At 40.2% G+C, this 72,089-nt stretch overlaps 1 protein-coding gene across 1 annotated transcript; it reads right to left on the minus strand.

Annotated features, from left to right (window-relative positions):
* Window positions 1-3,831: 3,831 nt before the first annotated feature.
* Window positions 3,832-30,826, minus strand: KLHL24 (kelch like family member 24; the record flags this gene model as incomplete). The annotated part of the gene is made up of 6 exons (XM_080696165.1): window positions 29,702-30,826; window positions 14,628-14,812; window positions 13,301-13,419; window positions 9,432-9,620; window positions 7,438-7,626; window positions 3,832-4,032 (listed from the first exon to the last, which is right to left on the minus strand). The coding sequence occupies exons 1-6, from the start codon at window positions 30,619-30,621 to the stop codon at window positions 3,832-3,834; spliced, it is 1,803 nt and encodes a 600-aa protein (XP_080552291.1). The 5' UTR covers window positions 30,622-30,826.
* Window positions 30,827-72,089: the final 41,263 nt, after the last annotated feature.

A 72,089-nucleotide genomic window follows, 5' to 3' on the forward strand; every position in this document is an offset into this window, starting at 1 on the left:
AGGAAGCCTTTAAGAGACCTTATTACTTGGCACCACATAAATAGCAATCTCTCCTCTTTGAAAATACAGTCTGGAGTAGATGTTTTTTCCACACATAAATCTCAAGACATAAAAGGCACACACAAACAATTCAACCTCTCTCCTTTCATGTATAGGTTCTCACAGTAATTTTTAAAAATCTATTGCCATATCCAGATAACAGGAAAAAGAAACACACACCTGGTTTGTAAGTGACAAAAGTGGTATAATTGAACCTTTGTCTTTCCTGAGTTTCAAAAAGGGTATATGACAGTAGAGATACATAAACAATTCATGTTCACTAAGAGAAAATATATCAGTTCACAAACATTTTCATCTTTTTAAATAGGAAAGAATTAATAATATTCAGGCACTGTCAGGTGTGAAACCCCTCTACCAAGTTAAATTTGCTCTAGAATCATCAACTGAAGGTTACTGAATTATGGCACTTTATACACCCCAAACAGGCAAATGTGACAAGTTAATACCCTCCCTGAGTATTTACATAGTCTTTTCTTAACCTGGTTTAAATGGAATAAAAATATTTCAGTTATTTAGGAAAGATCCAAAAGACTCCATGTCATACCTCTGAAGTAAAGTCAGTGGGACTATGAAAAGGAGAAAAGTCGCTGGGCGTGGTGGCACACACTTATAATCCCAGCATTTGGGAGGCTGAGACCGGAGGATCGCGCTTTGCGGACAGCCTTGGCTTCTTAGTGAGGCCCTTTGCAACTCAGTGAGACCTGGTTTCAAAATAAAGAATAAAAAAATAGGGCAGGGGATGTAGCTCAGAAGTCTAATGCCCCTGGGTTCCATCCCCAGACCCACAAAAAAAAAAAGAAAGAAAGAAAGAAAGAAAGAAAGAAAGAAAGAAAGAAAGAAAGAAAGAAAAGAGAAAAGTCAGTAGACAAGGAGAAAGTTAGATCACTTTGCCACTCACTCATATAGAAGAAAACAGAAAAGGACTAAAGTTCATGAAAAACATACACATTCACAAACACAAAAAACCAACTATACTTTTCTGATGACTCACCCAGCATACCTTTAAATTCCCTTTCCAACTGAGGTATCACAGCTGGGTTTAGCAAACTCATCTCTACTGCTCATTTGTTTTCTGACCTCGTAAAACTGGTGTAATATCGATTCTTGTTAGTATACAAGTCATCATCATTAATATGTATCTTGTAATTTCAAATGTAAAAAGGTTCTGGAAATGGCCAAACAAAAAAACCTTCTGCAATTGATCAACTAATTTTTACTTTATGTAATTTTTTTCCCCTGATCGTCGCAAACTATAAAAAGTTCTTAGTGTTTGTATATATGTGTGTATACAACCATAGTATCTATATATCTATATACACATGTACATACATCCATATTAACACAGAGGCTCATATGAGTAACACCTATTAAAAGAAAATCTGTCAACTATGGTATGACAGAATGAAGATAATTTGACAGCAATTTGGTTGATATATCATTTTTGATATACTAATTAATCTATGGTGATACCAACCTGAATGTGCCCAATCTCATTTGACATACTAATTATACCCTAAAATTATTTTATCAAGGCTAGCACTATTATTTATCAAGAATTAGTAATGAAAGATAAGTAACTAGAGGGAGTTAAAATATCCATTTGGTGTATTTAAAAATAGTAACTATAGTTTTTTAGGATTTAACTAAATTCTTGGTGGCCTTCAACATAAATTGCAACTACTTAATTTATATAATTTTAAATTATGTAGAAAAATGAATTAAACAATACTGGTATGAAGTCTGTGCTTAAATTCTGATTTTTAGGGTTTCATTTAAATTTACTACAATAAACACATGGATATGAAGAGTATAACAAAATACAAGTAAATAGTTAATACTTTTACAATAGAAAAAATACTAGAATACAAAGTTATCTTAAGAAAGTCCTTTGTTTATGTGAAGTCTCTGTATTTGTAGAAGGACATGACCTTACAAATAAACATAAAAATAACAACTATCACTTGCATAATCCCAAGCACTTACAAAACACACTTTTCATACTTCATCTCATTTACTGTAATGAATTTCCAAACTAAATACATTCTATTATCTACAAAAATATAAAGCAGAATATGCTTACTATAAAATTACAGTACAAGTATTCCAACTGTACATACAATTGTCTTTTGACTAAAATGATCGATAACTGTTTTCTGAATTGTTTCAATAGTTATCACAAAAAGTTACATATTATTTCAAAGTTATGACTTGAAAAATGAAAATTCTGTTTTCTTATATCTTTTCTCAGAATTAAGATTCTAGCTAAGCCCTAAAATTGCTCCATCTGAAATGCCTGTATTATTATTCTAAGTTGAAGGAAAAAAGAAGTTTGCCGATGTTAGGTTTTTGATCACTGCCTTTAACAGAAATCTGGTGACACTATCATCATGTATTTGCATCATTCATACTATGATGAGGAGAATACAATTACAATGTGAGAGACAACAGTGACTAGGAAATCAAAATACAGCAGGCTACCTGGTACATCTTTAAAATGTTGAAAATTCTATCTGTCCAGCCAGGAATCACAATAATTACTTATTCTGTAGTTACTGACATGTCATTTGCCTTAGAAAAAAATTTCACTGAAATTGAAAACTGGTAAGCTTTATAAACTGGAGTTGAAAAATCTAGACACAAGTAAGCCTAAAAATGTTGACCAGTATTTTACAAAATGGGTAGCAGATGAAAGGTTTATCTTAGATGACTGGAACTACTGCTGTTAGTTGTTTTTTATTTTTCTTCAGATAGCTAACTTTAAAAGAAAAATGGATCCACTGAGATAAGTGGTCCCTGGTTTAGCCTATTAAGAGCGCTTTAACAGCAGTGATTCTTGGGATTTTTAGCTGTTCATAAGAACGTAGGATAACTAGGGAAAAGAGCCTCGCCCAAAGCAGCCGTACATTGAGGTCACACCCTGTCAGGCTGGGGAAAGAACCTGCCCCCGTTTTTCACAAGATAATACTGTAAAGTGAACATCAATTCCTTTGTCAGATTTGAGGAAAGAAACTTCCTTACAGGACTTAAAAGATGATGCACAGTGGGGCACATTTTTTTCTTTAATAGTTATTTAATTTTTTAAAGGAATTACCTATAATTTTAATCCCTACTCTATGGGCACTTTTTAAAAAATCTCCTACTTAACCTCCCCCCAGAAACATTTAATATAAGAAGGCAATTCTAAGAATGAAGTCATTACAAAAATTATGATACTCAAGTTGTCATTATACTTTTATCAATTACATAAAAAAACCTCTTCGATAAAATGAACCATTTTGGATATATTATGTCAGTGGACAGATTTTTAAAACTAATTTCCCCCCTCAGCATGTATTCTAAGCATTCTTTGTATTAGGTGATTCAACCTAACTGAAACCTCGGTCATGCAATACTCTCCACATATATGACAAAATGAGGAATACACAGTCTTGCATATAAACATACATCAATGAACAGACCATTCACAAATTCCTAAAAAGTATGCAGGCAGACATTGTTTCCTACTGCACATGGGCTTTGTACAAATACGAGGTGCACTCCCAAAGACTGAGCAGTAACCACCATTACTTTTAACAACATTTTTTTTTCAATTACTGGAAAGACTTTATTACAGTTTAAAAAGATTGATATTTTGAGGGAGAAAGGCACCAGCATTATTGTCTTTACTATTTTTTGCATACAGCACAAAAGAGAGAAGTCAAGTTCCAAACTGGGAGTTTTTAAAATCTCTCATCTCGGGTCGGTGTGGCTTCTGGGGTGAGGTATCAGGCTTTAGAGCTTAAAGCATTTCTCATTGTATCTATGAATAGTCACACAGCCATGATAGGACACTGGCCTGGGCATCGCAGCCACCCCTGTGATGATACTTGTTGCAGGATCATAGCAGAGAATAGTGTCTGTGGCTTCTCCATTTTCCCGTCGTCCACCCAGGATATATATTTTACCATTACACACAGACATACCACAATTTTCCTGTTCAACCAAATAAAAAGAAATTAACTGCTGAAGATAAAGGATTTGGGAACAAACTGAAAAGTAAAATAAGACATGCTTTAATACAGTCAAAAATATGAAAATGATATTATGTTAGTCATCAGGGCCAAGAAGTGGGGGAGGGGTTACAGTAGATCAAGAAGATTTTAACTCAGTAGTGATTTTTTTTTGGTGGTATTTTTTATTTGGAAACAGGGTCTCCTAAGCCAGCGCGTGCAGATGGCTTCGAACCTGCGCGATCCTCCTGTTTCCGCTTCCCAAGCGCGGGGATTACAAGCATGCGCCACCACGCCCGGCTGAACAGTAATTCTTAGTGAAAATTATTCCTTAAAATATTTATTTTAACAAATAAAGGATGGCTTAAATTAAAATTTCATTTATTCTTAAATGTGATATGAGAAGTATAAGAGATTATATTCACTCTGTATCCTGAATATCCTATTATGTACCTATCATTGGTTGGGGCAAAACTATTCTGAATAAATTACTAATTGAAAACTCTAACTCCATGTCATCAACTTTAAAAAACAGTGCTATAGCCGGGCGTGGTGGCGCACGCTTGTAATCCCCGCGCTTGGGAGGCGGAGACAGGAGGATAGCGCAGGTTCGAAGCCAGCCGTGCTGGCGTAAGAGACCCTGTTTCAAAAATATAAAATAGGTCTGGGAGTGTAGCCCGGAGGAAGGAGGGCTTCCAGGGACCCCAGTACCACCAAAAAAAAAAACAAAAAAACAAAAAACAAAAACAAACAAACAAAAAAACCAGTGCTATACTCAATCCTATTCACTATCCTTTAGTTTATGCTATTCTCTTATGTGTCTTGCATAAACAATTCTTAAAACTAGGTTCCTCAGTTGCTTCACTTTCTCATTTGTGTACTTATTTAATAAATACCAAGCATGAATAAATGCAAAACACGTAAGAGATGAATTAGAATAGTATCACCACGCCGGGTGTGTTGGCATATGCTTGTAATCCCAGCATTTGGGAGGCTGAGATAGGAGAAATGTGGTTCATGGACAGACAGCCTCAGCTACTTAGTAAGGCCCTTTGGAATTCAGTGAGACCCTATTTCAGAATAAAGAATAAAAAATAGAGGTAGAGTGCTCCTGGGTTCCATCCCTAGTAATGCAAAAAAAAAAAAAAAAGTATCACCAAAAAGGCTGAATTACAGCATTGGAAGTAAACATTCATGTCCATAAGGCAATATATACAATTGCCATAAGAGAAATGTTCAGTGCTGTAAAATCAGAACAAAAAAATAAATTAGTTCTGGGCAAGATAACCTCAGTTTTTTATAACTGTGAAGTGGCCCTTGAGAGATGAATTACAAGTAGAGAAGGTTAAGAAAAAGGCTTTAGAGACTAAGAGGATAGCATGAAACGAACCAAGCTAAGAAAATATACTATCTGTTGAGAGAATACATATAACGTATACTTAATGTAGTTGGGATGAAGCTATTAAGAGCAAAGAAAAGATTAGACAATAGAAACTCTAGAATAAAGTCAGGCGTGATGGTACATGCCTCTAACTCCAGTATTTGGAGAGCTGAGACAGGAGGATTGCAGGTTTAGGTTTCCCTCTTTCTTTCTTCCCTTCCTCCCCTCCTTCTTTTCTGTTCTTTTCTTTACCTCTCTTCCCTCCTCTTCCTTCTTTCTCTCTCCTTCTCCTTTTCTTTTCTCTTTCTCTCTCGTGGTACTGGTGATTAAACCCAGGGGCATTTTCCTTTCCAGCTACAACACCAGCCCTATCTTATTTTTATTTTGAAACAAGGTCTTGCGCCGGGCGTGGTGGCGCACGCTTGTAATCCCCGCGCTTGGGAGGCAGAGACAGGAGGATCGCGCAGGTTCGAAGCCAGCCGCGCGCGTTGGCTTAGGAGACCCTGTTTCCAAATATAAAAATGTAAAAATAGGTCTGGGAGTGTAGCCCGGAGGTAGAAGGGCTTCCAGGAACCCCAGTACCACCAAAAAAAAAAAAAAAAAAAAAAAAAAAAAGAAACAAGGTCTTGCTAGGTTGATGAGAATCTCACTACTTGCTGAGGCTGTTCTCGAACCTTTGATCCTTCTGTCCCAGCCTCCCAACTATTGAGATTACAGTTGTGTGCCATCATGCCTACTTAAGACTCTGTTTCAAAATAAAAAATAAAATAGGGTTGGAATATAGCTCAGAGGCAGAGCAACCTTGGGTTCAATCCTCAGTACATTCTTCACCAAAAAGAAGGTCTAGAATGAAGTGGTAAAACTTGGATCTTGTTCAGTAGGTTTCCAATCAAGGGGAAGACATAATTAGATTTGTTGGAAAAGAACTTGTAGAAAAATGGCTTAGAAAAGTTAAGACATTAGAGAAAGGAAGACTAATTAGAATATATGTGTTTTTGTCTAGCTAAAAACATTAACAAATGTAGAAACAATAGGAATGGAAAAAAACAGAAACTCTGAAGATGTACAAATGATATGCAAGATTGATTCAATTTAAGAGAAATTAAGAAAATCCTAAAAAGTCAAGTTTCTATGTTGTTTGGAGACACAGAAAAAAAGTAATATTGGGAAAGAAAATGACTTTTACTAAGGTGTGAAGTCTTGGAACACCCATGGAAAATACCAAGTAGGCAGCTGGAAATTAGAGTTTGGACTACAGGAGAAAGCTTTAATGGACCTGAAGGCCTCAGGACTGAGTAGGTTCATTAAATCATTCAGGAAGAGAGTAAAGACTAGGAAAGGGTCAGGAGAAAGAGGCTCAGGCAACTGATGACCCTGTGAGTACAACATATGGACAGTAGGATTAGTAGAGCTAGATTTCCAGCCTCACAAGTAGCACCTTGCTGGCGGAAAAAAGGAGAGCAGAGCCATGAACCAAAGGCTGAGGGAAGGCCTTTTTTTTGTGACGTGTGTGGCTGACAGAGACCCGAGTACAACCATGTCCTTTATAACAAAAAGAAATATCCAACCTTTAAGAGAAGCAAGCAATCTGAGAAAATATTTTCTAAAATATGAAAAAGCACACTGGGAGCTCTGTGCACATTTGCTCAAACTAAGGCTGAACCAGTATGATGGATAATTACAATACACCAATAAATGCATATTAAAATAAGGTATGGAAGAGAAAGAGGATAAAAATTGAAGTAGAATTCTGAAAAAGGTTAAAGGGGGAAAAATAAACAGTCCCAGTGCAATCGATACTTTGCCTTGGGATAGTAAAAAGGAGGATATTTCAATAAAACAATTATTTGGCAGGTGTTCATAAAAGTTTTATATGAAACTTAAAAATAAGAAATAATTTCAAGTATACATGAAATATTCAAAAGTAACATTCTAATGCGTTAATAATGATCATATACTTGGTCCCTCTTGGATTTATTTCTCTTCTGGATTATTTTATGTTATTACCTGTCGGCTGAATGTATTCTGCACATGCATCCAGTAGTCTTCAACTGGATCATAACAGTATATTGCCTTGGTCAGCCCTCCAGCAACGTAGATCAGGTTGTTTAGGGATACAGCTGTTATACACCTCTTGGCAATTGGGATAGCTGCACGAAGTAGCCAAGAATTGGTTTCTGGATCATAAGATTGAACCTAACAATATACAGAAACATTTAATTAAAATTTCTAGGTAAATATGTAAATTTACTTAAATATAAGTCTACCAAAGCATAGGAACAAGATTAAAAATTAAAGAGGTTAACCTTATAAAGAAATATGTGAACTATGAACATTCTCAATAAATGCAAACTCATTGCTATTAAACAAAAAAGAGTAACAAATGCACACAGACTGTTTCTAGGATGAACAGTCATCAGGCTTGCTTTACTTATTTCCACTAAAACTTACAGTCTGAACTTTTATTTTTTAAAATTAAAAGTGTGTGTGTGTGTGTGTGTGTGTGTGTGGTACTGGGGATAGAACCCAGGGACATTCTACCTCTGAGCTACATTTTTTTTTTTTTTTTTTTTTTTGGTACTGGGGATGGAACCCAGGGGCTTTCTACCTTCGGGCTATACTCACAGACCTATTTTTTTTAAAAAATATAATTTATTTGGATACAGGGTCTCACTAAGTTGCTGAGAGCCTCACTAAGTAGCTGAGGCTAGCTTTGAACCTACACAGTCCTATCTCACTCAGCTTCCCAAGTACTGGGATTACAAGCATGCGCCATCATATCCAGCCTCAGCCCTATTTTTTATTCTTTATTTTGAAACAGGGTCTTACTGAGTTGTAAAGGGCCTCACTAAGTAGCTGAGGCTGTCCACAAACCACGATCCTCCTGACTCAGCCTCCCAAATGCTGGGAATTCAAGCATGAGCCACTATACCTGGCTCTCAGTATACTCTTAATTACTACAAATTCTGAACTAATGACTTCTAGATAAGACACATTTTACATATGTTAAAATTAACTTAGAGCTGGCATGGTGGCGCAAGCTTGTAATCCCAGTACTTGGGAGGCTGAGAAAGGAGCATTGCGGGTCCTAGATTAGGCTCAACAACTTGTGAGGCCCTCCACAACTCAGGGAGACTGTTTCCAAATTTTAAGAATAAGATAAAATAGGCTGGGGGCTCAATCTCCAGCCCCCCCCCCCAATAACTTAGAAAAATAACAAATTGACAAAATTAAGTTAATGCTGCTGAAAAGTGTCAGTTATGCATTAGACTTTTTTTGGTCTATACATGGTGTTTCCTGAGAAATCAGGACAGCACATGTTCTTTTGCCCCAGAGTTCAATGAACTGCAGCTACTTTGAGCTGTCCTCTACTTAACCCTGCAAGAACTTCCTTTCCTCTTCTTTGTTCTAAAAATACTTTGAAAGTATGAAGAAAATGACCCAGTTGGAAGCAGTATAATTTGTTATTGTGCCTTACTCTTTGCTATTCACTTCCCGGCTGTTGCATGTGAAGGATTTTTAGATTCTGTAGGTGTCCACAGTAAAATTTGGACATATTAGTCTCATTTCAAAACGTTTAATCACACTTGTTATAAAAATTGTTAGATGCGCTGGGCGTGGTGGTACACGCTTGTAATCCCAGCATTTGGGAGGCTGAGACTGGAGGATCATGGTTCGCGGACAGCCTCAGCTACTCAGTGAGGCCCTCTGCAACTTAGTGAGACCCTGTTTCAAAATAAAGAATAAAAAATAGGGCAGGCAGTGTAGCTCGGAGGTCAAATGCCTCTGGGTTCCATTCCCAGACTCGCCAAAAAAAAAAAAAAAATTGTTAGATGTATGAGGGTCTCATATCACTAACTCCAAATTCAATGGTTCTCCCCCAAAGAATAAGGTACCAGACAATTTTAAAAGATGCCTCACACTAAGCAATCCAGCTACCTACTATGTCTTTCCCTTTTTAAGTACACTGGTGGTAATTTCTTTAAGAGAATATGGCTTACCTTATCAGAACAAGTATTGTCATCAGGTCCTCCACCAATCACAAACAATTTGCCTATACAGCTGGTCACAGCAGGAGAGCTCACCGCTTCTTTAAGGGGAGCAACTTCAGTCCATCGATTTGAAAAGGAATCATAACACTCTACGCTGCTAAGTCTGTTTTGTCCATCATAGCCTCCAACAACATATACCTATATGTAACATACATGAAAAAAACTTGATTATCAAAAATCTAGGCTTTGAACTAGCTGGTGAAAGAACTAAGGGATCTCCTCCCTTTCAAAACCCTTGATAAACCAGGAATGGTGGAGACAAGAGGACAGCAGGTTCAAGATCCACTTCAGCAACCTAGGGAGACTCTCAGTAATCTAGTAAAACCCTGTTTCCAAACAACAACGACAACAACAACAACAACAACAACAACAACAACAACAACAACAACAGGGCTGGGAGTGTAGCTTGGAGGTACAATGCCCCTGGATTCAATTTTCTAGTACTGTAAAACAAAAACAAAACAAAACAAAAAGCAAAACAAACAAACCCCAAAACAAAAGCAGCACACAAAAAAAGAAAAAGCCCATGATGACTAAAATATATTTAGGTCAGAGTTCTAAGTCTTTTTACTCCCCCCACTACCACTATCATAGGGCCTTTTCTTTTTTTTTGGTGGTACTGGGGGTGGAACCCAGAGGCTTTCTATCTCCGGGCTATACTCCCAGACCCATTTTTTATATGTTATTTGGAAACAGGGTCTCACTAAGTTGCTGAGAGCCTCACTAAGTAGCTGAGAGCCTCACTATCATAGGGCCTTTTGAAGACATTTGTTTTCCCTAATAGTCCCTTTCAATGAAATTTTATTTATTTACTTATTTATTTATTGGTACTGAGGATTGAAACCAGGGGCATTCTACCTCTGAGTTACACCCTCAATTCTTTTTAATTTTTACTTTGAAACATTTTTACTAAATTGTTGAGAGTCTTCCTATGTGAATAAGGCTGTCTTTGAACCTGTAATCCTGTCTCAGCCTTCCAAGTACTGGGATTGCAGACATGCTTCACAAAGCCTGGCTATAAAATTTAATACTACAGATATATTGTCTATATATTTACTTTGATATATATATATATATATATATCTGTGTGTGTGTGTGTGTGTGTGTGTGTGTGTATAATATATATCTGTGCTTTGTACATTAAAAAACCATGACTTTTTCACTCCCCCATCCCTCACCAAAGAACAAATTTACCACCACTTATGGGGTAATACTGCACATAATGAAAATTTCATGATTTAGTGTAAATGTTTACACACTCATGGATGCTGAAGTATGTCATATAAAGTAAGAAACCTTTAAAACTAAAATATAAGGATTTTACTAGACTGTGAGAACTTTTGAAGACAAGCCTATCTTTTAGCCCCTACAGCACCTAGGAATTAGCTGACAGAATGAACTTACACAATCCACATCTCAAAGAGCTTTCATGTATACTTTCTTTTTATAAATAAGAGGAAGGTGCCGGGCGTGGTGGCGCACTCTTGTAATCCCCGCGCTTTGAAGGCTGAGACAGGAGGATCGCACAGGTTTGAAGCCAGCCTCAGCTACTTAGTGAGGCTCTCAGCAACTTAGTGAGACCCTGTTTCCAAATAAAATATAAAATGGGTCTGGGAGTATAGCCCAGAGGTAGGTAGAAAGCCTCTGGGTTCCACCTCCAGTACCACCAAAAAAAAAAAAAAAAAAAAGAGGAAGGTGAAACAAATTAATATCTTTATATGAAAGGTAAAATAAAAAGATTTCTTTGTGTGTGTGAGATACGTGCGCACACACACGCACACACACACTGAGGATTGAACTCAAATGCATTCTATCTCTGAGCTGCATATCCCCAGACTTTTTAATTTTCTGTTCTGAAACAAGGTCTCACTAGGCTGTCGAGATCCTCATTAAGTTGCTAAGGCTGATCTCAAACCTGAGATCCTCCTACCTCAGCCTCATAAGTACTGAGATTATAGACATGTACCACATGCTGACTCATTAAGCCTTTCAGCCTAATGAGGCTCTCCAGTGGAACGTTCACATTTCCTTTACTCAACAGTCCTCATCACCATCCACTCTCCTCTCCATATTTAATTAACTTCACGCCCTCTGGGTCTTCTTCCACAGCACCTCATTTCTCACCCTTGTCCTGTCCCTTTTGTTTTCCACTGCCACCATCCTACTTCATTTCAAACCTCTGAACTAGCCTCCTGGTCTTCACTCTTGTGCTCTCTGACCATAGATGAATCTTCCTAAAATACTTCATCAACTCCATCTTATAGTTCAACAATGAATGCCTTAGGGTCAATTTTCACCCTATGTCATTCAGATTTGTGGTTTTCTCAGTTTCCACAGTGGCCAGTGCCACTGCCACATGATAAGAGGTGAAGTAACTTACAAAAGGCAGTCATAATGGGTATGAAACTTGTGCACAACACTGCAATAAAGACACAGGATAAATGTGTATACAGGATAGCTAGGTTCATATTCAGCTCTGCCATTTAAGGTAAGAGCAAGTTTTCCTCTCAGAGACTCATCATTCATTTCTTGAATTTAAGAATGTATACAATAAAGCTGGGCGTGGTGGTGCACTCTTGTAATCCTAGCATTTGGGAGGCTGAGACAGGAGGATCGCGGTTCACAAACAGCCGCAGCTACTTAGTGAGGCCCTCTGCAACGTAGTGAGACCCTGTTTCAAAATAAAGAATAAAAAAATAGGGCAAGCGGTGTAGCTTGGAGGTTGAATGCCCCTGGATTCAATTCCTAGACCCGCAAAAAAAAAAAAAAAAGTAGACAATAGCAGCACGTGTGTGTGTGTGTGTGTGTGTGTGTGTGTGTGTGTGTGTGTGTTTGTGTGTGTTTTACTAAGAATTGAATCCAGGAGCATTCTGCCTCTAAGCTATAAGCTATACTTCTAGGCTGAGGCTGGTCTTGAAACTGTAATTATCCTATCTCAGCCTCCCAAGTCTAGGATTACAGGTGTGTGCCACTGTGCTCAGCTTAAAAGATTTTTTTATTAGATCAAAACTTTTAAAAGAATACCTTTTAAATACTCTTAGTATTTTTTATTTTTACTTATTTATTTTTTGTGTGGTACTGGGGGGTGGAACCCAGGGGCATTCTACCTCCGAGCTATACCTCCAGTCCTATTTTTTATTCTTTATATTGAAACAGGGTCTCACTGAGTCCCAAAGGGCCTCCCTGAGTAGCAGCTGAGGCTGTCCTCAAATCATAATCCTCCTGTCTCTGCCTCCCAAATGCTGGGATTATACGTGTGTGCTACCACGCCTAGCTCTTCTTTTTATTTTTTGAAACAGGGACTCACTGAGTTGCAAAGGGACTTGCTAAGTAGTTGAAGCTGTCTGCAAACTGTGATCCTCCGGTCTCTGCCTCTTGAATGCTGGGATTACAAGCGAATGCTGGGATTACAAGTGTGCACCACCACGCCCGGCTAACATCACTTTAGATAAACATATTTCTGGCTGACTGCCCAACTCAGTAAAAGAAAAAAAACTGCCTGAATTAGAAATTGGCCTGTTTTTGTATGGGATGTAATTCTTTTATTTTCCAATTCTTCTTCGACATTTGGACTCTGATGGTGCATGAGAAGAGAAATGTGCTGCACTGCCACAAATTCCAAATTGGGAGAACAAAATATCCATTCAAAAGTACAGTGCCATATTGTTTATATCTTCAGTTTATTCTCTGTGGTTAGAAATGGAAGGAAATACTATTTGAATCCAAAATACCCAGAAGGAAAGTGAAATGCAGGACTTAGTTGTGGTATTTATTTTGGACATGTACCAGCAATAGTAATAAAAAGTGGTTTCTCTTACTTTACCCAGGAGAACAGCCATTTTGTGACGCCATCTGCCTTTATTTAGAGAGGCAACTCTGATCCAAATATTTAACTGTGAGTTATAAATCCAGACATCACGGCTATTGATTCTTCCACCTTTAAATACAAAACAATGCATATGCAAATAATATATCACTATTTCACTATCCGAGGAATCTATGCCATCAAAACAGAAGCGACAAAAATATGGGATTTATTAATCCAATTCAAGAATTTGAGAATTCAGTTCAGTAAATGAAAGAACCTCTTACAGTTTCATGGAATATTTCTATACAGCAGATTTAAAGTTTGCCAATTGTTATCTTGAAAAGTAATGACTATAGGCCCCAAATAATAAAATACATGTTATGTGTTCTACATATATAAATACTAATTAATATAACACTAATTAATTAATAGATTAATACATATTAATTTAGGAGTCAGATATTAGAAGGCACTGAACAGTAGAATTATTCTAAAGACTTTTAAAAACCACACTACTATACAAAATAAAGTACATGTCGTTATTTAGTGGGTTATATAATCATCTGCAAAGGTGGTAAATTTATTTTGCCAAATAACAGGCTTTTGAGCATAGATTCTGTAGTTATATTTTATATAAGTAATTTTATTGTGTCTGTCTGACTTTACTAATAACATATCACATATAAATAAGTTTAAGTTTAGAATTTTAAAGAAAATCCTTTTTCATAAACTTTGGAGAAAATTTCAGAAAACATGGGTGAATCAGAGATGCTTAATTCTATGAATACTGACTCTGTATACTTTACAAGTGAGCCTTAAAGCAAAGACAAGAAGTTTAAAACATTATACTATAAATATTTAAGAGTACTTAAAATATGGTACGGTTAAAGTCATTTTCTCGTGGGTCTTCTGTAGATCATTCTACACTATCTTATGCCTGTTTTTAAGAGGAAAAAGTCATTAGTGTCATTAGTTTTATGTGCTGTATGAAATGATTTGTCCAAGTGAACACAATATCATTCCACTATTATATATATATATATATATATATATTTTTTTTTTTTTTTTTTTTTTTTTTTTTTTTTGGGTACTGGGACCCAGGGACATTGTACCTCCGAGTTACAGCTCCAGAGTCTCACTGAGTTGCAAAGGGCCTCACTAAGTAGCTGAGGCTGTCCACAAACCATGATGCTCCGGTCTTTGCCTCCTGAATGCTGAGATTACAAGCGTGCGCCACCATGCCCAGCTCACTATTTTCTTTTAAAACACTATTGTTGTTTAAAACAGCTAAACTGTGTCCAAACCAAATGTAGCTACTGTAATAATTCTTTATTTACCTGAAACAAGAATGTCATTCCTTAGTGCACAGACTGCATACTCTGACTTGGTAAATTCTGGAAGCTTAGCCAAAGACTTCCATTCTCCTGTCACAGGATCATAGCACTCAGTGTATGGGAGATTAAATCCTCCAACTCGTTCACAGCCTCCAACAACAACTATCACTTCCGAATAGCCAGTGGACCTAAAATAGTTATTTGAGAATGCACAAAGAATAATAATTAAAATATACTCAAGATTGTTTTAAATCCTAAAAAGGAACCACACACTACTATAAAAGGTTAAATTTGCTCTTGGACATGTGCTAAATAGTACAGACTGGCAATTACTTTGAGAACATTCATAGGGGAGTCAGTGACATCATTATTCCACAGAAAATGTCTATCACTATTTTTCCTACCGGTCTTGACTTAAAAACTTCAAAGCCATTCAAAGATCCTTTCTAACTTAATAATACTTAAACTAATATCAAGGATGTTATTAAGTAATATTAAGGATGAATTTTTTTTTGTGGGTCTTGGGATGGAAACCAGGGGCATTCGACCTCCGAGCTACACCCCCTGCCCTATTTTTTATTCTTTATTTTGAAACCGGGTCTCACTGAGTTGTGGAGGGCCTCACTAAGTAGCTGAGGCTGTCCGCGAACCGCGATCCTCCGGTCTCAGCCTCCCGAATGCTGGGATTACAAGCGTGCACCACCACGCCTGGTTTAAGGATGACTTTCAAATGCAGTTTTAGAGCAATTCAGATATACATAACCACATCAGGTAAGAATGTATTTCTTTTTTCTAACTAGGATATTGCTCCCTTTTCATCAGAATGCTAGGTCTTTTCCTCTTCTTTCTTTCTTTATATTTTTTGGTGGTAGTCCTAGGGATTGGACCCAGGGGCATTCTACATCTGAGATATACCCTCAGCTCTATTTTTTAGTCTTTTTTTTTTTTTGTGGTACTGGGGTGGAACCCAGAGGCCTTCTACCTCTGGGCTACACTCCCAGACCTATTTTATATTTTATTTGGAAACAGGGTCTCACTAAGTTGCTGAGAGCCTCACTAAGTAGCTGAGGCTGGCTTCGAATCTGTGTGATCATCCTGTCTCCGCCTCCCAAGTACTAGGATTACAAGCGTGCGCCACCACGCCCAGCTGCTTTATTTCATTTATTTATTTATTTATTTATTTATTTATTTATTTATTTATTGGTGGTACTGGGGTTCCTGGAAGCCCTTCTACCTCCGGGATACACTCCCAGACCTATTTTTACATTCTTATTTGAAAACAGGGTCTCCTAAGCCAGCGCGTGTGGCTGGCTTTGAACCTGCATGATCCTCCTGTCTTTGACTCCCAAGCGCGGAGATTACAAGCGTGCGCCACCACGTCCGGCTCTATTTTATTTTATTTTATTTTTTATTTTTTTGGTGGTACTGGGGTTCCTGGAAGCCCTTCTACCTCCGGGATACACTCCCAGACCTATTTTTACATTTTTATTTGGAAACAGGGTCTCCTAAGCCAGCGCGCGCGGCTGGCTTCGAACCTGCGCGATCCTCCTGTCTCTGCCTCCCAAGCGCGGGGATTACAAGCGTGTGCCAACACGCCCGGCCTCTATTTTATTTTAAAACAGGGTCTTGCTAGGTTGATGAGAATCTCACTGCTCCCAAGTAGTGGGTTTATAGAAGATTGATAGTTCTAAAAAACTAATTCATAATTTAATCTAAGCAACTTTAAAGGAGTTTATGTATTTGTTCAAAATTTTAAATACAGAATTTTAAATTTAAAGTTAAAAAAATGTTAATACAAGCTGGGCATGGTGGCGCACGCTTGTAATCCCTGTGCTTGGGAGGCTGAGACAGGAGGATCACACAGATTCGAAGCCAGCCTCAGCTACTTAGTGAGGCTCTAGGCAACTTAGTGAGACCCTGTTTCCAAATAAAATATAAAATAGGTCTGGGAGTATAGCCCAGAGGTAGAAAAACCCCTGGGTTCCACCCCCAGTACCACAAAAAAAATTTTTTTAATGCAGAATTAAGTCAATTAGGTTAATCTAATTCAAAATGTTCCAGCTGGGAGTGGTAGCACATGCTTGAAATCCTGTACTTGGGAGGCTGAGACAGGAGGATTGCAGGTTCACTGCCAGCCTCATCTACTGAGTGAGATGCTGTTTCACTTAATGAGACCCTGTTTCAAAATAAAGAATAAAAAATAAATAAAAGACAAATTAAAAAAGAATTAAAAAATAGGGCTGGGGATGTAGCTTTGAGGTAGAATGCTCCCAGGTTCTATCCCATTACTGCAAAAAAAAAAAAAAGAAAGAAAAAAAGAATGTTAAGCCGGGCATGGTGGCGCTCCCTTGTAATCCCTGTGCTTGGGAAACTGAGACAGGAGGATCGCACAGGTTCGAAGCCAGTCTCAGCTATTTAGTGAGGCTCTCAGCAACTTAGTAAGACCCTGTTTCCAAATAAAATATAAAATAGGTCTAGGAGTATAGCCCGAGGTAGAAAGCCCCTGACTACCACCACCAGTACCACCACCACCACCAAAAAAAAAAAAAAAAAAAAAAAATCTAAAAGCAAAAAAAGCAATACATAAATTATATTCAATACTATGTAAAAGCTGGGAATGGATCCACCATATGATCTGGCTTTACCACTCCTGGGTATCTTTCCAAATGGGTTGAAATCAGAGAACTACAGTAACATATGTATACCTACGCTCATAGCAGCACAATTTGTAATAGCCAAAATATGGAACCAACCTAAGTCTATCAACAGATGTATGGATTGCAAAATTATGGGAAATATACATAATGGAATTCTACTAAGCAATAAAGAAGAACAAAATCATGTCATTTGCAAGAAGATGGAAAGACGTAGAGAACATTATGTTAAGTGAGATCAGCCAAGCACAGAAAGAGAAAGGACACATGTTTTTTCTAATATGCCCAAACTAGGGAGTATTAGGGATACCAGAGGGACTCCAGATAATGGAGGGGAAACCTCAGCAAAGCAAGAAAGGAGGGGTGGGGGAGGAAGAAGGCTGAGGTTGATTAATGGAGGAGCTACATCGAATATATGTATAAATGTGAATGTAGCATGGTTAACCTAAAAGTCCAATAGGCAGAATGGCTTCAATAAGGTGTTTGCTTTTCAAAAGCAGCAATTATCTAACAGTTTGTTATCAGGGGCTAATTACAGATGTACTTAAATATAAAGCCCCAGAGATGTTCCTCTTACTTAAGGTTAAAAAAAAAATCAGAAACATGCAGGTTTGGGGACTCATGCCTGTAATCCCAGTGACTTGCAAGGCCAAGGCAGGTAGATTGAAAGTTGAAGGTCAGCATGGACAACTTAGTGAAATCCCGTATACAAAGAAACAAACAAACATACAAACAACTGGAAAGGGGCCTGGGGATGTAACTGGAGTGTTTGCCTACATGTCTGAGGCCTTGGGTTCCATTCCCAGTATAGCAATCAAAAGAAAAAAATTTAGTAACAGCTTAAATGTGCATGGGGTAGTGTTTATGGTACATTGTACAAGATTTCATATCATGAGAACATCTTTACCACATACTAAGTGATAAAAATAGAGTATGAGAGTTGGGTGTGGTGGCGCATGCTTGGAATCCCAGCATTCAGGAGGCTGGGACAGAGGGATCACGGTTCGCGGACAGCCTCAGCTACTTAGGGAGGCCCTTCGTAACTTAGTGAGACCCTGTTTCAAAATAAATAAAAAATAGGGCGGGGATGTAGCTCGGAGGTCAAATGCCCCTGGGTTCTATCCCCAGACCCATTTAAAAAAATAGACTATGAGAAGAATTACAACCCTGCACATAAAATAAATTCAAAGAGAAAAAAAAGATAATAGTGTTAGGATGTAACTTAGTGATATAGTGCCTGTCTAGCATATGCAATGAGGTCCTTGCTCAAATCCTCAAGAATAAAGTCAAATATTTAGTGTTACTTCTTAGAAGGTGAGAATATGGGTAGTATTTTTGCTTCTCCTAGTCTCTAAATTTTCTCCAATTAACATGAATAATTTCATCCCCACTTTGCACAATTTTAAAAAGAACAAAAGCCAGGCTTAATGGCACATGCTTGTAATCCCAGCATTTGGGAGGCTGAGACAGGAGGATCACGGTTCACGGACAGCCTCAGCTACTTAGTGAGGCCCTTCACAACTCAGTGAGACCCTGTTTCAACATAAAGAATAAAAAAATAGGGCAGGGGATGTAGCTTGGAGGTCAATCCCCAGATTCACAATAAATAAATAAATAAATAAATAAATAAATAAATAAATAAAATAAAAAATAAAAAATAAGCCGGGCGTGGTGGCACACGCTTGTAATCCCCGTGCTTGGGAGGCAGACAGGAGGATCACGCTGGTTCGAAGCCAGCCTTGCTGGCTTAAGAGACCCTGTTTCTAAATAAAAATATAAAATAGGTCTGGGAGTGTAGCCCGGAGGTAGAAGGGTTTCCAGAAACCCCAGTACCACCAAAATAAATATAATAATAATAATAATAATAATAATAATAATAATAATAATAAAAATAAATAAAAAATAGGGCTGGGGATGTAGCTCAAAGGTAGAATGCCCCTGAGTTCCATCCCCAGTACCACATACAAATATAATAAAATGGCCGGGCGTGGTGGCGCACGCTTGTAATCTCTGTGCTTGGGAGTCAGAGACAGGAGTATCGCGCAGGTTCGAAGCCAGCCACACGCGCTGGCTTAGGAGACCCTGTTTCCAAATAAAAATGTAAAAATAGGTCTGGGAGTGTATCCCGGAGGTAGAAGGGCTTCCAGGAACCCCAGTACCACACACACACAAAAAGAATAAAATAAAAAACAAAAGAAGAAAAATCATACCTTATTATTAGTGACCACAACTCGGTGTCCACTAAACCTAGCATGGGATAGGGTTCTCATGCATCACATTTCTACCATGCCATCCTATTCCCATGACCATAGGTCAATATACAGGAAAGGTTTTTTGGCAGACACTCTCAAGAGGAGGAGAGATTTAGTCTGTGTGACTCAATTTATAATATATAGCCCCCCAAAACTATAAGCGGTCATATCCAGCCAGACTAGTGAGAAGGACCGACGCAGCCAGCCACGCAGGAAAGAGCGAAAGTGAGAGGTAGAGAAGGCATTTGTCTGGTTTTGGAAACTGAATCTTCCTCGGGTTTTTCTTCTGACCCATACCCCCAGGCTCTTTTTTTTTTTTTTTTTTTTTTTTTTTAAACAGGGTCTTGCTAAATTACTGAGACTGGCCTGTGATTCTCCGGCACCACCACACCCAGCTACATTTTCATTTTATGCTTGAGGTGATATGCTTATTCCCAGTCATAATTCTGATATGTTTGCATTCAATAGAAAAATCAACAAATGGTTTTCAAACTCAGAAAGGTTTGAGAATCTTCCACATTAAAAAAAAAAGTTTTGAGTCAGGCGTGTTGGCGCAGGCTTGTAATCACAGCATTTGGGAGACTGAGACAGGAGGATTGCAGGTTCACGGCCAGCTTCAGCTACATAGGGAGGTCCTTTGCAACTTAGTGAGACCCTGTTTCAAACTAAAGAATAAAATATAGGGCTAGAGGTGTAGCTCAGAGGTAGACTGCTCTTGGGTTCAATCAAAGCAAGTTCCATTTAAAATTATTAGAAACCAGCCGGGTGTGGAGGCACATGCTTGTAATCCCAGTATTTGGGAAGCTGAGACAGAAGAATTGCAGTTCGTGGACAGCCTTAGCTACTGAGGCTCAGTGAGACCCTTTTTCAAAATAAAGAATAAAAAATAGGGCTTGGAGTATAGCTCAGAGGTAGAATGCCCCTGGATTCTATCCCTAGTACCGTAAAAAAAAAGTATATATAAATTATTAGATACCATTTTCCTTTTCCAAAGTACAGAGACTTACACTGATGCAAACAAATTTGTTTGGCAAAGGTATGCAGAAATAATTTTCATATTTTTGGTTTAAGTATAAATTAGAAGGCAATTTCTGCAATACCTACAAACATTAAAACTACATGTATCCTATGACTGAGCAATTCTACTTCTAATTATTCATGCTATAAATTAACACTATAAATATGCATGCACAGGCCCAAGAATACTCACTAAACATTGTTTGCAATGGAAACACACACACACACACACACACACACACACACACACACACACAGAAACAACCTCAACATTCATCCTTAAGAAACAGGTTAAATAAATTGTGGTTTATCCATAAATGGCCTATGTACAGCTCTTAAAAAACAACACATTTGAAGCTGGGAATGGTGGCGCATGCCTGTAATTTGGGAGGCTGAGACAGGAGGATCACAAGTTCAAGGGCAGTCTCAACAATTTAGTGAATCTCTCAGCAATCTACCAAGACCCTGTCTCAAAACAAAAAATAAAAAAGTTTGGAACAGGAATTCTGAACGCTAGGTTTTTTGTGGTACTGAGGATTGACTACAGAAACACCTTACCTCTGAGCTACACCCCTAGCCCTTTTTATTTTGAACTGAGGCCTTGCTAAATTGGTGAGGCTCCTTGAACCTGTTATTCTCCTGTCTCAATCTCCCAAGTACTGGGATTACAGACATCCACACTACCGAGTCTGGCATGTCTCAGTTTTATCACGTATACAATAAGAAATGAAGGTATTTATTAAGTAATTGTAAAATACTATTATTAAGAAAAATCATATATCTAACTCCCTTAGTGTTCTCTAATAGAAACTTAAGCTTTGTTCTTATTTTGGGAGTTAGGTTCTTGTTTATTATATAGTAACTGATTATCAGATGAGAGGGAATGCAGAAGAGAAGAGATAAGCACTTAATTTTTGGTTGATTCCAGCCTCAAAATAATGAACTTACTAAGTAAGTCTTAGCTATCTCTATTTCTCAATGAGGTGTATCAAAGGGCATCCCCCTCAATATTAACAATTTGTCCTGTACAATTAATATGTCAGAAGACATATGTTCATTCTAATGTCACCCACATTTCTACTTGGGAACCTCATTTTGTATGCAGTCCAGTACTACCAAAATGAAAAATTACTCTTTCCAGTGAATTGTAGTAGGGACAATCTGGATTGAGACACCATACAAAATTAAAACCAAGCCACCAAGCAATTAGGAGTGTGAAAGTCTGGTATTTAGGATGGCATGTGAGATAAAGGAACCAGTATTTGGGAAATTGGGTGCACTCTAGGTTAAAATCAGATTGTCAAACAATGGCCAGAAGTATGAAAGATTAAAATCAGGAAAGGTAAAGGTCACAGGTAAAACACATGAATTTGGAGAAGGAAGGGTGGAGCGGCCTATCACAAGCAGATGTTACTTTTCTCCAGATGAAAAGGGGTTGAAGTCTAGCACTTAGTACATAGGGATGGCACACAGGCAACTCAACTATTAGAAAAAACTTAAGCTCTGTTTAAGATGGTAGCTATATTATTCTCTACTATGTTCAAAAGTATTTCTAAATCAAAACATGTATGAAGGTGTCAGTATGAACTCCCCCTCCAATTATTTTCTACACTCATAGGAAACTTTCAACTTGGAAGTAATTTTTTAGTCCGTGTTGGAGTTGTAGGGAAAGGGCTGAAGAAAAAAAAATTAGGAATGCTTCCAGCACTAAATAAAAGCAAAATATTTAGCAAGGTGTGATGGCACCCAGGTGTGGTGGCACACGCTTGTAATCCCAGCGTTTGGGAGGCTGAGACAGGAGGATCGCACAGGTTCTAAGCCAGCCTCAGCTACTGAGTGAGGCTCTCAGCAACTTAGTGAAATTCTGTTTCCAAATAAAGTATAAAATAGGTCTGGGAGTATGGCTCAGAGGTAGAAAGCCCCTAGGTTCCACCCCTAGTACCACCAAAAAAAAAAAAAAAAAAAGCAAAATATTTGATAAAATTCTACAAAGTATAGAATTTTCATTTTTATAGATGATCTTTTGATATCCAAAAGGTACTAAAGAGTCAGGCATGGTACAGCCTATAATCAGGAGGATCTTATTTGAGGCCAATTTGCAGTAATTTAGTAAGATCCTGTTTAAAAAAATGATGAAAAAGGCTGGGAGTGTAGCTCAAAGGTAATATGTCCTTGGGTTCAATCCCCAGTACCACATACACATATGAAAGGTACTCAAGGGCAGTAATGCATACTAGTGAGGTGAATGAATTCCAGAGCACCTGTGTTTTGAATCCTTGTTCTGCCACTTACTAAATGGTATGACCTTCAACAAGTTACTTCTTGGAACCTCAGTGTGCTCATCTGTAAAGTGAGCACAATAATACTGGCTCTCAGGCAGTTCTGAGCATTAAATATATATATATATATATAATCAGTTCCTGGGACATAAATGTTATTATTGATTGATAGTTGGAAAGATATATTTTTATGTAACAAGTTCAGTTCTTAAATTAGAACAGTTGAAAAAAATCTTTGAAAAAATATATTGGTAGAAACAGGTTATTATTAGTATTTTTTTTGTATGTGTGTATGTGGTACTGAACCCAGAGGCATTCTACCTTTGAGCTATCTCCCCAGCCCGATTTTATTTCTTATTTGGAAACAAGGTCTTGCTAAGTTGATGAACATCTCACTACTTGCTGAAGCTACCCTTGAACTTGTGATCCTCTTGTCTCAGTCTCTCAAGTACTGGGATTACAGGTGTCCACCACCACGCCTGGCATAGGTTACTATTTTCAAAAATTATGTTTAAAATAATCAGCTGGGCCGGGCATGGTGGCGCACGCTTGTAATCCCCGCGCTTGGGAGGCGGAGACAGGAGGATCGGCACAGGTTCGTAGCCAGCCGTGCTGCTTTAAGAGACCCTGTTTCAAAAATATAAAATAGGTCTGGGAGTGTAGCCTGGAGGTAGAAGGGCTTCCAGGAACACCAGTACCACTAAATAAATAAATAAATAAATAAATAATCAGCTGGTGGCAAGTATTTCTGTCTCTCAAATCACATTTCCTAGTATGTATAGCATAAATTCAAAATGTATTATTATTTTCTTCATAAAACCAGCAATAATCTTTATTAAAGAGTTCTGTGTTGCTGGCACAGTGGCACAGATTTGAGAATCCCAGTAGCTGAGAAGCTAAGACAGGAGGATCACAGGTTCAAAGCCAGCCATGGCAACTTAGTGAGACCCTCTTTCCAAATAAGAAATAAAATTGGGCTGAGGTGTTGCTTAGATGTAGAATACCCCTGGGTTCAATCCCCAGTGACATGATACAACACACACACGCACACTCGAATTCTGTGTTCAATACTAGGTTATGTATTTTCACATGGCATTTCCAATCTTCATGTCAACCTTACGGGTAGGTGGTGTGTACTACAGATGGGGAGCACTTCGTGGAATTAACCAGTTGTGTAGGGTCAAATTCTAAAACCTATACTCTTAATACATCATGATACTTGCACTGGTGATTTAAAAAACACTATATATCAGTACAAAGAATTACATCTGCAAAATATAATTACTAGAAAGACAACCAAATTGTTTCTAAGCTTTATTCCTGTGATTCATTTTTGTTTGCAACCAAGGGTTTATGACTGAGATTATCAAAGCTTCTTGCTCTTAAATTGGCCCTTATCTAGAAAATTATCATCAAACTGTTTTTTATACATTTTGGGTTTTTTTTTCTGTCATCCAAGAAACATGTGGGTATACAGGTAAAATATCCAGTGTGGCTTAAACTCTGAAGAATATATGACATAGGATAAACATGAAAAGAAATCTTAGCTGCTGGGGGTGGTGATGCACACTTGTAATCCCAGCATTTGGGAGGCTGAGACAAGAGGATCACAGTTCACAGACAGCCTCAGTTACTTAGTGAGGCCCTTTGCAACTCGGCGAGACCCTGTTTCAAAATAAAGAATGCCAAATAGGGCTAAGGGGGTAGTTCAGAGGTAGACTGTCCCTGGGTTCCATCCCCAGTACCACATACACACACACACATACACAAAATAAATAATAAGCTGGTGCAGGGAGTGTAATTTAGCCATACTGTGGAGTGTTCAGACTGTCATCATCCTGACAATAAGTTAAACCTTTGCATCACAGGCGGGCATGGTGGCACACACTTGGGGGGAGGCTCACAAGCCAGCCTCAGATGCTTAGTGAGGTCCTCTGCAACTGAGTGAGACGCTGTTGCAAGATAAGAATAAAAAATAGGGCTGGGGGTGTAGCTTGGAGGTAGAAGGCCCCCCTAAGTTCAACCCCCAGTTCTGCAAACAAACAAACAAACAATCAAACAAACACCTTTGCATCACTAATGATGGGACAACCGCATGTGTCTGTCTCCTAATGTGGTGCAATATAAGGTACACATCATTGCAGGATGAATTCCAAGCACAAATATTTAACTAGTGTCCATCAGGCTGATGCTTGTAGAGCCCTTTCAATTTTCCAGGAAACACAGCTAAATTATATCATAAGAAGCAATCAGACTAATCTGGAAGGTAGAATATTTTTCTGAATAATTCTTCCACCACAAGTAAGAATCATAAGAAACAGATAAAATAAATAATCCTGGATTGGGTTCAGGTTTATTAAAAAATGGTATAAGAAATATTTGAATATGGATTGAGTATGATATAAATTATTATTAACTTTAATTGTAATAATGCAAATTTTCCCATACTATTTTGCTATTCTTAAAAGATGCACAGTCAAGTTGGTTTCCATAGTGTAGTGGTTATCACATTCACCTTACACAACCAAGCAATAAAAGTATATAATAATTAAAAAGAAATGTATAAATAAATATACATAAATAAAGATATCACTTATCATTCAAAGAAGTTTGGAGTTTCTCAGAAAGATGAGAACCTGTACAAATAATACACATTGTTCAATAATGAAGTTTCTAATGCCGGGCGTGGTGGCGCACGCTTGTAATCCCCGCGCTTGGGAGGCTGAGACAGGAGGATCGCGCAGGTTCGAAGCCAGCCTCAGCTACTTAGTGAGGCTCTCAGCAACTTAGTGAGACCCTGTTTCCAAGTAAAATACAAAATGGGTCTGGGAGTATAGCCCGGAGGTAGAAAGCCTCTGGGTTCCACCCCCAGTACCACCAAAAAAAAAAAAAAAAGAAGTTTCTAAGCCAGGGGTGGTGGCGCTTGATTGTAATGCCAGCGCTTGGGAGGTGGAGACAGGAGGATCGCGCAGGTTCGAAGCCAGCCATGCTGGCTTAAGAGACCCTGTTTCCAAATAAAAATATAAAAGAAATAGGTCTGGGAGTGTAGCCCAGAGGTAGAACGGCTTCCAGGTACAAAAAAAAAAAAGAAGAAGTTTCTAGTGATTAATGCAAACATGCAGTAACAGATAAGTGAAAGATAGAATGGAAGGACAGAAGGTGATGGCAAAGTTGAACAATCCTTATGCAATACCCACATAAATATCTGCCATTATATTATTAATTGCTTCCAAATTCAATATAACTACAGCTTGGCTTTTTAGGGTCTCAAAGAAAGGTCATATTGCAATTTTATATGTAGATGTGTCTTGCTATATGAAACAGAATGGTTGTCTTAAACAATAAATGTAAAATACATTTTTGGAAATCAAATAATTCAGTGAATTAGGAAAATTATCTCTCTAACAATCTGATTTTATTTGGGTCACATCATTATAAATGACTTAATAAGTTACTTATTTTGATTTTACAACCCATAAATCTTGGTCCCTACTCTAATACTATATGCAGGATGAGTACTAATCAGCCCCACATGACCCAGAACAGTCTGTCTGCTCCACAGGGATTCTGCTTGGAAAAAGGAGTGATATTCCCCTTGGAGAGATGCTCTGTTTCCAGAAAAGTCCTAGTAGTGCAAATAATCACACAACCATGAAGTTGCTTAGCTTTCCTAATTACTCAGGAACCTTAGTCTGCACATTTTTAAGACCAGCACAAGTATTTAAAAATCATAAGTGTATTTATTTTTGTCCCTTGCTAAAAGACTGGGAGTAAAATGCTCTACTTATTCCTTTTTTTTTTTTTTTTTGGTATTACTGGGGATGGAACCCAGGGAAATTCTACATTTCAGCTATACCCCAGACCTATTTTATTTGTTTATTTGGAAACAAGGTCTCACTAAGTTGCAGTTGGTCTCACTAAGTTGCTGCAAACCTGTGATCCTCCTGTCTTAGCCTCCCAAATACTGAGATTAGAGATATGTGTAACCCCGTCTGGCTTATTTATTTATTTTTTAAAAATGATTAATTTCAACCAATTTGGCTGTTTTTAAGGGAAAATATACTCTTACTGGAATATAAAGGAATATTTTAATTTTTGTAATAGCTACCCAATATTGTATCTAATATATAAAAAGTTCAGACTTTCTAGTACCAGATTTCTCTTAAAGTGTCTCAGACCTACATTACACTACATACATAATAATAGCTAATATTTACTAGGCACTTTTTATATACACTGGATACCAAAAGTTTATTGCATTTAATAGTTTCAATGGCAAATCTTATGAAGTAAACAGTATCATCATTCTCATATTACACATGAGGAGACAGGATTAAATCTTGGTATACCTGAACTAATATGAATTTTGAATATAATCTCACAAGCCTGGTATGGTAGCACACACTTGTAATTCTAGTACTTGGGAGGCTTGAGACAGTAGAATCGCAGTTTTTGGACAGTCTCAGCGACTTAGTGAGGCCCTCTGCAACTTAGTGAGACCCTGTTTCAAAATAAAGAATAAAAATAGGGCTGGGGGTGTAGCTTGGAGGTAGCATGCCTCTGGGTTCGATCCCTAGCACAGCCAAAAAAAGGAAAAAAGAAAAGAAACAATCTCACAATATAATTAATTTTAATCACATTCCAAAACAATGACACTTAAAAAATAAAAAAATGCATTTTTGTGAGCTATGCTATAGTGAATTCATAGAAAAAAATGAGGATGGCATGGAGAAATAAATACTAACTTCACTAAAATGTGAAATACTTAACACTACTGAATTTTACCATTAAAAATAGTAAAGATGGTAGCCGGGCGTGGTGGCACACGCTTGTAATCCCCGCGCTTGGGAGGCGGAGACAGGAGGATCGCGCAGGTTTGAAGCCAGCCGCGCTGGCGTAAGAGACCCTGTTTCAAAAATATAAAATAGGTCTGGAAGTGTAGCCCGGAGGAAGAAGGGCTTCCAGGAACCCCAGAACCACCAAAAAAAAAAAAAAAAAAAAAAAAAAAAAAAAAAAAAAAAAAAAGTAAAGATGGTAACTTTTATGCTATGTGTTTTTTTTTTTTTTTACAACAATTAGAAAGACATTTAAAGTAGTCTTCACCATAATACTTCTCACAATTGGCATTTCTTGCTTTTTCACAACAAAGTAAGTTTAACAGTATTCTTTCCATTATGATCTGAAGGTGTTTACAGAAATAATCTATTGTAAGTGCCGGACGTGGTGGTATAATCCCGGCGCTTGGGAGGCGGAGAAAGGAGGATCTCACAGGATCGAAGCCAGCTGTGCTGGCTTAAGAGACCCTGTTTCCAAAAATAAAATAGGTCTGGGAGTGTAGCCCTGAGATAGAAGGGCTTCCAGGAACCCCAGTACCACCACCACCAAAAAAAAAAAAAAAAAAAAATTAATCTATTGTAAAAGATGCAAATATAATAATAATTGCATTTCACCCCAAACATAAATTTACCAAATTCCTTATAATGATTATATATATTTTCATAATCAGAAAACTTTTTTTGTGGTTCTGGGGATTGAACCCAGGGGCATTCTACTTTATTTATTTATTTATTTATTTATTTATTTATTTATTTTGGTGGTACTGGGGTTCCAGGAAGCCCTTCTAGCTCTGGGCTATACTCCCAGACCTATTTTATATATTTTTATTTGGAAACAGGGTCTCTTAAGCCAGCGCGGCTGGCTCCGAACCAGCGCAATCTTCCTGTCTCCGCCTCCCAAGTGTGGGGATTACAAGGGTGCGCCACCACGCCCGGTGTCTCAGTCCCATTTTTTTATTCTTTATTTTGAAACAGAGTCTAAGTTACAGAGGGCCTATGATCCTCCTGTCTCAGTCTCCCAAGTACTACTTGGATTATAAGGTGCACCACCACTCCTGTCCAGAAAAAAAGTTTTTATTCTTTTATTTTTATTTTTTGGTATTGGGTATGGAACCCAGGGTCATTCTACTTTTGAGCTACACCCCCAGCCCTATTTTTTATTTTTTATTTTGAAACAGGGTCTCAATGATTTGCAAAGGACCTTACTAAGTAGCTGAAGCTGTTTGTGAACCATGATCCTCCTGTGTCAGCCTCCCAAATGCTGGGATTACGAGTGTGTGCCACCATGCCTGGCCAGCAAATATTTTAATAATTTAATGGACATTAATTATAGCAACTGCGGCAACTAAAAAAGATTCAGGTTTTATATCTGAGAATTAACCTTGCATACTAGTTTATTTACTTTCTCTCTATCACATGGATTCTCTCTTGAGAAAAAAGATCAGTCTGTGGATTATTATCATTATTATTTTATTGTGGGTCTGGGGACGGAACCCAGGGGCATTCGACCTCCAAGCTACACCTCCTGCCTTATTTTGTATTCTTTATTTTGAAACAGGGTATAAATTGCAGAGGGCCTCACTAAGTAGCTGAGGCGGTCTGTGAACCAGGATCATCCTCTCTCAGCCTCCCCCCAAATGCTGGGATTACAAGCGTGCACCACCACGCCTAGCTTCTGTGGATTATTTTTAATGAGCAGAGGAATTTTAATAAAGTCTATTGATATGTACTCATGTTTCTTATCCTTGGAAAGAAAAGTGGAATGGTTTGGGGCCCTACAAAAGTTTGGAGAAATTAGCAGAACTATATTGAGATGAGCAGTTGCAAAGAGCCTTTGTGACACCCTCTGATGGCTCAGAACAATAGTGACGAAAAATGCTACTGTTGAATCTTCATTTTCATGATTCATAAAATGCAAAGTAAATATTAATTGTATAAAACTGCAGATAAAATATAAATGACCACATTAAATTAGATTTGGGAGGCTTAAAATATTTTAAAAACAAAACTTTTATTAACTATATTTTTAAGTCTTCTCACCTGCGTGGCCTAGTCCTTGGGGACATCATTTCATTCCCAAGTATGTGGTACCGTCTTGCTTCATGCAACAGCTGATAACACTCAGGAGAATTCTGGATCAATTGGTCCACCTCAACTGTCTGAACAAAGTAGTTGGGATGCAAAAGAGGAAGTCTCACATGTGTCAGGAGTTCATGTAACAGTGGTCTTCTTAGATCAACGGCACGATAGACCCAACGCATGACGGCTTCAAAAACCATCTCCTCTTTACCAATCACAAGTTCATCACTACAGATATAGTCAATAAGTTCATCTTTGTCAAGCTCAAGAAATTCTTCATGCTGGGACACATCCTCAAAAGTCTGTAATGCAAAGGTTTTGCATTTTGTGAAGAGCGTTTTGAGTGAATGGGTGTCAGCAAAGCGCTGGATTCCTAAGCAATTACAAGGATCCAGCTGCTCCTCCAGGAACTTGGCACACGCATCTCGAAGAACACTAATCTGAAAGAGGCTGGAGGTTTCAAAGAGATACTGAACATTCTCTGTTGTGATCTTCACCTTTCCAGTATAAACATACTGCAAGAAGCATTCCATAGCTTCTGCTAGAATACCATTGATCTCAACCAACATTTCTCTGCTTTCCCTGTGGTCATTACAAAACATAGCTCTGAAGTAGCTGCTACAGGCTGAAAGAACAGCTCTATGGCAAGGAAACTCCTTTCCTTCCACACAAATGATAACATCTGTGAATAAGCGGCTATCTCGGAATTCGTTAAATATCTGGAGTATGTTTTCAGCATGGGATGATCCCGAAGAGAAGTCAAAAAACTCATGACCTGTCAGCGATTTAGGGTCCATTTCAAAAACTTTACGCTTAGTTGCTGGGGAATCACGCACCCCAAGATCCTCTCTGTTTAGTCTGCGTCCCAATATTAGTACCATTGTTACATCAGTTGACTATATAATTGTTGAGAAATGACCGCCAAGGATCTTCTTTTTGTGGCTAAAAGTAAAAAACATAAACATATTTCAATATATAAAAAATTCAGTATTAAAATTTATTTCATTTGGATGTAAACATAATAAAACTTCATGATTAATATATTTCATATAGAGGGCAATCTTATTTTAGTAAAAATTAATAAAAAAAAACTATTCCTTAAACTCCTCAGCTGAAAGAAAGATACTATGTTTGTTTTGGTGCTGGGGATTGAATCCATGGGCATTCTACCTCAGAGATACACACCCAGTCCTATTTTATTTTTTTATTTTGAAATAGGGTCTCACTAAGTGCAGAGGGCCTAGCTAAGTTGCTAAGGCTGGCTAGGAAACTGTGATCCTCTTATCTCAGCCTCCCAAGTACTAGGATTACAGGTCTACATCACTACACATGCCTTCATTTTTGAATTACTAATAATCTCTTATCTCTTTTACTTACTGAAGTCAGAATTGTGAAGACTTTGACTTTAGTCAGAATCCTAGTATAAATAGTTATTAGTTTAATATAGCATTGCTAGAGAGAAACGTAGCTATAAGTGACTTTAAACATATGTATATTGTATGACCAGTGTTTCTTTCTAGCAATCTCTCTTGAGAAAATAATAAGGACTATGTGGAAAGGTTTATCTGTAGATGTTCAATGCTATATTAACAGAAAGTACTTTAACAACACAGAGCCCTATAACAGGGGATTGATTGATTATTTATTTATTTATTTATTTGGTGATACTGGGGCTCCTAGAAGCCCTTCTACCTCTGGGCTACACTCCCAGACCTATTTTATACTTTTTTATTTTTGGAAACAGGGTCTCTTAAGCCAGCGGGGCTGGCTTTGAACCAACACGATCCTCCTGTCTCCGCCTCCCAAGCGCGGGATTACAAGCATGCGCCACCACGCCTGGCAACAGGGGATTATTTAAAGTGGGACTCAGGGGCTTTCTACCTCTGGGCTACACCCTAGCCCTATTTTATAATTTATTTGGTAACAGGGTCTCACTAAGTTGCTGAGAGCCTCACTAAGTAGCTGTGGCTGGCTTCGAACCTGTGCTATCCTCTTGTCTCAGCCTCCCAAGTGCTGGGATTACAAGCGTGCACCACCACACCCAGTCAAATCATACACATTTTGAGGATGGAATACAGTCAACACAGCCAATAAAAATATATAGACTATTTAATGTCACAGGTATTGGCCAGCTAGCAAATGAAAAAGCAGATCACAAAAGATATGCTAATTAAAAATTTATATATTAGTGTATCTAGAGATAGAAACTAGGAGGAATATATGTCAAAAAGTTAAGTGATTTATTTACCTTTTCTATTTCCCACAAAATTTTCATCATAGTCTTAAGAATTTAAAAATGTATGTTACCTGAACCCTGCTTGCTTATGCTAACAAGAAACATCCCCCAAATCCCCAGAGATGACTATGAATAAGTAATAAATTGATTTAGACATTTGACTATAGACTTCAATTTTCTTTGATGCTAGTTTTAAGTAAGTTCCTCCACTCCTACTGTCTATCCATGTCTCCAGAGATGATACACGGTCCAAACTTAAACTATTTGCAATTGGTTTGAGAGTACTAGAAGTAATGTTGATATCTATTCCAATACTCTCAGAATCTCATGCAAAATCCTTGCTGAAGGTCCCAACTTCTTCCTAAAATATTTCAGCAGCAGACATTTGGACCAAAGTATGATAACAAGAAAGGACACTATGAATAATCCAAAAAAATGGAGTGCCATCCTGAATTCACAAGCCACAAATAAAATTGAGACTTAATGATCTTATTTTTAAACTATATTTTGTGCACCCTGTCATATCTTAAATTGTACCATTTTTAACATCTTTACGGGAGAAGGAAGAAGAAAATGTATAATACAAAATCAAGAGCTGGCTGGGCGTGGTGGCACACGCTTGTAATCCCAGCATTTGGGAGGCTGAGACAGGAGGATCACGATTTGCAGACAGCCTCAGCTACTTAGTGAGGCCCTTTGCAATTCAGTGAGACCCTGTTTCAAAATAAAGAATAAAAAATAGGGCTAGGGGTGTAGCTCGGAGGCAGAATGCTCCTGGGTTACATCCCTAGAACCACAAAACAAAACATTAAGAGCAACTCACTTTATTTTATACTCTCTCTTTTCCATGTCATTTACTATCTTTGTTGTATTTATTTACTTAATTAGTACTGGGGACTGAATCCAGGAGTGCTCTAGCACTGAGCTACATACCCAGCCCTTTTTATTTTTTATTTGGAAGTAGGATCTCACCAAGCTGCCCAGGTTGGCCTCAAACTTGACAATTCTTCTACCTTACCCTCCTGTCCTTGAGCTTACTGGAATGCTCACCCTCCCCAGCTACTGTTTTGTTTCTAATGCATACAGCAAACAAAGCTCCATGGTTGCATCAAATAGTTTTAATTCTTAATAGTTAATCAGGCTTTCCTGGGTAGATTTCTAAGAACTTCCTGATTTTTTGAGCCAGAATTTTTTTTTTGCAGGTCTGGGGATGGAACACAGGGGCATTCATTCGACCTATGAGCTACACCCCAGCCCTATTTTTTATTCTTTATTTTGAAACAGGGTCTCACTAAGTTGCAAAGGACCTCACTAAGTAGCTGAGGCTGTCCGTGAACTGTGATCCTCTGGTCTCAACCTCCCGAATGCTGGGATTATAAGCATGTGCCACCATGCCTTGCCTTGAGCCAGGATTCTTGAAAGAGACCAAAGAGCATTATATACTTTAGTCATTTTAAAACTTTTTAGATATTAGCAAACTCCCTTTGAATCCTTACCCCATGATCTCAGAAGAAAATACGTAGTATGTTTTTTGCTTTAGTCTTTAACCCATTTGACTGATAAAATATTCTTAGTTTTGTTTGTTTTGGTGCTTGGGATTGAACCCAGGGTCTTATACATACTAAGCACTCACTTGACCACGAGCTACACCCCTGGCCCTATGATTAATTTTAAAATTTATGGCCACTACCTGGTTACTTGCAGTGTTCATGTTTGCACCACTGTAAGCCATCTTACTTCTAGGGTTATTGTTGTCCATGCATATGTGGCATGTCTGCATAAACATACATCCACTCATAGGTTAAAAGTTAAAAATACATAGAATCACTTTCCAATTTCAAGCTTCCATGGGTAGTCAGTAGCACATATATGAAGTATGGTTTTAATCTGCAGTTATCTCAATAATGCTTCTATAACAGAAATCTACCCTCATAGCAAAGCAGTTCACTACTATTCCTGAATGCCAATTTTTTTTTTGTTGGAACTTATGCAATATTATAAATGATAAACATAAACTGTAGAGACATGAACTATAACTCATATTTCAATCTTCATGCCAAACTAGATTCAAGTTATGATTGAATTAACCACAAGTCAGCATTCTAAATTAAGAACAGCCAAGCGTGGTGGCGCATGCTTGTAATCCCAGCATTCGGGAGGCTGAGACAGGAGGATCGCAGTTCGCGGACAGCCTCAGCTACTTAGTGAGGCCCTCCACAACTCAGTGAGACCCGGTTTCAAAATAAAGAATAAAAAATAGGGTAGGGGGTGTAGCTCAGAGGTTGAATGCCCCTGGGTTCTATCCCCAGACCCCCCACAAAAAAATTAAATCAAGAACATATTCTGTATATCCGCTTATTTAATTTAAACTCATTATTAAAGCTGGGCATGGCAGCACATGCTTGTAATCCCAGCATTTGGGAGGCTAAGACAGGAGGATCATGGTTCGCAGCCAGGCTCAGCTACTTAGTGAGACCCTCTGTAATTCAGTGAGACCCTGTTTCAAAATAAAGAATAAATAATGGGGCTGGAGATGTAACTCAAAGGTAGAATGCCCCTGGGCTCAATCCCCAGTACCACAAAAAATATTATTATTAATTATATTTGTGTTATTGGGATTGGAACCCAGGGGCATTCTATCTCTGAGCCACATACCTTCAAGCTCTATTTTTAAATTTATTTTGAAACAGGATTTTGCCAAATTGCTGAGGCTGGTCTTGAACCTGTTACCCTCTGTCTTAGTCTCTCACATCCTGGGATTACAGGTGTGCCCCACCATGCCCTGTTTGAGGATCCATGATTCTACTACATTTTGCCTCTTATTCTCATAGTTGGTTTCTTGATTTGTTGACTGACAACAGAGGTCTTACTTTCCACTGCTTTCTCTTAATAAAAATTAAAGAATCTTGGATTAGAAGATTTATAACATCTGGAATTACAAATTATTTAACAAGAAAAAGACACATGTTTACTGCTTTGTATTTAAGAGAGCCCAATTCATAGACCTCACAGATCCTTCCAAGCAGCTCTGTTTTTGGGGCATTTTTCTTTCTCTGGATTTTCTAAGAACATTTCATTCATCAGTCTCCACAAGAGCACCAAATATAAGCTCTATTTATTATTTATTATTTATTATTATTTTTGTGGATCCTGGGATAGAACCCAGGGGGCATTCGACCTCCTTCTATATAGAGTGTATAGAGCTACACCTTCTGCTCTATTTTGTATTCTTATTTTGAAACAGGGTCTCACTAAGTTGTGGAGGGCCTAAGTAGCTGAGGCTGTCTGGTGAACCACGGTCCTCTGGTCTCAGCCTCCTGAATGCTGGGATTACAACCATACACCACACCGGCTTTATAAGCTCTATTTAAGACAGGGTAAATGATTTGCATAGAAGCATCTTAAAAGTGTAGATGCAGTCGGGTGTGGTGGTGCATTATTTATTTATTTATTTATTTATTTATTTATTTATTTATTTATTTATGGGTGGTACTGGGGTTCCTGGAAACTCTTCTACCTCTGGGCTACACTCACAGACCTATTTTATACTTTTTAAAATTTGGAAAGAGGGTCTCTTAAACCAGCGCGGCTGGCTTTGAACCTGCGTGATCCTCCTGTCTCTGCCTCCCAAGCTCGGGGATTACAAGCGTGCACCACCACGTCCAGCCTGTGGTGTATGTTTTTAATCTCAGCATTCGGAGGCTGAGACTGGAGGATCGCGGTTTGCGGACAGCCTCAGCTACTTAGTGAGGACCTCCACAACTTAGTGAGACCCTGTTTCAAATTAAAGAATAAAAAAACAGGGCTGAGGGTGTAGCTCAGACATAGAATGCCACTGGGTTCCATCCTCAGACCCCCCCCACACACACACACAAAAGAAGTGTAGATGCATTTCAAAGTGTATCTTTCGGACTTCCATGTGTAATTGATTAGCTTTTGACTTCCCATTTTATATAAATATAGTATATATAAATATGTTAACTAGCAATGGTTTAAAATGTAAACAAAAGTTTAATCATCTCAAAATATGGTATTTAATATAGATTCATGATTTATCATAAATTTATATAAAACCAAGCAAACAAAACAGAAGATTACAAATTGAATTCTTCTAAAAATTTTGCAAATATCAAAGCAAAGTTAAAGTTAGCAACTAACTAGGCATTTCTGGGTAAGACAAGTAGGAAATGTTTGTTCGAAAGAAAAGTAATGACGGAGATGAGTTAGTGGCACAAGTGTGACCAGTCTGTCTTGTCACTGACTGGCTGCCAGAATTTCTCTAGAAAGGTCAGTGTCCCCTTCTTTCTATCCTTCATTTTTTTCAGAAGCTTTATTCCTGGAGCTATACTCTTTACTTGAAAAGAATGGTCTTAAGATTCTTCTGGTTAAGGATACTCTACAACTTATTTCCAACTACAGAACTCATAAATGTTATAGACCTACTTTCTGACTGCTAGGTAGCCAAGAAATTACATGTACTTGACTTGGCCTAGGTCCCCAAAAATTAGTGGAGATACCCTATTATGATATCTGGAAGACAGAAAAGAATGCAGAGAAACTGAGGCCTTTGGAAAGAATAGAAAGGAGAGAAATAGTGACAGACTGCTTTCCTTATGCTCTTAAAGGTAGACTTCGTCCTTTCTACACTGACTGGTGTAAGTAATCTTTGGCAAAAGTAAGGAAATGGCTTAAATTCTCTAATAACAACGTTTAGACAGTTTAGAAATATTGTAAATATACCTTTTTAGCATTTGCTTGATCAAAACCTCCAGTCAAAATATTTGTGTTGTTTTAATTTCCACACCTAAAATAAATGGAGAACAGGCACACATAAATCAAATACTAATTAGTTCATGTATAGTTGGCATTATTTACTAATATGTTGAAATAGATTTCAGTTTCTGACTGGAAGTTTACATTTGCATAGAAAATCATTTAAGATTAATCTTTAAAGCAAATCAAAAATTTTATACTTTTATTACATACAAATTAGTTTTCTTATGATCAACTTCCTTACTTGACAATTTTATTATGCAGTTAAGATCTCTCTCTTTTTCTTTTTGGCACTGGAGATTGAACTAAGGGGCATTATACTTTTAAGTTATACTCCCAGACCCTTTTTTAGTTTTTATTTTTAATTTTTGTGGCACTGGGGTTTGAATCCAGAGGCATTTTACCTCTGAGCTACACCCCCAAGCCTTACTTTTTTTTTCCCCCCCAGAACTAGAGGTCGAACCTAGGGGCATTCTACCTCTAAGCTACAGCCCCAGCTCTGTTGTTTTTTTTAATTCTTAATTTTGAAACAGGGTTGCCGGGCGTGGTGGAGCACGCTTGTAATCCCCGCGCTTGGGAGGCGGAGACAGGAGGATCGCGCAGGTTCGAAGCCAGCCATGCTGGCGTAAGAGACCCTGTTTCAAAAATATAAAATAGGTCTGGGAGTGTAGCCCGGAGGAAGAAGGGCTTCCAGGAACCCCAGTACCACAAAAAAAAAAAAAAAAAAAAAGAAACAGGGTCTTATTTGGCTGCAGAGGGCCCCACTAAGTAGCTGAGGCGGGCTGCAAACCTGTGATCTTCCTGTCTCAATGCTTAGACAGTTTAGAAATATTACAGACCTTTTCAGCATTTGCTAAATGCTAAATGAAAATGGCTTAAATTCTCTAATAACATGCCTCGCAAGTACTGAGATTACAGGTATGTGCCACCATGCCCCGTCCCCTAAGCCTATCTTATTTTTATTTTGAAACAGGGTCTTGCAAAGTTGATGAGAGTCTCACTAATTGCTGAGGCTGTCTTCGAACCTGTGATCCTTCTGTCTCAGCCTCCCATGTGCTGAGATTACAGGCATGTGACACCATGCCTAGCTTATTTTTTGTTTTAAAACAGTCTCACTAGGTGGCTGAGGCTGGCTGGCCTCATGCACCACCATGCTTGGCTACTAAGCTTCCATTCCTCTCTCCCTATCCCTTTTCTTTCTTTCCTTCTGTGGTACTGGAGGTTGAACCCTGGGGTACTCTACCACTGAGTTACATCCCCATCCCTTTAAATTTTTGTTTTGCTTTAAAACAGGGTCTAGCTAAATTACCAAGGCTGGCTTTGAATCTGGGAACTCCTGTCTCAACCTCCCAAGTACTGGGATTACAAATGTGCATTACCACACCTGCCTAGTTTATCCTATAGTAAGTAGTCTTGAATTAAAGATGATTAAACAAATATGCAGAGCTGAGAACACGGCTCAGTGTTAGAGCACATGCCTAGCATGAATGAAGCCCTGGGTTCAATCTCCAGCACTGCAAAAATACATGAATAAATGCCCACAAATATTCATGGCAACAATTATCCAAATGCAGCACTGAGATGGAAAAATACATCCTATGATAATTAGACTTTGGATATTTGAAGATCTGAAAATTGGTGTTCTACCTGAATTTGATGCCATTAAATAAATGTAAGAATATATTGATATTACTCAAGTAAACACTAGTTACTGTCAAATCAGTTCAAGAAAATCTCAAGGATTCGGGAAAAGCTGGGTGTGGTGGCGCACGCTTGTAATCCCTGCGCTTGGGAAGCTGAGACAGGAGGATCAAAGCCAGCCTCAGCTACTTAGTGAGGCTCTCAGCAGCAACATACTGAGACCCTGTCTCCAAATAAAACATAAAATAGGTCTGGGAGCATAGCCCAGAGGTAGAAAGTCTCTGGGTTCCACCCCCAGTACCACAAAAAAAAAAAAAAAAAAAAAAGGATTCGGGTAAATTTTGTTTTAAATCCTTACTTATCTAGATTTTATACAGAATCTCTAAGTTTATCAAATAATAACTTTCTCTTTTAATATACAAATAGAAATAAGGATTTCTTTTTTTCTTTCTTTCTATTTGGCAGAACTAGGGCTTGAACCTGGGGCATTCTACCTCCAAGCCACACCCCCAGCCCTATTTTTTTATTCTTTATTTTGAAACAGGGTCTCACTAAGTAGCTGAGGCTGATAGTGAACCTGTAATACTCCTGTCTCAGCCTCTCAAGTACCGGGATTATAAGTGTGCACTACCATGCCTGGCTTAGGATTTGTTCTGATTTGTTTGAAACTTAGACTTACTACCTATAGAAGCCAACTAACTCAGCACAATCCCCCCCACCCCATTTTTTTGGTAGATGGGAAGAAGAATGCTTAAGAGAAAATACCAAAATTTTGAGCTCTGCATAGAATAGCAACTGTATTTAAATACAAGTGGTCTTAGTTTTTGGCCTAGATATCTATAAATAGAACTTGTAAATTCTGACAAATTGAAGCAAATTCAAAAGTTGGCCACAAAATCAAACTACTTTTTTACACACACACACACACACACACACACACACACACACACACACACACACTTTCTAGTCTTGCTATGATTATGATATGAATGTAATCTTTTGTATTTTCTTATTTCAAATGTCTTTTGTATTTTCTTATTTCAAAAGTGTATCCTTGGCAAAGAATATTGCAAATTGGCCAAATTAGGGAATTATTAGTTCTAGCTAAGTAAATGTTGCCTCCCAAAGGATAATACAATCCTGAGCCAAGGAAAAGATTAAGGTCAATTCAAGAAATATTTATAGTAAACCTAGTGTGTTTGGTAGTGGGGTTGCAAATACTGGACTCAGATCCAATTTTAGATTCTGTAGGGCTGGCTAAGACTAAAACCAGACAAGAACCCCAAGACTGATGCTAAGATATATTCAAATTCACAGCATTTCTCTTGTAGATAACACGGGCGCAAAGTGGAATACAGCCTCTCATGACTCATCTGGACTATAATTATACCTTATGGAGTAGAAAGGACAAGGAAATTCACCCAAGCATTTTCTGCAAGACTTTCAGGTAATACTTACCATCCTAATAAGTTAAGGTCATGAGATAGAGGAGGTCAGAGAACAAAGTCTAAAGATGTGTATTATTGGATTTGCTCTATAGTGTAGCTATACTGCAACAAATTTCTTTTTCCTTTAGAATAAAGAAATCCTGCATAGAGGTTCTTAGCAGCCTAAAATATAGTATGGATTAATGAGAGCCTTCTAAAGACTAACTACCAGGAAACCCACAACATCCTGATTAGCAGAGCCCTTACAACTTGTTGTAGTATATGCCACAGCCATGTTCTACATTACTCCATTTTCTCAAATTTAACTATAGATGAGCTCAGTAGAAATAACAAGAAAGGCTAACCAAGGAAAGGTTTATCTTTAAAGATATACAGTACCTCAAAAGAAGAAAGACCAGCAAATAAATGCAACATTGTAACTGTAATTTTTGACATTGTATATATGTATATTTGTGTGTATGTATGTAGGTATGTATGTGGCAGTGCTGGGATTAACACCTCATACATGTTAGGCAAGAACTCTGCCACCAGCCCAATAAATCTTTTAGTTTTAAAATATCCAAGCTGGGTGTAGTGGTGCATGTTTGAAATCCCAGTGCTTGGGAGGCTGAGACAGGAGGATCACAGGTCTGCCACCAGCCTCAGCTACTTAGTGAGATCCACAACAACTGAGTGAAACCCTGTTTCAAAATAAAAAATAGGGCTGGGAGTGTATCTTGGAGGTATTAAGCCTCTGGGTTCAATTCCAAGTACTGCAAAATAAACAAACCCAGAACATTATATTTAACAAATTATAATTCAAACCATGCATTTTGTTAAATTTCAGATATTTTCACTCTATTGTTTCAACTAATTTATTTGTGTGTGTGTGTGTGTGTGTGTGTGTGTGTGTGTGTTAATGGGGACTGAACCCGGGGGCATTCTACCTCCAAGCTACACTTTATTTTGAAACAGGGTCTTACCCAGTTCCAAGGGCCTCACTAAGTAGCTGAGGCTGGCTGTGAACCCAGATCCTCCTGTTTCAGCCTCCCAAGTACGGGGATTACAAGCACGTGCTACCACGCCTGGCTCTAATTTATTTATTGATGACCACTGTTCTTTTTCTTTTCTTTCCATGCTGTGGATTGAATGCAGGCCATCATAAATGCTAAGCACTCAATATGCTACCGAGCTACAACTTGGCCCCTAATGACCAGTGTGTGTGTGTGTGTGTGTGTGTGTGTGTGTGTGTGTGTGTGTGTGTTACTGGAATATAACTTCGGGGCTTCCTACTTCTGGGATACACTCCCAGACCTATTTTATATTTTATTTGGAAACAGGGTTTCACTAAGTTGCTGAGAGCCTCACTAAGTAGCTGAAGTTGGCTTTGAACCTGTACGATCCTCCTGTCTCTGTCTCCCAAATACTGGGATTATAAGCATGAGCCACCACCCCTGGTCCCAATGACCACTTTTTAAAACTATAAATTTCCAGTTAAATTTTTAATTTAGCCAGGCATGGTGGTGCAAGCTTATAATCTCAGCATTTGGGAGGCTGAGACAGGAGGATTTGGGTTCATGGCCAGCCTCAACTACTTAGTGAGGCACTTTGCAACTTAGTATGACCCTGTATCAAAATAAAGAATAAAAAATTGGGGTGGGAATGTAGCTCAGAAGTAAAATGCCCCTGGGTTCAATCCCCTGCACCACACACCAAATTGAATTTTTTTTTTTTTTTGGTGGTACTGGGGTTCCTGGAAGCCCTTCTACCTCCGGGCTATACTCCCAGACCTATTTTTTTACATTTTTATTTGGAAACAGGGTCTCCTAAGCCAGCGTGCATGGCTGGCTTCGAACCTACGCGATCTTCCTGTCTCTGCCTCCCAAGCGTGGGGATTACAAGCGTGTGCCACCACGCCTGGCATAAAAAATTCAATTTAAATCATTATTCTGGAGCAATGGTTCTTGAATTAAGTTTTATCAATATATTTAAAGTCCATTCTTCAAGCAAATTTTCAACATTTCCAGTTTCTTAATGGGATTACTAAAACCAGATTTACTGGTTATATGATATATGAAACCACTTAAAACCTCCAGTTTATTTGGCTAGAAATATAACAACTAGTGATTATCCTATGCCAACTAGAACCTCTAGAACCTCAGATGGGAAATCACTTTGGTGAAAGAAAAATAAAAGAGGTGTGGTGATGAACATTTTATAAGAATTTAAACAATGTGTCAGATTAGACACACTGACACATAATATGGTTCTGTAATTTTAAAAATACTATCTCCTACACCTGGCATGGTGGCGCATGCTTGTAATCCCCGCGCTTGGGAGGCGGATCATGCAGGTTTGAAGCCAGCTGCCCACGCTGGCTTAGGAGACCCTGTTTCCAAATAAAAATATAAAATAGGTCTGGGAGTGTAGCCCGGAGGTAGAAGGAATTCCAGGAACCCCAGTACCACCAAAAAACAACAAAACAAAACAAAACAAAAAATAAAAAACTATCTCCTTAATTACAGAAAAAAAAAAAACATCAAATTTCTCCACAGTGTTTCTCTTGTCTTAAAACTTTTGTGTGGTATTGAGGATGGAACCTACGGGCAATGTATCTCCGAGCAACACCCCCTGCCCTATTTTTTAGTCTTTTTATTTTTGAAACAGGGTTTCACTGAGTTTCAAAAGGCTTCACTAAGTAGCTGAGGCTGCCTGCGAACCATGATCCTCCTGTCTCAGCCTCCTGAATACGGGATTACGAGCATAGGCCGCCATGCCCAGCTTGCCTTAAAACTTTTGACTAAATCTCCCAACTAGTATACTCCTCCAACTCCTAAAAGAAGGAAAACAAAAAGAATGGTTAATAACCAGACATCATTATCAGGTAAATCAAGCTGCCCTGTTCGGCTGACTCTTGCTCTCACTGGACTTGGCATATAAATGTAAACTTCAGTTGTCTTATCCTGCTAACATGCACTCTAAATATTTAATACATTCTTTTTTTATTTTTTATTTTTTGTGGTACCGGGGATGGAACCCAGAGGAATTCTGCCTCCAAGCAACACCCCCAGCCCTATTTTTTATTCTTTATTTTGAAACAGGGTCTCACTGAGTTGCAGCAAAGGGCCTCACTAAGTAGCTGAGGCTGTCTGCAAACCACAATCCTCCTGTCTCAGCCTCCAAAATATACTGGTATTATAAGCATGGGCCACCACACTCGGCCAACAAGAACAAATTTGAAGAGCAGTATTCTGTGTGCGTGTGGTGCTGGAGATTGATCCAAGGGGCATTCTACCTTTGAACTACACCCCTATTCCTATTTTATTTTTATTTTGAAAAGGATCTCACTTGCAGGGGTTGTCCTCAAACCTGTGATCCTCCTGTCTCAGCCTTCCAAGTACTGGGATTACAAGCATGAGCCACCATGTCCAGCTTCAGTAATTTTTTCTTTTGTAGTGCTGGGGATTGAACCCAGGCGCATTCTACCTCTGAGCTATACTCCCAGCCCTATTTTTTATTCTTTATTTTGAAACAGGGTCTCACTAAATTGCAAAGTATCTCACTAAGTAGCTGAGGCTGGCCGCAAACCCTCCTGTCTCAGCCTCCCAAGTACTGGGATTATAAGTGTGCGCCACCAGCCCAGGGTCTAGTAATTTTTTCTTAACCTTAGTGGTGAAACAAATTATTCACAGAAACAGAGAAATAACTTCTAGAAACATCAGTAAAGAGTAAAGCTTAGCCAGCTGTGGTGGCTCACTCTTCTAATTTCAGTACTTGGGAGGCTGAGACAGGAGGATCACAGGTTTGTGCCCAGCCTCAGTAACTTAGTGAGGCCCTCTACAATTTAGTAAGACCCTGTTTCAAAATAAAAAAAATAAGAGTGATGGTACATGCCTGTAATCCCAGTACTCAGAAGGATGAGAAAAGAGGATCATAGGTTCACAGCCAGCGTCAGCAATTTAGCAAGACCCTGCTTAAAAATTAAAAATAAAATAGGGTCAGGGTTGTAAATCAAAGGTAAAAGGTCCCTGGGTTCCATCCCCAACATGACAAAATTAATTAATTAAACAAAAAATAAAGTAGAGCTGGGGGTATAGTTCAGAGGTAAATATCCCTGGGTTCCCAGTACCACACACACACACCAAAAAAAGAGCAGGAAGCCTAATCACCTTTAAAACATCAATTTTAGTATTCTTTAAGATGGGTCAAATACTGAAATATTAATAGTAATATATTATATATTACAATGCTATATTATAGCATTATATATTTAAATAATAATATATAAATATTGGATGATGAATTTAAGCAGAGAAACTCAATTTTAAAAAGTTTAGTGTAGCCGGGCGTGGTGGCACTCGCTTGTGATCTCTGTGCTTGAGAGGCTGAGACAGGAGGATCGCGCAAGTTCGAATCCAGCCTCAGCTGGTTTAAGAGGCCCTGTTTTCAAATAAAAAATATTTAAAAAATTGGTCTGGGAGTGTAGCACAGAGGTAAGGCCCCTGGGTTCCATCCCTAGTACCACCAAAAACAATCAAACAAACAAACAAAAAAAACCCGTTTAGTGTGTGTGTGGTGTGTGTGTGTATGTATGTATGTGTTTTCCTTTTCTTCCTTCCTTCCTTTATAGACAGTGTCTGATTTTATTGTCCAGGCTGCATTTTAACTCCTGGGTTCAAGTGATTTTCTGCTTCAGCCTCCCAGGTGGCTGGGACTATAAGGGTACACCACTGTGCCCCATTTAGTGTGTTTTTCATAGGAAAAGAATGAGGGTTTGAAATATCAAGTTGACTAGTGGCCATATGCTGTTCTCTTGTTTGGTTACAACAGGAATAAAATCATATAGTACCTATTTTTTAATCTGTGTACAGGGGAGGGTATTTTATTCACAACTTTCTTCATATAGTCCACACATAAATATTGAAAAAAGCATCCTAAATTTCTGGGTAATAAGAAAGTCTACACAAAAATAACTAGTGTCACTTATTTGATATGTAGTAGTATTCACTTTTCAAAGTCTTGACCTATGAATTTTAATGAAATGGCAAAAATATAAGGAAGTCTAAAAACAGCATATTGAGCTGGGAACAGTAGCACATGCCTTTAAGTCCAGCTATTCAGGAGGATGAGGCAGGATAAAGGGTTCCCAGCTAGCCTGGGCAACTTAGAGAAACTGCTGTCTTAAAACAATAAATTAAAAGGGCTGAGATGTAGCTCTGGTATAATCCTTAATCCTTAAAGTGTTAATGTTTTGCTTTTTTTTTTTTTTTTTTTTTTTTTTTGCAGTACTGGGGATGGAACCCAGGGGCATTCTGAGTTACACCCCCAAGCCCTATTTTTTTATTCTTTATTTTGAAATAGGGTCTCACTGAGTTGCAAAGTAGCTGAGGCTGTCCTGGAACTGCGATCCTCCTGTCTCAGCCTCCGGAATGCTGGAATTACAAGCGTGGGCCACCACGCCTGGCTCAACTCAGACAAGAGCTAGGAAAGTTTAAGATAAAACTAATAGCTCTCAGAATATTATTTCTTCTTCCTGGTTAAGGACCAAGTCTCAGGCTTTGTTTAACAGGCCTTTATCAAGTGCTGGCTTTAATTTTTAAAAAGGTTAGACGTTTGCACTTGTACTTAAATACCTTAAATGACCTCAATGCACTACCTATGAAGTTTTTATCACAACAGCTGCTCTAATGACGCCAACTTATAAATTTTAAGATAATTAAGAATGTATAACCTCACCCAGGAAAACTCAGTATTCCTCCTACAAAAAATGTATGAAGTTTTGGGTGAGCTGCTACAAATGTATAAAAAGCAAATCTGATAAAATCCAAGTTCCCTACTTGCTCAGGAGATTAGAAAAACCACCTCTTACAGCTAAAAATGACTGGCCTTCCAGATTATCAGTCATCTTAATTTACAAACAACACATCTGCAATGTTAACTAGAATTTTCCAAAGAAAGAAAACAACTAAACTAGGGTATAGAAAAATCTTTTAACTTCTGTAAGATTATCCTCAAACCATCATTTTTCAAGTTAGGTCTACTTTTTCGGATGGTGGTGGAACTGGGGATTAAATTCAGGGGCAACCTATCTCTGAGCTACACCCCCCCCCCCCCCGTCCAATTTTATTTTTATTTTTAAATAGGGCCTGAGTTGCTGAGGCTGGTCTAAAACCTTCCATCCTCCTATTTTAGCCTCTCAAATACTGGGATTACAGGCACATACCACTACATCCAGTTTAAGTTTTAACTGACAACGGGCATATTTTAAATCTATTTACGAAATCTAAAAAAAGAAAAAGAATCAACCTCCACAATGATTATCAACTAGCTGGTGGACTTGAACGGTCTGTAGGTACAAACACTAAGATGGTGTTTATAAAAGCTGTTAATAAGATCAAGTGAGTAGTCATTAAAATCCACTTAAACCACTGGAATTAGTCACTGCTCCAGGAGTGGCCGTGAGGCTCCCCAAAACGTGGCGTTAAGGGCTATGTTTAGCTATGTAAGCCCTGTTTACAGAACAGGCAGGAAAACATTGGCAGGAGAAGGATTTCCTTCGCACCGTCCCGGCAGATAGACAGCAGTTCCAGCGTGCTAATTTTCCGGTCCTCGGAGGGCGGGCGCAGAGCGACCTGCGGGTTTGGGGAGAAGCCGCGGCAGCCGGGTTGGTGACGCGCCGCCCGGCTCCACTAGGGACGCGGCCGCGACCGGGGCGCGCTCCCGCGCGTCCTCCAGCTCACCTTCAAGGGGGCGGGAAGAATCGCCGGGCAGGCCCCCCTAGCGACAGGCCGTCCGCCAATAAAAACCCCAAGCTCGCCCGCGGGCCCCGCCCACAAGCATCCCAGGCGGCCAATCCCCGCCCGGTTAACAGTCTTGGCCCCGGGCGTCCCGAGCTGGAGGCGCTCGGGCCGCGCGTCGAGGCGCGGAGGGGCGGGGACTCGGCGCGGAGGGGCGGGGACTCGGCGCGGAGGGGCGGGGACTCGGCGCGGAACGCCGCCCGCTCCCCGGGGACCGCCGCGGCCCCGCTCGGTTCCGGCCGGGTGGCGATCGTGGTAAACAAAGGCCCGCGGGCGGCGGGGCGGGGAGCGCTGTCAGGTGACAGCGCCCGGCGCATTTCGCAACCGCGCTAGCGGGGCTCGCCGGCCGGAGCCCTGGGCGCCACCTCGGGCGCGTCAGTCCTCCCGGCGGACGCGGAGGCCGGGCTTGACGCCGTGGCCTCGGCGCTCCCCGACACCGAACGAGCAGCGCCGACCCCAGCGCGGCCGCCCGCCGCCGCACCTGGGGCCCTCCGCGCCCGGCAGGCCGCCGCAGTCCCGGCCGCGGCGCCGGGAGCGGGGTCCTCCCGCACAGGGTCGCCGGCCCTGGCCCAGGGGCGCCCTCGGCCCCGACCCGGGCCGCAGCCCCCGCCCGGAGGCCGTCCGCGAGGCCCGCCGGGCGGCCGCCGACGCGGCGCTCAGGATCTCGCGCCCTCTGCCCCCGCGGCCGGCTCCGGCGGTTCCTCGCCTTTCCGGCCCCGGAGCTGTCATCCCCGGTACCTCTCGGCGCAGGCTGGCAGCGGCCGGCGGCGATCCCTCAGCACAGCGCACTCCCCGGCGCCGGCGCCTCCTCCAGCCACCAGTCTCGGCCGCAGCTCACAACAAAGGAAACATGTGACCGTCGGGGCCAAAACACTGAGCGTCACCGGCCTCTGGCCAATCGGGTGGGCGCCCGGCGCACGCTGGGAGGTGTAGTCCCCACTGCCCGGCTGCAGGGGGCTGAGGGCTGCTGACTCCAAAGCTTTGTTATAGGTAGAGACTGGTGAAGGAAATGCTTCCTGAGCAAGAGCCTAGCGAGAAATCCTCTTCGTTTGTTTATTGTCCTCAAAGCCCCTTCCACGTCCCAACGCAAACACACATGACCAGTAATTCGCAGAATCTTAGCGCTGGGAAAGAGGCTTAGAGATCTATTTGAACCTTCGCTCTACAATGTGGGATCTGAGAGCGCGAGGGAAAGAACGAAAACTCTGGTCACTAGAAGGCGAATTGGAGGCTGCCTTTGTGAAGCTGTTAACGTCACTAATATTAAATTCCAGGTTACCTTTTGTTGTATTCTTATTTCTGTGGTACTGTGGGGTTGAAGCCCGGGGCATTCTACCTCCGAGCGACACCCCTAGCCTCCTTTTTATTTTTTGTTTTAAAACAGGATCTTGCTAGGTTGCTGAAAGTCTCCCAACTTGGAGGGCTCTCCTCTCAGCCTCCCAAGTACTAGGATTGCAGGCATGCATTACCACACCTGGCACCAAGAAAGTGGAATAGTCACAAGTCTTTATTATCTAAGGCAGATAAGAGTCCCTCTGAAAGGCATAATTTTGTTGTTTCTGCAAATAATGTTTTTCAAGTATACCTCCTGATTTTGTGACCATTTAATTAGTTTTTTCCATATCAACACTTACCTCTCTTCTACAGTTCATGAGTACAGCCATTTTCTGTTAAATAAGGGGATGTGTTCCAGTGGCCAGGGGTGAAAATAATAAGAAAAATGTGTGCTGTTTAGGTCTCTTTTCTGTCTCTTGTTAAAATTATTAAAACCGAATATCTGACTGTAGTGGTACAGGCCTGTAATCTCAGTATTTAGGAGGCTGAGAAAAGAGGATTGCAGGTGTGAAGGCAGCCTCAGAGGCTTAGCAAGATCCTCACCAACTTAGCACAAGACCCTGTTTAAAAATTAAAAAAAAAAATTAAAGAGTTTGGGGGAGCCAGACGTGGTGGCACATGATTGTAATCCAGCATCTGGGAGGCTGAGACTGGAGGATCGTGGTTTGCGGACAGCCTCAGCTATTTAGTGAGGCCCTTCTCAGTTCAGTGCGACCCTTATTCAAAGTAAAGAATTAAAAAAAAAAATAGGGCTGGGGATGTAGCTCAGAGGTAGAATGCCCCTGGGTTCCATCCCCAGTGACAGACACACACACACACACACACACACACACACACACACACACGAGTTTGGTAGTATGATTCAGAGGTAGAATGCCCTGGATTCAATTTCTCCCCCCAAAAAAGAAAAATGAGAATGCCATCTGGGTGTGGTGGCACAGCCCTGTAATCCCAGTACTTGGGAGGCTGAGATAGGATCACAGGTGCGAGGACAGCCTCAGTAGCATAGCAAGATCCTGTTTCAAAACAAAACAAAAAATTAAAAAGGGCTTTGGTATAGCCCCTGGGTTTAATCTCCACTATCAGTATACCCCAGAGAGAGAGAGAGAGAGAGAGAGAGAGAGAGAGAGAGAGAGAGACTATGATTTATTGAGTACTTGCCTTAGAGAAGGACACATTTCATTTCTTCTACTCCCTAGGATTTCTGGCTAGGCCTATAATGAAAGTTTAGCAAGACAGAAGCATAACATATATTTAATCAATTATAAAAAAGTTGGCCAGCTCTAGAATCCACTTGCAGCTCACCTCCACAAGGAGGTACTCAGACTCTCTGGGTGGAAATGGGTGCAAGGGTGATCGCTCACAGCTCAGAAGAAAGAGGGAGGGGACCCACAGGCAGGCAGCCCTGGCATAGGCAGAGGCCTACTGGTAGGTGTGGGGTTCCTCCTCAGTCAGTCAGAAGAGGAGTGGTTTCAGCATTGGCGGAGGCCCTGGGGATTGTACCAACTCCATAAATCAGTGATAGCGGCCTTTTTCTCGGCTGAGGATGGAAAAGATGTAGAGCTGTCAAGTCCAAGGAAAATCATCTGAAAGTGAGTGTGTGTGTGTGTGTGTGTGTGTGTGTGTGTGTGTGTGTGTTGCAGTTTTACAGTCCAGGTCCCTCTGGTCATTTGAAGGAGGCAAATAAGGTTCAGGAGCCAGAGGGTCTTCAGACTTGTGGTTGAAATAGTTCTTCAGACTTATTTTCTTCTCCAGTCAGAGATACAATATACTGTGCCACTGTCTGTCTTGCAGATCCCACACAGTGGTCCTTGTTTTACTCTCCCTAGCATCCACCGCCAATTCTTGAGATCTGAAGGTGACCAACCATCCATAGTTCTGCTAGCCTGCTCTTCTTTCCCCACAGATATTGGTTAGGACCACTCTGTACACATACCAGATACTTTTAGACCTTCCCGCCTTTCCTCTTGGCCTCCAGCATTTGGTATCTCTCTTGTCCTCAATTGTAGTAGAAACATTGGACTTCTTTCAAGATCAATCTCTGGTGTCACCTCTTCTGTGGAGCTACAGGCTCAGCACTTTGAGCTCCTCTTCCACACAAAATCCCAGTGGAAAACCATTGCTGAAGGTTTCATGAAGACAGGCACCCTCCACTGCAAAACTCTAAGAAGCTGCTCCCTTGCTTCAGACCTCTTTTCCTCTGACACTCTCCTTCTGTGTTTGGGTCTCCTTCCTTTCTTTGATCTCCGCTGCCTTCCTCTGAGACATTCCTCCTCCCATTTCTTTTCTGTAATTTGCATTTTACCCTTACCACCTTTCAGAGAGTTCCACTCTTTAGAAAATGGAATATCAAAAATGACGAATTACCTCTGCTTATCTCACAGACACATTTACTGTTTCAGCGAGTCTGTTACACAATACCCCCTCAGCATGTTGGGTAGAGAGAAGAGTAAATACAATGCACTATTTGCTCATGGCACCTGAGCCTCTCCCATCTTGAGAGCTACTCCTTCTCTCCTTTCTTCTCTGGTAAGATTAGCTCTGACTCATTTCGGAAGCCCTTTTGGAAGTCTACTCTACCTGGTTATTTAGATACCAGGAAAGCTGATTTTTTTTTTCTTCAGTGCTGGGGTCTCTTGTATGCTAGGCAAGCACTCTACCACAGAACTACACCCTCAGCCCCACCAGGAAAGGTCGATTTGCCCCTCTGGGCCATACTCCCACTCCAGCCCAGCCTGCCATGGCTCCTTCTGGGCCAGGCAAAAGTTGGGATCAGGCACAGTAGTATTCGATTCAGTAGGGAAGGAGAGCTAGGAAATTTCCATTTTGAAATATGGGAACAGAGGGAAATTTTCTGCCACTTTAGAGTTGAATTTCCCCACTCTGTCACTCTGTCAATCTGATGGCAGAGTGTTCCCTCATGTGTGCAATCTGCCACCAGGTATCCCTTCTCACAGTGGAAGCAAGAGCTGGCCCATTCTCATGCGAGTGGGGTGGTAATCTTAGTTTGTTCTGAAGTAGTCAGTCCTTCACAGGTTGAAGTAAATGAGGTGCTGGGCAGGTTGTGCCTTGGTGACCTTAGGATTTTGTTTGTGAACAAAACTGTTCACAAATCACAGTGAATGGTCATCACCATGAGCCCTGGTTCTGACTTTAGGGCACTAGGGCAGAACTACATCCTTCCCCCACTGTAATGCCAGTCCTACTTCCAAGACATCTGATTTCATCTCCTTCTCTTTTTTATTAATCACTTCCCCAAAAGTGAGATTCCAGGTAGACCTTCTGGTTTCAAAATAAGCTGGATTTCAGAGGAAAGTTTTGTCACAAATTACTCCTGCCCTGACTGCTCAAGGTAGGCCAGATTCCCCAAGAGACACCTTTCAGATGCTTGCTTGCTTGGTCAGTTCCTTCTTTCTCTCTCTCTTTCTTTCTTTCTTTCTTTCTTTCTTTCTTTCTTTCTTTCTCTCTCTCTTTCTTTCTCTCTCTCTCTCTCTCTCTCTCTCTCTCTCTCTTTCTTTCTTTCTTTCTTTCAGAACTAGGGATTGAACTCAGGGGTATTCTATCTCTGAGTAATACTCTCAGTCCTATTTTATTCCTTAATTTTGAAACAGGGTCTCATTAAGTTGCAGAGGACCTCACTAAGTAGCTGAGGCTGGCCATGAACCTGTGATCCTCCTGTCTCAGCCTCGCAAATACTGGGATTACAAGCATGCACCACCACCTCTGGCTCTCCCAGCTGCTTTGGTGTGAAATTCTCTAAGGTTTGTACTCTTAGAAAGAATGTCTTCTCTTGCCTGTGGCCTTTTGTCACAGGCTTATCCAGTCCTAGAAATAACCATATTCACACTTTTTTTTTCAGTACTGAGAGTGGAACCCAGGGACATTCTACCTCCAAGCAACAATCCCAGCCCGATATTTTATTCTTTATTTTGAAACAGGGTCTCACTGAGTTGCAAAGGGCCTCACTAAGTAGGTGAGGCTATTGGCAAACTGAGATACTCCTATCTCAGCCTCTCAAATGCTGGGATTACAAGTGTGCATCTCCATGCCCAGCTCCTTATTCACACTCTTGGCTCAGCAGTCTGACTCACAGAAGATTGAGTCCATATAGAATTTTCACTCCTAGCCCTAGCAGGCTTTGATTTCATCCCTGGTTCCTTTCCTATAAGCCCATCACCCGGTGACATTTAAGAGACATGTACTGAGTCCTACTTGGTCTGTTGTGCTGATCACTGCTCTCTTTCTAAATGTGTTCAGTTTCTCAGAGCCTGATTTTTTTTTTTTTTTTTTTGGGTGGTACTGGGGTTCCTGGAAGCCCTTCTACCTCCGGGCTACACTCCCAGACCTATTTTTATATTTTTATTTGGACACAGGGTCTCTTAAGCCAGAGCAAGCGGCTGGCTTCGAACCTGCGCAATCCTCCTGTCTCTGCCTCCCAAGTGCGGGGATTACAAGCATGCGCCCACGCCCGGCTCAGAGCCTGTTTTGTCCACCTGTACTTCTCTTGGTTACTTGATGGATGCCTCTCCCAGGAATCCCGCAGTAGGTATAAAGGGAAGGCTCCGGTCCTGTCCAAGAAGATCTACAGCATACCTCTCCTATTCTTAAAAGACCTTGTCCAATTTCTTAAAAAATTGTGTCAGTTAAGGCTGGAACAACACTCTCTAGCCTGAGGATTGTCGATTTAGCATCTCCCCTGATGTTGTGTTTCTAGGAGGCTCTGACGGGGGCATCCATTTTGCAAACTCCCCAAAGCTCTAATGCAGATCTTAGAGCAATTTCCACACATTGATAGTCCAGAGGTCACCCTCAAATGTGTTGCATTGTTTTTACTTCCTTATGTAAGTTCAGCAATTTGACAGTTGTATCCTCTGTCTCTCTATACTTAGAATCTCAGTGTTTCCAGTGGGGATCTAGAGCTGTAGTCTATGTTCCAAATTTAGCTTTGCTTATAGCCATATATTAAATTACTTAGTTGCTTTCATCTGTAAAATGAGGATACAATGCCTATCTTGTAGAATTATGAGGATTAAAAGAAGAAAAAAAACCATAGTACTTGAGAAATAAAAATTACTCAATAATAACCAAAATTGTTATTGTCTTTCTCTCTTCCATCAATCTTGGCTATGCCCTCTATGCCTTGTTTTTTTCATTAAGAACAGGAGCAAAGAAGGAAGGAAAGGAAGATGTGTATATATATATATATATATACACACACACATACATATATATACACAGGTATAAATGCACATGTACACATATATGGCATATATTATATGGGTGTAATCTCTAGTACCACAAACAAAAAAATGCACATATATGCACTATTCAAATATTTTATTTATTTATTTATTTTTAGTACTGGAGATGGAATCCAGGGGCATTCTACCTCCGAGCACCACCCCCAGCCCTATTTTTTAATTCTTTATTTTGAAACAGGGTCTCACTAAGTTGCAAAGGGCCGTACTAAGTAGCTGAGGCTGTCCTTGAACAGGGATCCTCCTATCTGAGCCTCTCAAATGCTGGGATTACAAGCGTGCACCACCACACCAGGCTTTGTTTTATTTTTTTGATAGTGCTGGGGACTGAATCCAAGGCTCATTCATGCTATGCAGGCACTCTATCATGGAGTTACCTTCCTCAATATTTGTTTTAAGTAAAAGACAAAAAGACAAACAAACATGCCGGGCGTGGTGGGCATGCTTGTAATCCCCACTCTTGGGAGGCTGAGACAGGAGGATTGCAGAGGTTCAAAGCCAGCCTCAGCTACTTAGTGAGGTGCTCAGCAACTTAGTGAGACCCTGTTTCCAAATAAAATATAAAATACGTCTGGGAGTATAGCTCGGAGGTAGAAAGCCTTTGGGTTCCACCCCCAGTACCACCAAACAGACAAAAAAAAAAAAAAAAAAAAAAAAAAACCAAACAAAAAAACAAACAAAAAACTTTGCCTGATTATATGCTTCCAGCTCCAGAACAGTTTGTAAATGGCCTAGAAAAAAGCCAGACCTCTCAGGTCACCAGCACACAGGGACAGAGCCTCTTGACCCTGCTGTGTTAGCATTGCAAGCACATGCCTGACATACTTTGGAAAGCTTGCCTGATTCTATTACTGGTACATGAAAGTTTTGCTCCAGCAGCAAATCTCTAAATATAGATGCTTTTTAGGATGAACTCTAAGTGATCTTTGTCCCCAAGATCAGTAAGAAATTAGAGGGCAACTTGCTCTTTTTTAATTTACTAATTTGAATAGTAGAGTGGATATTTTATAATGCAAAACTTGTGGAGATTACCTTTTTTTTTTCTGTACTGGGGATGGAACCCAGGGGCATTCTACCTCCGAGTTACACCCCCAATCCTATTTTTTATTCTTTGTTTTGAAACAGGGTCTCACTGAGTTGCAAAGGGCCTCACTAAGTAGCTGAGGCTCTTGGCGAACCGCCATCCTCCTGTGTCAGCCTCCCAAATGCTGGGATAACAAGTGTGTGCTGCCATGCCCGACTGCCTCTACCTATTTCTAAGGCCAAAGGCTTCAGTCCTCTCTAGGGCTTCTAAGGCTAAAGGCCTTAATTCCTTTCCATTCTTACTATAGGCTAATTATTAGAACAAAGGGGAGTGAGAGAGGGAGCTTTGCAGTGTAACAGCTGCTGCCTCTCCCTCCCTGAGTGCCTGTGTAGCACTCAGACTCTGACAGCATTTTACATTCTGGAAATGCATACTGGAGCAATTTTCTAATACTGACACAATATATAAATATATAATATGTATACATATGTACATATATAATATACATATACTATATATAGAGAGAGAGAAAGAACCTTTAGATTGCGATTGACTGGGTTTGAATCCTGTTTCTACTAACACCTTTGATGTTGGGTGGTTTATTTAACTGCTTTGGAACTTGGCTTTTTTGTCTGAAAAGAGAATCTATTAATACCTTCTTGTTATGATTAATAAATGACAGCTTGTGAAAAAAATAAATAGTTCTTAATAAATGATATTATTCAGTCAAGACAAAATGGCATCTCTCTGTTGAGATGTAATGGCAGGCATAATATTGCATTGGCAAATCCTAGCAAAGAAAGCATCTTTAATAGGGAACATCAAAGTAATGGGGAAAAATATGTAGGAAAAAAAAAAGAAGCTGGGTATGGTGGTACAAGCCTGTAATATCAGTATTGGGGAGACTGAGAGGATGACCACAGGTTTGAGGTCAGCATCAATAACTTAATGGGACCTTGATTCAAAATTAAAAATAAAATAGGGCTGGGGGTGTAGTTCAGAGGTAGAACACACCTGGGTTCAGTTCCTAGTATCTACCATCCCACACATACACACACAGAAGAAAAAAAAAGAAAGAATGAATGAAGAAAAGGAAAAAAAGAAAGGGATCCTAGGAAGCTCTGCCATAATTTACTTAGCCACCATGGGCAAATTAATTCCCTGGGGTTCCAGTTTTCCTATCTCTAAAGGGAGTCCTGTGCCTTTCACTCTAAAATGTATTTGACTAGACTATCTCCAAAGACCTGTCTAGTTGTGGAAGTACTGGGTGTTTTTTTGTTTGTTTTGGGATCCTGGGGATGAACCTAGGGTCTTGCACAAGTGCATTACCACTAGTCTACACCCCTAGCACTCATGCCAGGCATTTTTTGTCCAAAGGGACTTCAGTGGAAAAATTCATTTGGTCCAAGAAGCTCCGAAATCAGGACATACCTGGGGGCACAGAAAATTAGACCTGTGTGGCCATAGAAGGCTACAAATGACCAGTAATCAGGTTTCACTCTGAGAGTGAAAAGCCAGATTTATAGGCTAATGAGATATGAGGACACAGCTGCTTACTTTGGGATCAACCTGAATTCTGTTCCTACCCTGAAACTTTATATGCCCAGCAACTCTCCCAGGCTTTAACACCATCCCAAAGGCTTTCCATGCTGGGTTCCTAGGTGAGCACCTTTCCTCCACGCAGCTCCTCAGGGAGACCCCTCCCTCCTTCCCTCCAAGAACCCCCAACCCGTGCTTGCCCCGAAGTTCTCCCTGCTTGTGCCCTGTTTGTGGGGTTTTCTGTCTCCCCAAATTTTGCTCCCAGATCTTTCTATTTTTAGCTTCCAACTCAGAGACTTTTTGGAGTAAACACTCTCATGTAGGAGGTCATTTATGACATCACTGACTTCAGAATGTCTCCAATATCTTTCTATGAATTATTGCTTGCTTAAAAATATCATTAAGAGCCGGATGTGGTGGCACACGCTTGTAATCCCAGCATTCGAGAGGCTGAGACTAGAGGATTGTGGTTCGCAGTCAGCCTCTGCTACTTAGTGAGGCTCTCTGCAACTTAGTGAGACCCTGTTTCAAAATAAAGAATAAAAAATAGGACAGGGGATGTAGCTCGGAGGTCAAATGTCTCTAGGTTCCATCCCCAGACCCGCAAAAAAAAAAAAAAAAATCAATAGTTTTTGAAGTTGCATTCTTCCAAATTAAAAAATAGTATACACCAGTTGTAGAAAAAATTGAGCCAGGCATGGTGGTGCACACTTGTAATCCCAGCATTTGGGAGGCTGAGACAGGAGGATGGTGGTTTGTAGACAGACTCAGCTACTTAGTGAGGCCCTTTGTAACTCAGTGAGACCCTGTTTCAAAAAATAAAGAATATTAAAGCAAGAATTAACAAGTGGAATGGCATCAAACTGAAAAAGTTTCTTCTCATCAAAGGAAACAATCAATAACTTAAAGAGGAAACCTACAGAATGGGAGATCTTTACCAGCCACCACTCTGATAGAGGGCTAATATCCAGAATATACAAAGAGCTCAAAAGACTCTACACTAGGAAAACAAACAACCCAATAAAGAAATGGGCAATTGAACTGAATAGACACTTTACAAAAGAAGAGATACAAATGGCCAATAGATACATGAAAAGATGTTCTACATCATTAGCCATCAGGGAGATGCAAATTGAAACTACACTGAGATTCCATCTAACCCCAGAGTGGCAAGCATAAAGAAATCAAATATCAACAAATGCTGGTGAGGATGTGGGGAAAGAGGAACTCTTTTACACTGTTGGTGGGAGTGCAAAGTAGTTCAGCCACTATGGAGATCTGTGTGGAGATTCCTTAGAAAACTGGGAATAGATCTACCATACGATCCAGCTCTACCACTCCTGGGCATTTTTCCAAAGGGGTTGAAATCAGAGAACTACAGCAACATATGTATACCTATGTTCATAGCAGCACAATTCGTAATAGCCAAAATATAGAGCCAACTCAGGTCCCCATCAACAGGTGAATGGATTGCAAAATTATGGGAAATACACACAATGGAATTCTACTCAGCTAAAAAGAACAAAACCATGCCATTTGCAAGAAGACAGAAAGTCCTGGAGAGCATTATGTTAAGTGAGATCAGCCAAGCATAGAAAGAGAAGGGACATATCTTTCCTCTAATATGCCCAAACTAGGGAGCATAGGGGATACCAGAGGGACTCCAGATAATGGAAGGGAAATCTCAGCAAAGTTTGAATGGAAAGATAGGAGAGGAAGAAGGCTGAACTTGACTAATGAGGGTCTACATCTGAATATGTGTAAAAGTATGAATATGGCATGGTTACCCTGGACAATCATTGGTGGGAGGTGGGGAAGGGAAAATGGGGGTGTGTGGGAGAGGGCACCAAGTACAGTCGAAATGTATACCATTTATTTTCAATAAAAAAATGTATATAAAAAAAGAAAAGGGAGTAAGAAAAAAATAAAGAATAAAAAATAGGGTTGGGGGTGTAGCTCAGAGGTAGAATGCCCCTGGGTTCCATCTCCAGTACCTCAAAAAAAAATTTAGAAAGGATAAATAAGAAATTAGATATCATCTATAATCTTCTGTCTCAAACTTAGCAATACATTTCCCACCATTTGTTTTTATACCCATATTTATAGTGTATCTATATCTACTCATACTTACTTTTGTATGTTTAAATTAATACTGTCCATAAAGTATAAACCTATATGTCAATCAGTCAGTGTTTACTATATGGCTTTCTAAGTCTTTCTCTCTAATCTGTCTTTTTTTGTGTGTGGTACTGGGGATGGAACCTAGGGGGCATTTTATCCCTAAACTACACTCCCAGCCCTTTTTCTATTCGTTATTTTGAAACAGGGCCTTACTAAGTAGCAAAGGGCCTCACTAAGTATCTGAGGCTGGCCATGAACTGGGATCCTTCTTTCTCAGCCTCCTAAATGCTAGGATTACAAGCATGTGCCACCATGCCCGGCTCCTATATTTTTTATTCTTTATTTTGAAACAGGATCTCACTAGGTTGCAGAGGGCCTCACCAAGTAGTTGAGGCTGGCTGTGCACCTGTGATCCTGCTGTCTCAGCCTTCCAAGTACTGGGAGTATAAGCATGTGCCACCACACCTGGCACTGACCTGTCTTGATCTGCTGCCTCTTGCCAGTTATGATAACCCTAAGCTGCAGACTAGAACCATCTTCCTGTGAAAATCACAGTAAAGACTCTCACTCAGTCAGATGCGGTGGCTCGCTCTTGTAATCCCAGTACTTGGGAGACAGAGACAGGAGGATCACAGGTTCGAGGACAGCCTCAGCAAGTAGTGAGAGTCTCATTAACCTAGTTTCAACCTTGTTTAAAAAAAAAATAGAAAATAGGGTGGGGGTATATCTCAGAGATGGAATGCCTCTGAGTTCAAGCCCCAGCACAAAGAAAAAAAGAAAGAGAAAAAGGAAAAGAAAAGATAAAGGAAAAGAAAGAAAGACTCTTACCCATAACGTCCCCTTGCTTCCTCAGACTTCTGAACAAGCTTGTTGCTTCCTGTCATGGACCTGAATGGCATGTGGGCAACTGCATCCTGGGAACTGTGACTAACAAATTATCATTCCAAAGAAAATTGTATACTTACCTGTTGGCCTCACTATACCTGACTATAATAAAGTTTAGTGTGTGTGTGTGTGTGTGTGTGTGTGTGTGTGTGTGTGTGTGTGTCACTGGGGATTGAACTTAGGGGCATTTTACCTGCAAGCTACACCCCCAGCCCTATTTTGTTTTTATTTGAAAACAGAACCTCACAAGGTTGATGAGAGTCTCACTACTTGCTGAAACTGTCCTTGAACCTGTGATCCTCCTGTCTCAAACTCCCAAGTACTGGGATTATAAGTGTGCACCACCACAGCTGACTTTAAAACCTACATTTTAAAGTAGGATGCTCTGGGTTCAATCCTCAGTACCACGCACACATTTAAAAAGAAAAAAAAAAAAAGCAAAGGCTAGACTGGCAGTTTCCAGAATGGGTTTTTGTTGTAGATTCAGAGCTAAAAAAAATGTTAAGATTTAGGGCTGTTTTGAAGCTCAAATAGGAATATCAAAGACAAATGCAAAACATGCTGGAATAGCACTGAATATGCTAAAGGAAATTTCTATCCAAGAACAGTGATCTGGCTGTTACTGCTCAGACAATAATGGCCATCATTCTGTAAAGATGTCCCACAGCTTGCCACTGCTGAGAACATTCTTCATTGCATAAGCTAATTTATGGCAGTCACTATAGTTAAAACAAGTGATAGCTCTCTTTATTATGTGAACAGGTTAAAGCTCATCGTAGCCTTGAAATGTTTGTACTTGAAAATAGGCTTAGAAATGGGAATATATATATTTTCAAAACTACATTTATTGTCATATACATAAAAACAAATAGTGAAGCATGATGAAATGTGTTGTGGTAAGTCCCAATTTTGATTGCCCTGGGGGAAAAAACAATAGAATTTTCCAAACTAAGTTTGTAAATATGCTCACTTATTAAATTTATATAATGTTTTATGCTAACTCACCAAGCATAAGCTGACAAATGGAACTTCTGTATAAAATGAAAGTGCATGACATCACATTGTCTAGTATCTGTTTTGTATCATTTAGCTATTTTAGAAAATAGTTTTTGAACTCTTTCCCCTTTATATTATATCGCTAAGACAAAGACCCTTTTTATGAAGCACTAAAAAAATCTCCCAAATAACTATTGGTAACTTCAGGATTTGTCAGTTGCCTTATGTAAGGATGAATAGATCCAACAAGCACATCTATAATACAAAGTAAACTATGATTTTATTGTGAAATTCTCATAGATGGAAAAGTAAATTGAATATTTATTCTGTCTATTTCATTTTACAATAATCTTACCATTTATTTTTGTACCATGTATTTCAATTGCCTGTTTAGTGAAAAATAAAAAACCTATAATTTTTGGCTTGTTAAAAAAAATAAAGTAGGATGCTAATGTTGACAATGACTAAGATGGTGATGGGAAGCACCCTGACGGTGTGAAGGCAGTAGGGCTGCCATATGTGAGAGTAGCAGTGATGTTAATTACCAGGGTACAGTGATTCACAGCATGGGAGAGAGTATGGTAATTATGATAATTTATAGTGGTAATAACCTCACAAGCAGAAAGCTTTATTGCTTCACAGAGCACTTTTACACATATTATGTAATTTGTTTCTTACAACACACACCTTTAGGTATTATTATTCTGTCTGATTACGGAATGGGCTAGGCATTCTGGTGAGTTCATAGAACCAGAAATAAAGTTGGAGCTCACTGGATCCAAACTCCTCATTGAACAACTGAGGAAATGAAGCCCAGTGAGGGGAAAAGGGGTCTGGCTCTCCTGTCTCTCCTGGCTGCATTCACAGGTATTGTTCTCTGTTGATAGCCGACCCCCTTGGTTACCGCTCAAGGTCCCCCTCTGCCTGGAGCCAGGGTGAAGCCAAGACCCCAGGCGGGCCCTTCACCTCTGCTCACAACTTCACAGCATCAACTCCTCTCAGGCCGCCTGTGACAGCGAAGAGGTGCTGGCCCTCCTCAGGGGCTTGAGTACAACTGTTCTGATTCCATTAGCCAGTTCAGAGTGGTACTGGCCACAAAACTAGGAATACAGAAACCTACTTTATTGATCCAGCTGCTTCAAATTGCCTGGGGATGAAATTTGCCCTAGAACCCTAAGTAAGGCTGACTTTGCACCCTAGAGGTTGGAGGTAAAGTTGAAAGCCCAGTAGGGCAGGAAGCTGGATAGTCCTGTTGGAGACTTTTCCCACTGCTGGTGTCGCAAGTGCTCAAGTGTTTTGTTAAATAACCATTGGGAGTTGAGACATTTAAAGTATGGTCGATGAGTCTGATAGCTCTACTTGAAGAATTTAATCTTAAACCAGGCATGGGGGCACATGTTGGTGATCCTAGCTACTTGGGAGGCTGAGGCAGGAGGAGCACAAGTTCCAGATCAGCCTGGGCAACTAGATGAGACCTTCTCTCCAAATAAAAAATAAGAAGGGCTGGGATGTTGCTCAGTAGTAGAGTGCCCCTGGGTTCATTCCTTAGTACTGCTGAATAAATAAATAAATGAAAATACATTGAAGCCGGGCATGGTGGCGCATGCTTGTAATCCCCACGCTTGGGAGGCTGAGACAGGAGGATCGCACAGGTTCAAAGTCAGCCTCAGCTACTTAGTGAGGCTTTCAGCAACTTAGTGAGACCCTGTTTCCAAAAAAATATATAAAAAAGGTCTGGGAGTATAGCCCGGAGGTAGAAAGCCTCTGGGTTCCACCCCCAGTACCACCCCCCCCAAAAAAAAAGAAAAAAAGAAAATACATTGAAAACCTAGAGACACCCTGTTTCCAAAACAAAAATAATTAAAAAATTTAAAAAGGGCTGGGGGTGTAGCTCATAGATAGAATGTCCCTGAGTTCAATTTCCAGTACCACACACACAAAAAGTATGTAAATAGAAACTTTTACAAATTCATGGTAATGGCAAAGCTTCATGGGATAAGGGAGGAGGGGTAAGTACAACCAGAGAGAAACAGCAAGAATTAGAAAGCTCTAGAATTGTCTGAGCTGGGTGCAGTGCTATTAACTATAGCCAGGACTGACTCAAACTGCTGCTGATTCTACCACCAGAAATAAACCTGACTCCCTCCCCTGGATGGCCACCTGCACCGACAAGTCATTGTGCTGCGTGGATGCTGAGGACAGCACTGGCAACTGGTGCAGGCGAGACCGCCCATCTAAGGGTGTCTGCAGGGGGCCAGCAGGGCGGGGGCCATGGAGTCAGGAACATGGTGCAAACCAAGGGCTGATCGCCAAGGGTCCCAGGTGGGAGTTGGGTGAGTTTGGGGCCTAAAGAGATATTGGATCAGTAAACAATCAGAGGGAAGCCAGGTTCTCTGATTTACAAAAAAGATCTTGAACCAGAGAGTTGGGAAGGGCAGAAATGGAGGCCAGGGGTCTGAGATGGCACCAGGAAAGTTCCAAATTTCCCTGAGAAAACACAGCTCTGTGGCCAAATGGCTCACATTTTTTTTCCAGTTAAATTAAACGAGACTTTATAGGCAGCCACAGGATGATCATCCTAGGTGTTCAGGCTACGAGGCCTTCCAGGGAAGCACAATATGACTTCCTCCATCCTCACTTCCCCCAGCCGGTCACAGATGGCAGCCATGTCCTTCCCAGGGAGATTGATCTGAGCCTTGGAACTTCTTTGAATTACCCCTTTAAGACTTCTCCTCCCATTTCCTAGGACAGGGCCACGGGATGTGGTTACAGAAAAATATCGGAAACAGTATTAAGAATTGAATAAGCCATCCACCAAATTCCACTGTCCAGAGGAAACCATTTTGTTTCTCCATCTGTAGAATGGGTAGTGTTGGGAACTGAATCCTGGGGCATTCTATCTCTGAGCTATAAACCCCAGCCTTATTTTTTATTTATTCATTTTGAAACAGATCTCTCTAAGTTGCTGAGAGTCTCACTAAGTTGCCAAGTCTGGCCTCAAATCTGCAATCTTCCTGTCTCAGCCTCCCAAGTGCTGAGATTACAGGCATGAGCCATCATGCTCAGCTTCCAGCTTTTTTCTCCTATGGTCACAAAAATACTGTGTGTGTGTGTGTGTGTGTGTTACTTTAGTAACAAAACAGAAAATCTGGTGGACCAGATTTTGCCTGTAGGTGGCAGCTTGCTGACCTTGGGTGTAAAGAGACCTGTGCCTGACCCCACCCTGGTGCAAAACATGGGGCAGCCACGGATAGAATTACCATTGAGAACAATGAAACATTGATACTGTCCTCCCATACAGAGGTGAATTGGTCCCATCTCTACCCACCTGAAACCCACTGTATAGGATGAGTAGGGTCCTGGGGGTAAGCAGGCCAGAGTGAGATTTAAGCAGAACTGCCTTCTGTTTAAATTAGCATGAACAACATTGGGTCTGGGGTTCCCTGAATCAATATTTAATACAGCAGGGGAAATCCTCTGAGAGAAGAAGGCTAGGACCCTATCTCCTAACAGATTTCCCAGGAAGTCTCAGAAGAGGCAGGTAATTTTAACTCATTGTGGCCTGCCCCTAGTTATCATTTTGTTAAAATGCTGCAAAGAACATCTGGATTGTCACCTTCGCCAAGAAACCATCATGCTGCATGTATGCAGAGGACAGGACTGAAAGCTGGTGCAAGGGTGAGATCTCTTGTCTGAGGGGTGTATGTAAGTGGCCAGCAGATATATTAATCTTTCCCTCAATATAGGCTATTTTGTGAATAGTAGATGAATGAAAAACTATTTTAACATTTTAGTAGATTGCTTTCTGTTTTGTTGTTGTTGTTTGTTTGTTTGTTTGTTTTGCGATATTGGGGATGGACCCAGGAGCATTCTACCTCTGAGCTACACCCCCAGCCCTATTTTCTATTCTTTATTTTGAAACTGTGTCTAAGTTGCTGAGAGCCTTACTAAGTAGCCGCGGCTGGCTTTGAACCTGCAGTCCTCCTGTCTCAGCCTTCCAAGTACTGGGATTACAAGTGTGTGCCATCAAACCCAGCCTGGCTTTTTAATTAAGTACTTTAAACATTATTGAAATCACCTGTTTATATCATTTCTTTCTCCTTTCCGTCCTCCTTTCTGCAGTACTGAACCCAGGGCCTCACACATGCTAGGCAAGTGCTCTATCACCAGGTTACTCCAAGTTACATGCTCCTTAAAACTTCCTGGGAATGGAACCCAGGGGCATTCAACTTCCAAGCTACACCCCAGCCCTATTTTTTATTCTTTGAGACAGGTCTCACTAAGTTGCAGAGGGCCTCACTAAGTAGCTGAGGCTGTCCTTGAACCTCGATCCTCCAGTCTCAGCCTCCAGAATGCTGAGATTACAAGCGTGCGCCCTGCTCTTTTTAAGTTTAAGACAGGGTCTATCTGTGTTGCCCTTTCTGTGTTGACCTCAAAATCTGAATCTTCTTGTTTCATCCACCCTGGTAAATGGAATCACAAGAGTATGCCACTTGGCTCACTATTTTTCTTTTGTTTATCTTTTTTTTTTCTTTTTTTGGTACTGGGAATTGAACACAGGGGCATTCTACCTTTGAGCTAGATCCTCGGGTCCACCCCTTTTTTTGTGTGGAACTGGGGATGGAACCCAGGGGCATTCTACACTCCCAACCCGATTTTTCATTCTTAATTTGAAACAGGGTCTCACTAATTTGCAGAGGGCCTCACTAAGTAGCTGAGGCTAGCCAAGAACCTGTCTCAGCCTCCCGAATGCTGGGATTACAAGCATGTGCCACCACGCCCCATGGCTCCCCTTTATTTGAAACAGCACCTTGCTAAGTTGCTGAGGCTGGCCTGGAACTTGCAATCCTCCTGTCTCAGCCTCCCAAGTATTGGGATTACAGTCATGCGCCACCATGCCCAGTTACCATTTTTTAATATTATTTCGTGAGTATTTTCATGATAACATCTTATGTATAGATGTGGCTAGAACAGAATCTAAAAGCTTAATTAAGGCTTTTCCTCCATATTACTAAATGCTTCTCAACTTTAACAAGATTTTTAAACTGAGAAACCCTGGGGCTTGGGTTTCTCACTCCCACTTCATTCCCATGTCTGGCCAAAGAGAATTGCTTGGATTCCTTGCTCTTGCATGTTAGTTTTCTGAGCTACAACCCCACCCCTTTTTATTTTTTATTTTGAAACAAGGTCTCGCTAAGTTGTTGAGGTTGGCTTCAAACCTGGGATCTTCCTGTTTCGGGATCTTGAGTACTGGATTACAGGCATGTGCCACCACACTCAGCTTTTTTATGTTAAGGGGAAGTCTGAGAGGAGGGGTGTGGAGAGAGACCAGGATTTCCTTTCTCCACCTAGTTGGTCCTGTTCCCCCAAGAGCCTAAGTCCATGTTCTGATCTTGTTCTAATCTTTTTTAAAATTGACATATATCGCCGGGCGTGGTGGCGCACGCTTGTAATCCCCGCGCTTGGGAGGCAGAGACAGGAGGATCGCGCAGGTTCGAAGCCAGCCGCGCGCGCTGGTTTAGGAGACCCTGTTTCCAAAATGAAAATGTAAAAAATAGGTCTGGGAGTGTAGCCCGGTAGAAGGTAGAAGGGCTTCCAGGAACCCCAGTACCACCACCAAAAAAAAAAAAAAAAAAAAAAAAAAAAAAAAAAATTGACATATATCATATATGTCCCTAACATTCTGGATGACACCGAGACATATGTGTAAGAATGGCATATTGTCAAGACACCAGTTCTTTAGCTCAAATCTAGCACAAGTTTCTCTTGAACTAGAACTCATCCATCCTTGAAATACTCAGTGGTATAAAATACTCAAGCAACTTCTACTTGTTTTTGCGATATATCTCACAGGTACGTGTTGGTTCTGTTGTTGTTCTTGCATTTATACAGTTTATATTGCTCCACCCATTAATAACACTTTTAGGGTTAATACAGCCATATCAAAGAATATTTACATAGCTCCACTGTATATGCAGGGCCTTTGAGTGCTGAAAAATAAAAATATCAAAATTCTCATCACTAGGCAATATAAACCTGACCATCTAAACGTATAAACCCCAACTAAAATAAGCAATCACTTAATTTATAAATACTATATCTGGTCCCTTAACAAATCTAGCACCATTACACTGTAACAAAGTTCTTACAGTTAAGGGCTATAAAATATTATCGTTAAAATGTGAAATATACAGAAGGTACATTAATGTTTATACCATGAAATTGAGAATACACTCAGGTCCATGAAGTACTACCTTGGAAGTAGCAATGCTTTTTTCAGTCTGTAGCTGGAACTAACACAATGGAATGCTCACCTGACTAATAAGAGAGGAAAGAGAACAAGTTGGCTTTGCACAATAGAATGTGCGGTGTTAGAAGGTCAATGCGTTTACCTACATGCCTCACAAAGATGCCCATCAGGACCTGAGGCAGTCTGATTTCCTAATGACAAACTATTTATGAAGGTATCTGGAATTCTCTATTCTCTAAAATCAACACTCCTGTTCAATCATCTTGAGACAGTTTCTTGAGTATTCTCTTGAAGACTGGAGATTAAAATAGCCGTGTAAAACTGTAATAAACTCAAAAGACACCATCCTAGGAGAATGAACTAGAGAAATCATGCCCAAATTAATCTGACACTGCAAACAGCAGTAGGGTTCTCATGTACATGGGCAAAGAAAGCACTTTAAAGCTGAATGTGGTGGCGCACGCTTGTAATCCCAGCATTTGGGAGGCTGAGACAGGATCGTGGTTCGAGGACAGCCTCAGCTACTTAGTGAGGCCCTTTGCAACTCAGCGAGACCCTGTTTCAAAATAAAGAATAAAAAATAGGGCTGGGGCTGTCGCTTGGAGGTAGAATGCCCAGTATTGTAAAAAAAAAAAAAAAGCACTTTACATATGTAAGCATCTTACGTATGGAAAAAAAGATATGATGGTGTCATTACCATGGCCAATGGCTAAGATTTTTGTTGTTTTTAGTGGTACTGGAGATTGAAACCAGGGACCAGGGGCATTCTATCTCTGAAATATGCCCTTGGCCCTTTAAAAATTTTTTAAATTTTGAAACGGGTCTTTCTAGGTTGCTGAAGCTGGCCTGGGACTTACGGCAATCCTCTTCTATCAGTTTCCCAAGTACTGGGATTACAGGGGTACATGCACCACCATATCTGTTTTTGTTTGTTCGATTTTTTGGTACTGGGAATTGAACCCAGGGGCATTCTACCTTTCAGCTATATCCCAAGTCCCAGCTTTAAAATTTTCTTTTTAAATTTCAAAACAGGGTCTTGCCAAGTTGCTGGGTGGCTTGTTAAATTTCTGAGGCTGGCCTTGAACTTGTGATCATCCTGTCTCAGTCTCCCAAGGACTGGGATTATGGGCATGCATCACCATGCCCAGCTAAGTTTTAAACAAATGGTACCCACAACTACTGGAATAAGGACTAATACAGGCTCTGCCCTATGTCCTGTTTTCTTGTTGGATTTAGTTGTCTTCTGACTAAACTGGCGGGGGGTGGGGGAAGTACAGAAGTTAGACTGGAAAGGTCTGTATATAAAGTGTATCTTTGTGTTTGGAACTGAGGGATTAGTTGACCAAGTAAATATTCTTCTAAGTTGGAGGAGAAGGAAGAGAAGCATCAGGAGGAAGAGGCACACCAGGAGCCATAGTCTCGCCACAAGTCTCAGAAGTCTATTACTCCCAGTTCCTATGGTGCAAGAATGGAAGTGGTGGGGTACAGTGTCTGTGGATGCATGGGTGGATCTTCCAGGCACTTTTTATTCCATATAAAACCTTCATTGCTATTAGGAATGTGAATCTATAGTATGCCCTTGGGAGACTATTTTCTTTCTGTAATAGGATTCAGTGTGTTGTTAGAGCAGGACCACATACTTCTCCTGTGGAAATGGTGGTGATACCTGGCTCCCCTCTCTTCAAATGGGAGACCCAAATCCTGTCACTCATTGGAGTCTGTCCATTGTTGATGACGTCATCTGAAAACTTGACCTGCTGTGGTGTGGCCTGAGGCTTAGGTCTTCTGAGTGCTGGAAGATGGGCTAATTTCTCTCCGAGCATTTTTTTTTTTTCTTCCTGGACAGAATTCTGAACTTAGACTTTAAGGTCTCTGCATTTCTGTGCAGCACAGAAGAGTTCCAAGCTCCCGTGTTGCTTATATTCTCACAGTCTTCTGCCTCCATTTCCTCAGAGTTTTTAGGGGATATGACTTTAGTCTGCTTTCTTCATCCACTAACACTACTCTGATATAAGACAAAGCCAAGAATATATGGAATCCTGAACATGATGCTCTGGTTTCAAGTCTGACAAACACTCCAGAAAATCTTTATACCCCAGTGTTTGATTATTATTATATTCTGAAGTTTATGGTTCAGATCCAATTCCTGGAGGCTTGCAGGGCCTGGGTGGTTGCCATAAGCAGAATCATCTCAGTGCATCTTGTGACTGGGCCCGGTACATATTAGATTGATATATATTTTTTTACTTGCAAGACTCTGATTGTTTTTGGTTCAATCCAGTCTTATTTTTAACCATGTTATCTAATGTTAATTGGCCCAAATATCCATCTCACTGGGCTGCTGTGATGAAGGCTTTTTATCACCAAATTTGAAAAGGATCTGTGCCATGTAATCTTCATGCTCAGTCTATTTTCCAGAGTTTGTTGAAGTTTTGTGTTATATTTTGCCTTCCCCAATTCTTCATTTACAAAATTTAGTTCTTGTTTGTAGAGATTCAGATCATTCAATTTTGGAGAAAGGGTGTTGTCAGCATTGCCTGAAAATTCAGGAAACATGAGGTTCAGAGCAGGGAGTAAGAGGAGACTATCTACACTGATTCCCTGGCCAACTGCTTTTGCTCAGGCAGATATGTTTTCTGCAGTGTCTTGATAAAGACTGAGTTGCAGTCAGATGCAGTGGCACATGCCTGTAATCCCAGGACGTGGCAGGCTGAGATAAGATGATCATAGATTCCAGGCCAGCCTTAGCAATTTAGGCAGATCCTCTGCAACTTAGGGAGATCCTGTTCCAAAATAAAAAATAAGAAGGGCTAGCATGTAGCTTGGAGGAAGACTGACCCTGGTTTCAATCCTCAGTACTGCAAAACAAAACCAAAAAAGACTGAATTGCAAAGTTGGAAGAATTAGAGGCATAAATGTCTCTACTAAGGCAGCATGTTTCTGAACAATGAATCTGACCTTGCTTGGAAAGGAAGGGATATTATACTAACAAAGAGGCTTTCCCCTAGGCACAAGAACAGCATGCTTCTGTAGCATGATAGTGCTGCCCCTTATGGGTTAGCTGGTCATGGTCAACACCAATATGTCCCCCACAGGTTCTCAGTGCTTTGTGTGGAGAGACTCAGAGCAGCCACAGCAGAACAGGTGGCCATCTTCCATCCTTCACCTTGTCCTCCTGGAATCATTTCACACTCAGGGCAGCAGAAAGGTTTCGTGCGCCAATGGTGCCTCTCAGCTTCTGTGTACTCATCAACAAAATTATCTCATCACATGCTGAGCAGTGCCTGCCGCAGTGAATTTTTCCATCCTGATAAAAATAGACCAGGTTGACCAGCAACTCTTCACACGTGAAACAGACAAAACAGATTGGGTGCCAGGGTACTCCACTTGAGAGGCAAACACTGCAATTTTGCCTCTGTTTATCTTTAAACCACATGGCTCAAGCATGGCTTTCATACGTGCTCTGAACAAAAGTTTAATCATTCCATTTTTAAATGCTCCTCTCTTCTGCTGAGCTCCCAACACTTGCAATTTTGTTTTCTCTTCTTCATTCAAAGACCTCGTTATCATGTGGCGGCAACTAGTACCAAAGCCCTTAAGTCAGATGCTTTCTCCAGGGCTATTGATACCAGGAAATGTTCTCTCTAGTATGCAAAATAGAGTCGGATCTGCTCAGGTCTAAGGCCTTGGGGACCAGGAGCACTCCTCCTGTGCACAGCCATATTCAGTCAGAATCATCATCTGGGACAGAACTTCTCTCACACACCAAGGCAGATTGGCTCATTTTGGGTTCTATCTCCAAAAGTGTAATATAAAGTGTAAAAGTCATCAAACAATGGCTGGTTCATCTGCCTGCTTCATTCCCAGGGTTCTTAGTGAGTGGACCCCTGAGATGTCCTAACTTCTTCATCCTTAACTTTTTCTGGAAGCGAGGTATGGTGTAGGAAACTCACTGGATTCTGGAGTCAGAACTGGGTTCAAATTCTGGTTTTGAACCTACTAGCTGAGTGAAGTTGGGAGAGTTCTATAACCTGTTTCTGTATCTGTGACTTGGGCACGATACTAGGGAGGTACTAAGGATCAGATAAGAAACAACGTGAAGCACAGGGCTTGGCAAAGTTACCTTGTTGGTCCTCTTCTATTTTTCTGTTTCGTGGGGACTGAAGTAGGCCTGGTGTCATCTCAGATGAAGCTCGAGGATAGCCGTTCTCATAACTGGAGCATCATCTCAGGGAGAAGATGCCACATTCTTTTCAAGCCTTTATACATGTTGTTCCTCTACTACTACCAGAGCAGTAGTTCTTAAACTTTGCTATGAATCAGAATCACCTGGAGGATTTGTTAAACTGATATTTTGGGGGTCCACACCTAGAATTTCTGGTTCTGTAGGAGATGGGACCCAAAATGAGCCAAAATGCCTCCTCTTCCTATCATTCTGGCTAATTCCTATTCATCCTTTTGGTCTCAGCTTTGATTTCATTTCCTCCAAAAAGTCTTTCTTAAATGCAAAATCCAAATTAAGCATTCCACCTTTATACTTCCAAAGCTTCCTAAACTTGTTCAGTTATAGGACTTATCACAACACTTTGTAATTGTCTTGCTACTTATCTGTATCCCCCAATAGATAGTATCTATTTTGGAAGAGGGACCATGTCTGCTTTACTGATGGATGTATTTCCAGCACTTAGTATCTGCTACATAGTGGGTATTCAATAAATGCTATTGAATGAATGAATGAATGAATGAATGAGCCAGACTTTGGGGAGCCTGGAACTGTAGCCTGAAGATTCATGAGGAAGTGGCAGATAAAGAAAGTCGGTTCTGACAGTGGTGAGACAAGTCTAGGGATTCAGCCCCAAGGGACATGAACGAAAATATCAGGAGGTATAGCTGTACGGCCCGGACCTCCTGAGTCTGGCCTCTGGAAGAACTTGGGTCCTGTAGAGCAGGCTAGAGACCAGCGTCATGAAACCGGAGCCTGGACTTGAGACTCAATTTCTGATTAATATGCTTGATCCAAAACACCAGAATTTAAAATATTAGTGGTTCCATCCTTATTTCATAGCTCAACACATGCTCTGTCTAGTGACTGCTTCATGTTCAATTGAAAAGATGATGTCCTCCACTGTTGAGTGATCTGTTCTGTAAATGTCAAGTTGTTCAAAAGTGTTGCTCAAATCTTTGATATCCATATTAATTTTCTACTTATTCTATCATTTATTGAGTGAAAAGTTTTTATCTCCAAATATAATTATAAATTTGCCTTTCTCCTTTTAATTTAGCTTTGCTCCATATATATATATATATATATATATATATATATATATATATATATATATGTTGCTGAGGTAGTTTAAGTTTTTGCATTATAGCCTTGAACATGTGATTCTCCTGTCTCAACCTTGCCAGTACTAGGATTATAGGCATGATGCCTGGTCTGTAATATATTTTTGACAAACTGATCTCTTTAATACTATAAAACATTTTCCTTATCTTTTTCTAAAATTCTAAAGTCTTATTCTGATATGAATATATCTATTCCAGCTTTTTTTATTCGTAAAGCAGCTTTATTAACATACTTTACATACCAGATAAGTTACCATTTGAAATGTATAATTCAGTTGTTTTTAGTATATTGTGCAATCATCACTCTAGTCTCATTTTATTTCACCTTAACTTATTTTATTTCTTTGTGGTATTAGAGGTTAAACCTAGGGGTATTCAACTACTGAGATACATCCCAGCTCTTTTTTTTTTTTTTTTTTTTTTGTGTGTGTGTGTGTGTGTGTGTGTGTGTGTGGTAGTGGGGATGGAACCCAGGGGCATTCTACCTCCGAGCTACACCTCCAGCCCTATTTTTTATTCTTTATTTTGAAACAGGGTCTCCTAAGTTGCAAAGCGCCTCACTAAGTAGCTGAGGCTGTCCTCAAACTGTGATCCCTCGTATCAGCCTCCCAAATGCTAGGATCACAAGTGTGTGCCACCATGCCCGGCTCCATCCCAGCTCTTTTTAAAAACTGTATTTTGACATAGGATCTTATTAAGTTGCCCAGGTTGGCCTTGAACT

The sequence above is a fragment of the Muscardinus avellanarius genome (genome assembly GCF_963383645.1).
Source record: "Muscardinus avellanarius genome assembly, chromosome: 5".
Taxonomy (NCBI): domain Eukaryota; kingdom Metazoa; phylum Chordata; class Mammalia; order Rodentia; family Gliridae; genus Muscardinus; species Muscardinus avellanarius.